General features: G+C 40.0%; 1 protein-coding gene across 3 annotated transcripts; it reads left to right on the forward strand.

The window, feature by feature from the left end:
• Window positions 1–15,758: 15,758 nt before the first annotated feature.
• Window positions 15,759–38,619, forward strand: LOC108506684 (cell surface glycoprotein CD200 receptor 1-A-like). Of its 3 annotated transcripts, none has more exons than XM_017833994.1 (7): window positions 15,759–19,742; window positions 20,036–20,625; window positions 33,173–33,481; window positions 34,216–34,467; window positions 35,306–35,405; window positions 35,792–35,834; window positions 37,139–38,619. In XM_017833994.1, exons 2-7 carry the CDS (start codon window positions 20,541–20,543, stop codon window positions 37,259–37,261), a joined length of 912 nt encoding a protein of 303 aa, XP_017689483.1. In that variant the 5' UTR covers window positions 15,759–19,742; window positions 20,036–20,540; the 3' UTR covers window positions 37,262–38,619. The 3 variants fall into 3 exon arrangements, with proteins under 3 accessions (XP_017689483.1, XP_017689482.1, XP_017689484.1); XM_017833993.1 differs by having other exon boundaries at window positions 15,759–17,843; window positions 19,655–20,625; XM_017833995.1 differs by having other exon boundaries at window positions 16,071–16,122; window positions 19,655–20,625.
• The last annotated feature ends 33,470 nt before the right edge of the window (window positions 38,620–72,089 follow it).

The raw sequence follows: 72,089 nt of genomic DNA on the forward strand, positions 1-72,089 counted from the left end.
TTACAGACCCAGCTCCAGTCTATCCATCTGTTGTCACATACGGCTGTTTGGTTCCAACAGAGTCTGCATTCTGCAGAGCTGACATACAGTGCGAATGAACTCAGAGATAAGAGCTAGAAGAACAAACAATTTGGAAGCCACCAAAATTACTGTTAATTCTTTATGGTAACCTAACTACCCAAAGGCCAGCAAGCAGAAAACCACACTGACTTTAGCTGATATTTGTAGCTCTCCTGGTATCTGAGTTTCCTCAGTGCACATCAACTGCCTGCCTGCAAGTTGTCCTCAGCTACATCTTATCTCTGCAGCAGCTCAGCAAGCCCTGAGCACTTGCACACACAAGCCTACGTGCACAGAGCTTCTCCACCACCACCCTCGCTGTAGGGTAGGACCATCCACAAAGCCACAGCTCTGCTTGGCTCTTACTAAGTGTATTACAGACAAAGGGACTACACAGAGAAGACTCATCTTCCTTTCCCCTCTTCATGAGATTCAGGGCAAGTCAAAATTTCAGAGGTACCAACATAGGTGTGACCTCAGTTAGCAACAGCCCACTGGTGTCCATGGTATTCAGGACATGTTCTTTTTAAGTTCTGTTCACTAGGTTTCTTTACCTTTTCTCCAGTTTGGTCAGGTCTTCAGCCAAAAAGAAAAATATGTCACATCTTTAGTTGCAGTTTCCCATCAGGGATCAAAGAGACTTGCATACCAGAATCCACAGGGTTCTGTAACCAGACTTGTGGTTACAAGGCTGGTTCCTACTCCTTCTACTGTTTACTTTCAAAGTAATCTCAAAATCCTTCTGCAGGAGAGAGGATACAGCAATCTAAGCATTCTATAGCCTGAGTTTCAGCACAGTCTCCTGGACAACTACCAGAGCAACTAAGAACATTTCTATCCTTTTTCTCACAGTACATTGGTCTTCTTAATGGTGTGTCCACTACATGTTAAGGACAAATTTGATTGAAGTGTGCTGGATCGAGGTTGTAGCTGCTATTGCTGTTCAGATATTGATCATCAGGCTCCTGTGCTTCCATGGGGCTTGTTTGCCTCAGTCTAGTGCTTATGAGTGGTGGCTTTTTGCTTTCCCTGCTGGCTGTAGAGCTGTGCCGCCAATCACCTTACTCTGCTGATCCTGGGAACATTTGGATAATGGCATTGGTGATGCACCTGGGCTGGCAGGTGGCCAGGACATTGTTGCTGTTTCTGTGCTGCTGTGCTGGACAGGTTGGAGCTCCAGTGTGAACTTGAGTCAAAGGGACTGTGACCTGTGGATGAGCTCATGTGGGAGCAGGACACCCTGGGAGACGTTTGGTTTATGGCGTTTGTCTTCTCAAGTCACTGTTACATGTGATGGAACCCTGCTTTCCTGGAGATGGCTGAACTCCTGCCTGCCCATGGGAAGCAGTGAATGAATTTCTTGTTTTGCTCTGCTTGCACATGCAGCTTTGTTTTACTTTTAAACTGTCTTTATTTCAACCCACCAGTTTTTTCACTTTTACACTTCCAGTTATCTCCCTGATCCCATCAGGGAGGTAGTGAGTAAATAGGTGCCTAATGGGGGCTTAGTTGCTGTCCAGGGTTAAACCACAACAGCAGAAAGAGCTTGTTTGCCTTTTAATGGGACTTATTTTTTTTTCCTACATGTATCCATTTTAAACTATTGTTCTCCTCAAAAAAGCAAAGCAAAGTAAATAAAAAAAACCAAACAACTCCACCACTCATCTCAAGAAGAGGAGGAAATTTCTAATGAATTCAGAGATTGCACTAACTTTTCAGCCCTCACTTCTAGATGAGAACTGCATTTTTTATGTTTCAGTCTTTCCCCAGCAGGAATGCTCTACTGAGAGATCACAGAATCAGTTTTTTGTCACTTGGTTAGCCTGACCCAAAGATCTACATAAAACTTTTCACATACTATGTTCAGTTGCCACCTTATCTCAGAGAGGCCACTGCACCATCACCAGCTGTGTCTCTTCTATGTTAACATCATTTCAGTTTTACAAGTCTCCAGTACAAGCCTCTCCATGCCCCTACTACTTCTGTTTGAGTATGATGAACAGACACACTGGGCAACTGAAAGGTGGTCTCACTTCAGAGTGTTTGTGAGGCTTGGGAAAAGGATACAAACCCGTGTCATCCCACTGACAAGCTGTCACACCAACCTGTAGATCTACCTGCTCTAGGCTGAGTAAGGCTGGAAAAGTAACTCTTATGAGTTTACATCTTTTTGCTTCAATGTCCCCTGATGTCCATGAAGCAGTAAGACGTGCCGAGGTGCCCAAATTGTCAGAGCACTGGCGAAAAGGCCTGTCCTGCCAGGTGTTTCCAGGCAAAAATCCTTCCTTGAACTGTTGCCTTGATTTTACCCATAACAAAAATGTCAGAAAGGACATTAGCAAGTCTCTGTAGCCTCATGCACCAAGATATGAATAACAAGATAAAAAATATGTGGAGCCATATCAATAAATGTATTCCCATGCGAATGTAAGAGAAATAACTTTTTCAGTCAACATTTGAATCAGATAAAAGGTTGGAGATGAAGAGAAGAGCATTTCTCCCCCACATTCACCCAGATGCTTAATTATTCTGCATGTCAGCTCATGACATAGCAGCAAAATATTGCACTTGATGCCTAAGGGAGCATCACTTGGTCTTCCTTGGAGCACAAAGGGCACATGGTTACCCAGTTCTTGACCGTACTCTGCAGTTCAGGCTAGGATTAGATGTTCTTATACAGAAGAGGCCTATCTTGAAGAGAAGTCTAAATATTCTAAAGGAATGCAGGGGTAATTGATATGGGGAGCATGGAACGGGGTAAAATTTTTGGGATATGTGTGTAGTTACTATGCAAGGGTAAGGGTAAGGGAATAAATGTTGCTGCTTCTAAAACCTACATTTTCTACATAACTATTTATAAAACATAAAAATTAGAAAAATCAAAAAATCAAAAGGACCTTAAGGCATCACACTAATGTAGCATTTGGCATTATGCTGGTGGATGCAGTCCTGGGTGAGTTATTACTCTGTGTTACAGTCATTCCTAATACTGCTTTGAAGAACAGTACAGCCTGAGACTTGAGACAACTGAAATTGCCACGTAACTCTAGAATCTGGGAGTTTATTTTAATCAGATCTTTCCTTTTGTTTCTTCTTCAAACATGAACCCAGGTTCTACCTCACCCTTATTTGCAGATATAAAAGAAACATATTCTAGAAAGCATACTTACACTGGTGAGTGAAAACATACCTAGCACAATGGAAGGCACTTGACTGATTTGAATCAGCTGAGCTTTGCACACACTTGTCAGTACACACCTCATTAACAAGGACACTTACATTTAATTCCACTTTGCATCCAAGCAACATGCTACAGCCAGGAGCCACCACTAGGCTGGCTCAAAATTTCACAAGTGCCACGGAGAAGTTGCACTGGTCCCTCCCCATTAGTGCCTGTCAGGCTGAGATTGGAGCAGTAGCGTCATCACTGCAGGTGGGTGTATCCAGCCAGAGCATGAGAGAAAAGAAAAAGCCAGCATCTCTTTTAACAACTCTTTTCTGTGTTCCTAGCCACAGATTTCACTTCTCTCAAGGACAGCAAGGCTCAGCATTGCACCCTGGAGAGCACAGGATCATAAGCAAACTGGCACTTCACCACAGTTTGCAGATAATCCATTCTTGAACTCTCTTGAAGGAAGAAAGAGAGCAGACCTCAAAACAGCAGAAGAGACTACTCCGAGTTCCAGCATGGTATCTGTGTCAAGCAAATGAAAGACAACCCTATTAAGCTATCACCAGTACCAGCACTGGGTCCTACAGACCTAGTTTGCCTCAGCTGCAGGTCATTCCAGCAAAGGCCCAGCCACAGATGGGCAAAATAAGGAAGGCCCTCATTAATTCTGTCTGCACAGTCTTTCCCTGTGGTCTGTGTACACTGCCACATTGTGACTGACTGTACAATAATGCACATATACTATGCAGTTTTCTTACTGCTTCCAACTGCTTCACATTTAAACCTTTAATAATGTGTATTTAATGTATGATTTTCTGGTTTGTTTTTTTTTTTTCTGATCATCTTCTTGATGTAGAATGTTTACACTGATGGTACAAAGTGAACAAGGGGTAGGTGGAGTTTCTTGTGAGACAACCAGCCATTACTTCTAACTTTCCATTACCAAAACAAACCGAGATCAGTAAGTTTCAAGTCTTCCCCTGCCACAGACGCTTATTTGCAAGGCAGCAAATCTGTGACCACAGGTTCTTTATGTTTTACTCAGTGTATCTGTCCATCAGAGGATTATGAAAATTCCACCCACATCTTCTCAGCATGTGAGATCCCTAGTGACCTCTGTTCCACCTATCCCAAGCCAGCAGTAACTTGCTAGTTGCACCTCTTAATCTTCAGTATATTTACTCACACAGTAGCACTTCTAATATGTATGGGATTGTAGTTAGAAATTACCTGCTCAATAGCAAACAGGAAGTCTGCAGTCTGGAACAAGGTTGAACCTACGTTATGCTACAGGCCCATAGACCCTTTTCTTTCGGTCAGTATGACTGATGGAAGTCATAGGAGAGGCTGCAGGACATTAGGCTAAGTGAAACGTCACTTTGGAAAGAGATTAGATAAAAAAAGAGGCTAAAAACCTTTAATCTATAAAAGAACACCCTGAAACATGAGTAGGAGGAAAATCCTTTTGTTCTGATGAAAGTATACTGTGTTTTTTTCACGAGTAGGCTTATGCAAGTACTGTGCAGAAGGTTGGGTGGGTGCTTGTAGATGGGACTGATACAGTCTGCTCTTAAGAGTGTGCCACAGTTCCCATTATAAAAGCCTATTTTTTACAGTTTATAATATTACCAAGTGTTATGAGTTTGGGCTGGAATTATTTGTGGTAGATATCTGTCCCAGCCTGATATTTATTTTTTTTTTTCCTTCACTTTTTAATTTAGATCAATAATTCAATAACATTTCACCCATACCAGAAAATGTGGATAATATTTCATTTAAAAACCTGTAGCAGTGGCATATCTTAGATGAGGTGGTTAATGTTTTACAGTGTTTGCCTTTCTGTTAGTGATATGCTGTGCTGAGTCCCATAAAGGCCTGCCCAAGATCAGTCAGCGGACTGGACTTCGTAAAAGCACAATTCATATATGCATTTCTTTATTCACTGAATCTTTCTTCCCAGAGAAGACATTCATGCATATTCCTTTCTTCCCAAAGGAACATTCAGAGAATGAAAACACAGGTATAGTCTAGTGTTGCTGTAGGATTTTATACATAGATATGTGAGTGTAGACCCAGACCCCAGCAGTTATATCATTTTGAAACAGAAGGATTACTAAAGACAGGAAGAGATCCATATAAATTCAAATTCAAGCCAATTCAAAGCCTTTAAGTAGGAGCAAAATAAAAGAGAGGGGTAGGCCTGCCATTTCAGAAAAGGGAAATGGAGACAGAGTGACACAGCCCTTTGTCAAGAGCAAAACAGAACAACACTCGTTGCATTTCCCAAATCAAGGGGATTTAGGATTGCTAGATTTGCCATGACAGAAAAAACTATGACCCTCTAGGGGTCAGAGGAAAAGTCCTATAGAAGTATCTAAAGAAGAAACCTCTAACTATGATCATCAAACCAAATCCCAAACACTGCTGAAGAGCAGCAAGGAAACTGAGGAAAATGACAAACAAGTATGCCTATTCAGCCCATATGCCCTACACTGTGAAGCAGAAGGAGCTTGCTTTAGAAACTCACCTATAAAGTGTGTTTCCTTGTATGTCACATTACCCTGAAGACTGTGTGCCAGAAAGATGACCAGGGTGAAGAGCTGGGAAGACAAAGTCTAATTTTTAGCTGCCCTGTGTGGGTCAGTAGCTGTCCAGGGGGTCTGTGGCACTGGGATTCTTGGGTTCTACTTACAGAAATATTCCCCATAGAGACACTTAGAAAATGGGCCAAAACCAGGAGAGCCAATAACTAAGAAGAAAGTCATGCACCAGCCTCTTTTGCCTCTAGCTGTGTCAACACCATTACCAGTGGCAACTACTTCTAGCTAGCCCCGTACTCTGGCCTGTCAGCACAGAGCTGGCCATTGATGAGGAAGAGCGCTGCACAGGTTCATTACATGTTTCATTACATGTGTTCAAAGTAGAAAAATCTCAATTTTATTAAGTATTTAGTATCTCTCTCACTGTCTGTGAGGCCTCAAATCTCTCAGTGAGCATGCCCCTTCAGAGGGGAGAAATTGTAAGAATGCTTTTTCTACAAAGAAATTCTATGTTTCCTCTTGTTTCTGGGACATAAATAAATGAAACTATTCTTTTGAAACAAGCAGATGCTATGGATAGGTTTCTTTCCATTTTTATTCTTTCTTGTATCATTGAGACACATGAAGTTGCAACTAGTGTTGGGAACTTCCGCAGAAGCCAAAACATGTCTGCATTGGATAAAAACCTCTTCATTTTGTTCTCTTTGCCCAGCATGGTGGCCTGCCCTGACATATCAAGCTCTTTTCTTATGATTAGAAGAATGACCATGTAGATGACTACATACAGCAAGAGGCAGAGGCAGAGACAAACCTACTACAGTCTGATTTTGGAGTTTTTGACATTCCTTGTCCCCCTGACATTTCTCATGTTCTTTCCCTCACAGCCACTGTCTTGTCAGCAGTGTATCTGAAGACTATAGGCATGAGATTTCTACCTGATACCATCAGTATTTTGACTGTCAGTTAAAAGAGGCTTCTGCACAGCCACATCCATGTCTTATTAAGTATTTTGAAGAAAACTTAAGTATACAAAGAAGTACCACATAGACATACAGGTTTATGTGTGTGCTTGTGTAGAATTTCTAAGCAATGCAAAACTGCATTTTAAAACAAGGGTGTTTTAAAAGTTTCTTTAAAAAAAAAAAAGATGTGATGTGTAACTCAGTCATCAGAGCAAAGAGAACATTTTCCTTTTGCATTGAGAAGCAGCACAGTAAGCACTTCACAAAACTAGATTGAGTTGCTATTTGTTCTCTGTGGTAATGCAACTGCATGATCGAAAGCCACAAAGAATTCAGTAGCAGAAAGCTAGACTGAATATATATTTTAAATAACCATAAACAACAAGTTCACACAGTGAAAGTGGTTCTGCTGCAGCAGAATGGTACTTGGTTATCATAAATCAGAGTGCTGATCAGGTATCTAAGCAAGTAACTCTCTACCACTGAGATGTCAGGTGATTTCTTTGGTATTTTGGAGATGGAGAGCAAAGGACAGAGGCCTAAGATATCCTGTGAGGCCTACAAATATTTTCCAGAAGGGGCAGAAGCAACTTAAAATAATACAGGGTTCTTTCCAGCACAACTTCTCACTTAGGCAAGTATCCAATGGCCGAATAGGCCTGACAAGTACTCAAAGCTCCCCCAGGCTATGTGGTTTTGCTTCTGATTGTGTTAAATTTTCCAGAGATAGACAGTAGGCATTAGAACAGGGATATGGAACAGGATTGGTACCAGTTCCCAAGCCTGAGAAGAATGTGCCGGTGTCCATCATGTCTGCCCCATTGCTCGTGTTATCTTGAAGTATCTGGGATGCTTTCAGTTTTCAGGACATGGGCTCAGAACTCCACCCCTGCTAATGCCTGTCACCTCTTCACTGGAAAAAGCATCAACACCACAAATGTAAAAAACCATGTATTTTTATCACTTTGTAGAAGCATTGGGGAGGAACTGTATTATTTTTGCATTTTCAGTGCTAAAGGAAGGATATGTTTCTTCCAGTAGCTCAGAAAAAGAAAACTCCCTCTGATGTGAAACACAGACAAGAAAAGACTCCTACCCCATTTAAGCTTTGCTGCAGGATTTATCAGCCATAAATTGGCCCCACGAGGAGAGGCAAGGCAAAGAAGGTACAGGAAGCCAGCTCTGCAAAAGGGCAGGGGGTGGAAGCTCTCTAGCTTCAAGGACCTAAACCACCATAATAATGGGGTGTCAGAGCACAGTAGTGAAGAGAGAGCAATGACTGGTTGCAGTTATACTGGCACAACAGGAATCTGGCACAAGCCAGACTGTGTGGAATATCCATCTGAGACACAGATAAAATCAAGCTTGAATATTAAGTGCAAAAGCTGCCTGTGCCTTGTGTGAGGGGACCACAAGTGCAATGGGTGAGTCAGGCTGTTCTTTGGAACGTGACACTGTTACACACCAGGGCCAGAGCTCTGTGCCCAGGCTGTTTCTTCCTAACTTTGTCATGGTCTTAGACACTGAGATCACATCAGAGACCAGGTCAGAACCCCAGGTGTTTAAATGAGGTATGGGATACAGAAGTTGTGCAGATCAGTTGAGGAAGGGTCACATTACATCCTGAAATGGCACATAGGCCAAATGTCTATCCCAACTGACCAGGGAATAAGAGCTGCATTAACCTGATGTATCAGTAGCAGTCACAATGCAGAACTGCTCTTCCAAAGATAAACATGCTCCAGGATAATTGGATGCTGACCAGAGACCTAGGTCCTCTGAAATTTAATTGTCTTCATGCTGGCATTAGGACAACAGACTTTAGGGAGGAGTAAAAGCTTATGAGAACTAAGTATCAAACTTACAAAACTTACAACCTATCTCATGAACTAAATATTAAACTTATGAAAACTAAATACCAGATAAATATTATTGAGGATGTAGAGTATGCACATAGTTTTTCTGTAAGTGCTTAAAAAGTAGTTCTGAGGACTGCATCTCTTTGTAGTGTCTCTTGCTCAGTGATGAAAATATTACAAGATTTTCTGAACATGACATTTAACGGAAAATGGTGTCACCACTCACTGATGATTTCTGCTCTCAGCACCACTATACGGAGCCCTGACATCTAATTCAGGCATGTAGTTCTAAGATGGAACTTTTCTTCTAATACTACTAGTGATTTAGATTTTTTTCTTTTGAATTAAAAAGAATTGCTAAAGAAATAATTACATAAGTCACATAAGAATGCAGTTGCAATCGCTTTTGCTTATCCCATTATCAGTGAAGGTTTTAGCTACCATTTAAAAAGATTTTTATAGTGCCCAGTTTGACAAGGCTAGGAGGTATCTATCAAGGTTTGCAGCCATGCCTTCATCCAGATTTCTCTCAGTAATGAGATTGCAAACCTAATAACACTACCGAAGTCAGAGTTAGTTTCTATTTACAACAGTAAAACGGCAGAATTTCAAATACAGGAATATCTGCTATATCAAGGAGTTAAGAACATATTTGATGCAGTATTTTTAGTACAAATTGCTATTTCTAGGATTGTAAAATAGGCTGTGTGTCAGTTACAGCTACCACTGAGTAGGACAGTCTTGGTCCAGAGGGCTGCACTTAAAGTGACCATAATGCTAGGGCTTCATATAGGCTTTGTCAGCATCCAGACTTTTAATCACAATTAAAATTGTTTCTTGCTTCAGTTTCTTCATTCTTCAAATAATAATCAGCCTGAAGAGAGCCTTACTTGTGTCTGTGCAAAAGGATTTAAAAATCTACAGGTTCTGGTCTGACCAACAATGCCAAAGGATCTCCTGTCTGGGATGATCTCAGTGATGGGGGACTGTTCAGTGCCAGATCTTCAGGATAAGACTGAAAATGTTCACAATACATCTAGTATAACTATGCAAAAATAAGTAGTGCCTGCCTAACCTTCACTTACTGCTATCTGTCTTTCCATCAGCAGGCTGGTTGGCCCTTGTTTATTTTTACTGCATCTGTTATTTCCACTCATGCATATGAACTTTTTCCGATTAAGTAATTTGCTTAATATCTCTACATCAGTAGTTTATCTTACAGTGCATCAAATAGAGTTTATTCATTTCATTTGTTGCCTGATAATGTCATCAAAACACAATATGTTAAGAGACAGGGCAAGCACAAACAACCCTCTAAAGCAGTGTCACATTTTTTTGCAGGCAGGTAGCCCATTCCATCAGGGAAAATATTAAATTATGGAAACTACTTCCTATATGTACCTTGTCACAGCAGAAACTGTGCCTGTCTTCTGGCTCACTTATATGCACTGTATTGAGAGGCAACTAAAAACTCTATGTTGTATTTGAAAACAGTGACTTAAATCACATCTATCAAGTATATCAGAGGCATTGTTCCTCTGATTCAATTCTGCTTATTTCAGGTTTTATGCCATGGGGTTCAAGAATGAATTCTTTTGATGCTTAAATTCTTAATTCTTTAGATTTAATGTGAAAAAAATCTCATTAAATTATGTTTTCTCACTTTTCTCGTTCTCAAATGTACAGAAGAGTGAACTTACCTTCCTTAGAGAAAGATGAATCTTCACAGGAGTCATGATGAATGTCACGATGGACTAAAAAAAATCTAATAAAACTTTTCAATTTAAATATTTTAAAATCAACCTACATATAATGATGACCAGTTATTATACCATACCTATACAAGCAATTGTGTTAGGTAAAAATCATATGGTGGTACATGCTTTCTCCTCAAGTTTCACAAAAAGTAGACCTTGGAATATACTTTCTCTGGGTTGAATAAAGTATTTAATTCCACCCTAAAATGAGTTTCTGGAAGAGGGCAGCATCATCTGTTTTGACCACAAGGTGGAGATGAAAGGGCAACTAGAGCGGGTTTTTAAATCTACTCAGGTCACCCACAAGTCAAATGCGTGTTATCCCAACTGCCTGGTCTTATGCACTGGACAATGAGAAAAATAATGATTATCAGACACCATGTTTTGAAACAGCTGTGAAAGAGACATTTCAGATCACTGTGAATTCTAGCAAAACCCGTGGGATAGAATGGAGAGAAAGGGACAGTTTTCTCCTCTAGAAGAAATGATAGAGCCTACAATAGCTGAAAAGTAGGGTGGAATGTAAGTAGATACAGTGGGAGAACTCTGAATCGTAGATGAGATGTTACTTCTAAAGTAATTTCTGGTTGTCCAGTATTTCTGGTGAAACAGGACCTCATGACACGTTTATCAGCAGAGATACTCAACCATGGAGAAAAGGCAGCTGTAACTCTGCAGAATTCTTCTTGGAGATGGTATGGGTGGTCAACTTTATCAGTCAGAAAGTCCAATGTAATAAGTATTAGTTACTTCAGCTGTCTGAAGGCCAGTTATTTTTAGGACAGCCACATAATTTGAGTTCCCAGATCATTATTTTTACTCATCAAGACCGTACCTGTGAAAAGATTTGGTATGTCTGTATAGTACAAAGCCTGGGCTGAACTCCATGTTGCCTTTGTTTGTTTGTTTTTGTTTGGTTTTGTTTGGTTTGGTTGGTTGGTTTATTTGTTTGTTCTGATCATTCTGGACTTAGGTTTAGATCCTTGATTCTCACAGAAATCAAACACTAATATGTGCCAAAAAGTGATTTCAAGGCATTAACTATATATGCCATTTCATATACAGTCATTCTATCTTCTAGATGGTATTACTAAAGCAAGTCTTGGCAGAGAAAATTTGGGAAGCTTCAGCTGGTCTGGGTAATGAAGTAAATAATATATATATATCTCAACATACCCTGAAAGCAAGCAGAATATTTAGTCACAGAAGATTTAACCTGAAGTTGTGCTCAGTTTAGACAGTATTTGGATCACAATAATATACTGAAAAGGTGATTTTGTGAGAACAAAATCTGCCATACCCCTGCTGCACATTCCCTGACAGCTGTGCCAAACTCATTAGTAAGCTACTGTTGGTATTTATAGCTTATCAGGGTAAACAGTTGCTTTTTACAGGGCTAAAGTTGTACGTTCCCATTATATCAAAGGGCACAGGGTTGAGAAAGCCAGCCAAAAGTGGGAAGCTTAGAATGCTCTGCTCAGTACCAGAATTTTGTCTCATCAAAATTCAAATTGCATCATTTAGGGGATTTTAGTGCTGTTTCATTCTACTTTCAACGTTTTCATCCCAAAGAGCAGCTACAGCAGTTTCTAAAGAAAGAGCAAAGCAGCATGTGGAAACACGTCATTGTTAGTCCCCAAATTACAATTTTTCAGCTTCTGACTGACTGCTTCCTTCTTCTTACTGATCAGTCAGGCTTGCCAAGCACTAGGGAGTTGCAAATGTCAAATGTCATCACTTGTATTCACCAATATCTAGTTTAGAAATTCTGACCTAATTAAAACATAGAAAGCAAAATTTATTGTCACTACCAGGATTCTACCATCATGTTCTTTTCTTCATCTGAATTGTTGGCAGTATTGCCAAGTTCTGAAATTAAGTGATATTTGGGGTTCTACTCCAGCTGGAGTCATATGGCTCTTAGATCTCATGTTTTAGCCACTGCTGTTACAAAGCAAAACTACCCAAGCAAATGCATTTCTTTTGCAGTGATATGATTTGTGGCCAGCAAGTTGAGAAATTACTTTTTAACTTTCAGGGATATCAAGTCTCAATTTTTCATATTGTATAGATGCCATACAGCACCCCACTGCCCCCACACCTTCCCTGATGCTGTTCTTAATCGCACATTGCAAATGGTAAGCTGGTATTTCCCTGTCCCAGACAGGCCTTGTTTGTTCTGCTGTAACAAGCAGGGCTGATTCCTAGTCACGCATCAGTATCAGAAAAAATGAACTGTTTAGGTTATCATCTGCTTACATGGGAGAAGCAGGTTTGTTCTCAGTTTCCAATGTATGCATCCCCATCATAACATATGCATTATATGTATGGGATACATGTAGCCTTGGGACTGGAGCTTCTCTGAGACAGAAGCAGTGTTTACAATTCACTTATGAAAAGGGAAGGTGACAGAATGAGCCAGCAGCAAAACTGGAAGAGAGATCTTTACCTCTGGACTATCCTGAAACCCTCAGATCAAATCTACCTTCCTGAAAAAGTGTCCAGAACAGCACCATGAAATCAGGAAATTCCATCCTACACATTAAAATAATTGAGACTATCAGGAAATATAAAGGCTTTATGAATAAACTGACCTTTCTGGAGTTATACTAGAGATTCTTTTGGATTTGCATATCTTAATTAAACCAACTGTAATTGAAGTATTTTATGCCCAACACAACTGTGATGGGCTTACCTCACCTCATACCAACTTCAAGGCAGGAAAAGGAAGTAACTTTACATTCACTGCATAAATGGGCCACGTGCATCTTTATCACCATATATTGCTGAAATAAGAAAACAAGCAAGTCTCCATAAAAGAGATAATCATGAGTTGTGGAAACATTAGAAATTAGAACAATGCAGGCACAGTACTGAAACGAATATTAAGATTTATGTACTGTCATTTAAACCAATACCTAAGTCCAGAAGATTAGAAAATGTCTTGTACTTTTCTGTGAATGATCTGATGCTGGACTTGAATTTCTTCAATAGAAATAGAAATGTCCTTTCTGTTAGAATTATCTTCTCTCAGCCTTATTTGTAAAATAAGACAGAAATAACTGTCCAAACCCCCAAATCAAACAGAAGAATCTCCTGCTTCTGCTTACACATGTAGCATCTGTTGCAGAAAATGAAATAAATGCCCCACACCCTGCAAATACCTCCATACATCAGTTTCTTTTCACTGATTTCCATTGACTTATGTGAGAGAAGAATGTCTCACAAATTTCTCATGCTTTCTTAGTCCAGCTACATGAAATAATGGAGGACATATCGCATACAGTCTTAGTATTCTGTGCAGACACACCGGGGATAATAGACACAGCACAACATGCTGAGCAGTGCCAAGGTTAATCCCAAACTAGCTGAGCTAGCAGATTTCCAGGCCATGTCATTATGTGCTGCCAGTGGTGTCCAAGTGCAAAACTTCCTCCTTCATATCCTTGGCTTGCCTGTCCTGGGAGATTGCTAGGAAGAATCTCCATTGGTAAAAAAATAGCCTCAGGCTTTGCTGTCAAGTGAAGATATCCTGTTCATTCCTCAAGCCAAGTATTTCCATGTTTTAAGGAACTGGAGAAGTGAAACATCTTCTTCCTCTTATTTAAGAAAAGCCTTAACAATTCCTCATTTCTGTGCAATCTCCTGACCAAAGAAAAGTGGTACTGACTTCCAGCACAGAGGGGAGTTAGGATTCATCTGGACGTTCCTGCTCCTTTTCCCTCATGAAACAACTATCTCAGTTCATCTGGTCCTCTGACTCACTTCCTCCCCACTTTTCAGTCATCCGCTCTCAGTGCTCTTTTGCAACTAAGCCTAGTCTTCCTTGTCCAATCTGGAGCAGGGTTCAAGGGGAGCCTTGCTGGGAGGTAGGGTAGAACATAACCACAGTGTAGTCATAAGATGGAGCTCCCAGGCCTTGTGACCTGTGCAGGAGTTTGGGGCAGGAGGACATCATGCATTTTAATGCTCTTAATGCTAATTTTAAGAGAGCCACAACATTTCATACCAGCAGGAGCTTGTGTGCCTTTGGTGTATGTCAGTGATCCAACTGGCTCCAAGTAAGCTGAGAGCTCATTGCATGGCACTGGGGACTCATTCCTCTCCACTGGGTAGCAGTTAGTTGCATGAACAAGGTTCTGTGCCCTGGCTATGTGCAGTGCTGTGCTGACTTGACTACACAACATCTATTTCTGAAGCCAGCTCGCAGCCAGCTCAGGGAGCTCGGCACTGTCGTCATCTGCACAGCATGGACATGGCCTGCAGAAGCTATTAGGACAGGACTCCAAGGAGTGATGGGAAGCAGAATTTAAGACTAGGCTGCAGACTTCTACATTCAGCACCCTCAGGAGTACTTTGAAACATAATGTTTTATTTACCTACACATGTATGTAAAGTGTGCACCACAGTCTGAATTCAAAGTCAGGTCCCCCAGTTTCAGTCTTGCTATTAAATGCAAACTTCCTTGAAGGGAGAAGGACTCTGGGAGTGTGGGCTTCACCTCAGTCTCACCTACCCTCCAGTAAGAGTTGTGTAAAATTAACTTTATTCTCGTTAGGACTTTCAGGTGTGTGGGTGTTTCCAGGAATAAACAATACCCAACCACAGAACAACCAGGAAGCTGATTTATAAGCATATTATGGCACTTTGCTGCCACAAAGTTTATAATTTATATCTCCATAGCCAGGCTGCTGCATTATGCCATTCTGCTAGAGGACTTGCCTTGTGGTGGGATCAATGGGCAAGGAAATGACCACTGCATGCTGGCCTTCATGGCCTTTGCTGAAAACAAAGGCTGGAAGTACAGTCTGCAATTGCACAGGTCGAGACAATCAAATTTGAGGCAGACCTGTCAATCATGCTCCAGGTAGACTGGATGAACTCTGTTAGAGGCAAGGACTGGAATAGCTGGAGGAACAGCCAGTCAGAGCAAAGTGCATCAGCTAAGTAGATATAGAACTTTTGCATCTGCCCACACAAGAATGATGCTATCCAATACTTTTGTTTTCTCTTTCTCATACCTCCATATACAAAATTAATGTCTTTTGTTACTGAGTATGCAAATAAAACTTCTGAAATTATTTTTCCATCATTATAACAAGTTCTAGGTTCTAAGGTCATCAAAAGGCAGGAAATTCAGGGACAATTGTAACATACACTGCTATCTCTGAAATAATTAAATTGGTTTTAATGCCCTATACATTGAACAAGGCCATTGCATAGTGTAATCCAGCCTTAACTGTACTTCCTTGCCAAGTTGCCACACAAAACCATTGTATTTCATGGACTGAGTACTTACTTACTCAGTGAGCAAAACAGATCTATCAGTACATAGAAAATCATGATTTTTTTTTTTTTTCAGAACCATTTCCGGCTTCAGAGATAATTGGATTTACTTATTTATCTGCAGCCTATTGAGCTGTCTGTACCTTTAGGATCCTCAGCTGACACAGAAAGAGACAGCGGGGCGAATTCTTACATGGTGTGATACTTTCAGTCTAGGCCTTCCTGGAGACCAGCTTGTAACCAGGAAGGAACTAGAGAAGTGACCAAGGAAGTATTCCATGCTATTCCTTTACATAACCTGAGGTATAAATAAAGCTGGTCAGAGAGACCTCTCTCTCTTCTTCCAGCGAGGTTTGGGAATGGTAGATCCCTGTCTCGGTCTTGCTTATCTGGAGCTGAGGCCTGCAGTGACTGCTGTTGTCTGCCATGCGTGAGGGGAGAAGTGCTGGGCTGCGTCTGGCTGTACTGCTTTTCTCAAGGGAAGTGGTGAGATTCTGTTAGTTCTTTATTTTGTTAGTTACTGGGTTTTTTCGATTGTGCATACCTGTTTTGGTTTTGTCCATTTTTGTCCCTTTATGTCCTTTTTCCCCCTTCCCTTCTTTCCCTTTTGGGAGCGATTTGGGGTTCCTGTGTTCATATGTACATAGCACCTTAATTGTATATCTGTAATATATGTAAAATATATATATATTTTTTATATAGCTCTTGCTATTCCGTTTTTTTTTCTTCTCTCTCTTCTGGGAGCTTTTCTTCTGTAGTCTGTGGGGTTTGGTGGGAAGCCAACTACAACCGGCTACACATGGAGAAAGTCATGGCAGCTTCATGTGAAGTCAGAAGACCAGGCCAGCTTAAGTTTATACCAGATGGGGCTCTAGCACTCTGATATTCCTGTCACCATTGGAATTGAAGTTCCTGGAATGAACTTTTGTTTGCACCTTGCTGATTAAAATTCAGCTTTACAGCTCCTGCACTTCTTGCTGAATGGAATCTGCTGTCAGCAAGGACTTTAAGCTGAGTAAAACCACTTCAAACAGAGCAGATCACAGAGACTGTCAAATAATATCTGATGACATGATGATAATTAACATAAAATAGTTCTGCAATAACCCACAATGAAAACCACAGGCAGAACCTAGATCTGTGCTCTCAGAACTGAGAAGACAGGGAAAGTTCAGTCTCCAGCAAGGCTGTGATGGTTCTGCATAGCACCTTAAACAGTGCTTGACTTTACTGCTGTGTGGAAATGGGAACTTACTGAAAATGTATCCTTAGTTGCACTTTGTTGACAATGTCTTCATCCTCGACTACGTCTCAGGCTTCAGTTTTCTTTCCACTTTTTCTCCTTTCCATGAAATGCACACCACACTTCTAATTGATGCAGCCAGCAAAACCAGACAAATTTCACTCCTCTACATGCATTATTTTTCCATCTGGGTCATCCTCTGTCCCACTTTGGTCTTTCTCAGGACCAGTCATGGCAGTCTGGTAAAGTTCCTGCTGACTGAAAAGGGGAAACACAACCCCCACTTTTAAAAAGGGAAATAAAGAAGACCTGGGGAACTACACACTGGTCATTCTCACCTCTGTGCCTGGCAAGAGCATGGAGCAGATCCCCCTGGAAATTATGCCAAGGCAAATGGAAAATAAAAAGGTGATTTGTGACATCCAACATGGCTTCACTATGGGAAAATAGTGCCTAACAAATTTGGTGGCCTTCTACAACAGGGTTACAGCAATGGTGGCTGAGGAAAGAGCAACTGATGTCATCTACCTGGACTTGTACATAGCACAGGACGCTGTCCCACACAACATCCTTGTCTCTAAACTGGAGAGGCACAGACTACGTGGTGGATCAGGATTTGGCTGGATGGTCACACTCAAACAGCTGTGGTCAATGGCTCCACATCCACGTGGAGAGCAGTAATGAGTGGTGTTCCTCCAGGGGTTGATATTGGGATTGGTGCTGTTCAACATCTTTGTTGGCGACATGGACAGAGGGACTGAGTGCACCCACAGCAAGTTTACCAACAACACCAACCTGTGTGGTGTGTTCAACATGCTGGAGGGAAGGGGTGCCATCCAGAGGGACCTTGACAGGGTTGAGAGTTGGGCCTGTACAAACCTCATGAAGTTCAACAAGGCCAAGTGAACGGTCCCACACCTGGGTCGGGGCAAGCAGCCCTGAGGAGAAAGACTTGGGGGTGTTGGTGAGTGAGAAGCTCAACATGACCCATCAGTGTGCACTCACAGCCTAGAAAGCCAAACACATCCTGGGCCGCATCAAAAGCAGTGTGGCCAGCAGGTCGAGGGAGGTAATTCTCCCCCTCTGCTCTGCTCTGGTGGGACCCCACAAGTGGAGTACTGCATCTAGTTCTGGTGTCCCCAACATAAGAAGGACATGGACTTGCTGGAGCGAGTCCAGAGGATGTTCATAAAGATGATCAGAGATCTAGAGCCCCTGTACTATAAAGACAGGCTGAGAGGGTTGGGGTTATTCAGCCTAGAAAAGAGAAGGCTCTGGGGAGTTCTTATAGCAACCTTCCAGTATCTAAAGGGGGCCTACAAGAGAGATGGAGAGGGAGCTTGCAAGGGAATGTAGTGGTAGGACAAGAGGGAACAGCTTTAAATTGAAAGAGGGTATTTATTTAGATTAGATATAAGAAAGAAATTATTTACTGTGAGAGTGGTGAGACACTGGAACAGATTTTGCCCAGAGAAGTTGTGGGTGCCTCATCCCTGGCTGTATTCAAAGACAGGCTGGATGGGGCCCTAAGCAACATGCTCTTGGGGAAGGTGTCCCTGCCTGTGGCAGGAGGGTTGGAAGAGATGATCTTGAAGGTCCCTTCCAACCCAAACCATTCTAGGATCCTGTGAATTCTATGTCGTGGGATCCTGGCTGTCATTGTGCAAGTTAGAGAACAGGCTCCTATGACTAAGAAATAAAATGCTCGTCACTTCTTGTGGTAAACTTATGTTTCCTGTCATGTCCTGCCGCAGACTTCTGTGACACTTCCCAAGTTTTGCTGCCTTCAACTAGAAGTTGCTCCCAAAGAGTCTTAATGGCATCTTAAATAATATTTTCCTACCAAAAGAATCCATCTGTCTAACTTCTGGTTCTGAATGAATTTCCTGTAGCAAAGATCTTTCATGATGACAATTTAAAGTAGGACTTTTCTTGTTTAAAAGAGAGTTTGTTCTCTTCCAAAATCTCCTCTATCCCATTGAATATTTTAAATTTTTATATTTATGCAGCAATCTTGTACCCAATACACCACATCTGCACATTTATACCACCTTAGTTTCCTCTTGTCTTTGCATCAAATTTGAGCACCACTTCTTTTACCTTGGAAGCCTGATACTGATTACATGTTCTCTCTCCAGCCTTGTATCTTAATCTCTACTTACAAAAAGACCTCTTCTTCCTCTCCATGCCCTTGTCTAAAATGCAGCTATGATATCTATTCACATGCATTACTAATTCCAAGGTCAGTGATAAATACTCAGAAAACAAACTAGTGTTATTGAAAATAGCACATTGAAGTCCTCAGAACAGTGTGGAGGAGTGTCAAAATGTGATATTGTATTTAAAAAATCAAGGGGGGAAAATATGCAGAACACCCTCCCACAAAAAACTATAGCCAATGAGATGATCCTGGGACCAAGATGATCCAGCTAAATTTGTGTCTTACATTATTTTCTTTACATGATCATTATCAGTCTTTTTTTTTACTTATTTACATAAGACCTTAACTCACACTCCTCTGTTCCACTGAACATCAATGCAGACAATTTTGGAACACCAGTCTGATCAAAAAAAATTACCAGAATATCAGACAGCAGTCATCAGCAGAGTTCAAACATGGTGTGCAGTCCTAGTGCCTCAGCAGTTCATTTCCTGCCAACTTTGATCTGTTTTCTGTATTTACTTCTTATGTCTCTGTCCTCAGTGGTAATTACTCTGACTCCTAGCTTTCAAACAAGACAAAAAGCTGAAGCCTTTTTTCTCCTTGACCCACAGAACTGTACTAGGGAAGTGCTGTGGCTTAAGAAGGGAGACAGAACTCTGAATCTGAAATTAGTAGCTCAGTGAGGAAGTGGAGAAACAGGTACAATATTATTTTAAAACAACCCTCACAAGAGTATTCTGAAAAAAATCCCCAAACAAACCAATTTTTAAGTGAAAGATGTAGGCCACCTTCAGTTTCTGTCTCATTTCTGTTGAATAGAATTTAAAATAGACTTTTCTTTCCCCTCAAAACTCAGTTTCTGTTCTCAGGGTCTGGATAGACTTGTTGTTCAAGATGAGAACTGTGCTGCCAGCAGCTAAGAAAGAAATAATTAAAAATGTCACTTACAGAAAAGGTTTGAGACTGCTTTTTTTTTTTTTTTTTCTCTTGAGGAAGATACAAGGAAGAATTGTCTTGGAGGTAGTACCAAAGAAGTGTCAAAGAAGTAGTAGTAGTAACAGACATGACAAACATAAAGAATAAGTTTTTCTCTAGCTTCCCAAGACTAACATTTCCTTTTTGATATTAAACTCAACCTTGCATAATCTCCTCTGCTTTTACCCTTTCTGAACTCTGCTGCAGGGTTTATCTTCACTTATCAGCCTCCCGAGGAGAGCCAATGAACGGAAGGCAGAACTGCTCAGCCTGTTTCCTCAGTGTTCGCCCAGGCTCTCAGCACAGGAAGCTTAGTGCTCTGAAAAGTCAGAAGGAGGAACCCCTTCAGCTTTGAGGAGCCAGTTGATCAGGAGCATGCACAGCTAGAAGAGAGGAGTTGGAAAGGGAGAGAGGAAACACTTGACACCGACTGCTGAGGGTGCATTGGGAGGCAATAAACTCTCCCCGTGACCACAGTTAGGTTGGTGTCGGGATGGATGGAGTGACGGAGCTGCCTAAGGCATGAAAGCAGGAACCAACATGAAGATTTCTGGGAAGACTGTGTATATGTTTGTGCTGCTCACCATCATTGTTATGAGATCGGGAGGTGAGTCTAACTGGAACCAATTGGGCATTGGGATGTAAGATTGGGGAATATGCACAGCTACTTTCTTTCTGTAGAAGCTATTCATTGCTCTGTGGCTCTCATTAAGTGCTAAAAATTATGGAGCACAATTAAAACATGCTTTCCCAATATCCAATCCTGTTCTTCTTTTCTTAGTGGTCACGAAGCTGCCAGGCATTATCCTTGTGACTTCAATGTAGAAAACTAGTTAGTGGCCCTCAGCTGGGAATGTAACATTTGTCACAAAAAGCCTTTTTATTGACAACTCAAAATCCACATAATCTGAGAAACTGATCCTTTTAACATATTAAAAATATGCCAGACAAAGTTTTTTGTGAACGTGAAGCTTTTGGACATGCAGTTTCTGCTGAAGAGAGGCTGCAGGTACTCTGAAATAGGACAGGAATCTCTTGCATCTTTTTGTGAAGTAGTGGAAGACCCCCGATGCTCAGACAGTAGGGAGCAGCTTCCACAATTTTGTTCTGAGGCTAAGGGGCATGCCCAGTATCAAGTTGGGAAAGGCTTCTGTGCCAAAGGCAGTGGCACTCCAAAGCTTCTGTCTTTTAGTGTAGTTGACTTAGTTTTAATACTGTTTAGCTACAGCAATTAATGTTTCCCACATACTGCTTACTTGCATTTCTAGAGCTTGTGCTCTTCCAGACACCACACAGCACGCCGGGAACTTGGTAGTGGATCTAGGAATTTGGGTAGCAGTTCCAGAAGCCTAAATTGTCTATGCATAGAGGGAGAAGGCAGATAGGTCTGTGAGATCCAGATTAAATTAGAGACATCTCTGAATAATATGTAATGTGCATGTGTCCATTCCTATTATAGACAGAAGAACTAAACTGTGTGGACATGAGTTATTCCATTCCACCTGGCCAGAAAATAAAAATGTCTCCTTCATGATATTTTAAAGCAAAACAGATGCAGTCATTGTTGGCAGTGACAGAATACCTGTCTGTAATGTGTCTGGGTGGTAATGAAAGATCCCAAATAGTTACCTCAGTGCTACCCATTGGAAAAAATTGAAATACTTCACAAAAATTATTAAACTTTGCATCAGTAACCTCACAACAGGTACACTGGAGGAAAAAACCCCTGTCCCTTTCCTGTAGATAAAGAACTATCTCAAAAGAATACTGAGGAACCTGCTCAAGATCATGCAGATAGATTATGGTAAGCATCAGAGACAGCCAACATTTTTGAATATAGCTGCTCGAAAAGTAAAGGAGTATGGATACACCACAAAATGTTGAAGAAAATGGGGAGAAAAAGGGGAATAAACTTGGCAAAAATTCTTTTTGAAAACTGACTTTTCTGGAAATGTTATAAAAAGTCCAATGCCAAAAAGTGGATATTTTTCACCCAATGGTATTTCTATTTCAACTTCTTGGTGTCTTGGTTAATCGACTATGTTGCCCTTCAAAGAATGTAGAAAAAGGTGTTCAGTTAAAATGTAATTTCATGCCTGAAACCTCCCCCGCTACCCGCATCCTGCTCCCAATAAAAAGCAGCCCACGTTTGATGGGAAGTTTTTAGCTAACACTGCTCTTAAACTTGTTTCCTTCATTATTAGGCTGATTCTTCTGAGCAAGATCTAGTGACAAGTGTTTTTTTCTTCAGAGATCACAGGCTAAATATGTCAAACTGATCCAATGAGTGCATTCTATCCAGAGAATTCTAGTGTTACATGAAGCTCAGAAGGAACTGTGTCCCCCCTCCTGAAGACTAGAGCAAGCTACTCTAATCTAAATAAGGTCATGCAAAAACTGTTGTGTGTAACCAGGCTTTATCTCCATTAACATTTTCCTTAACATTTCCTTAGTAAGTTGTTTTGTATGATTGGGTTAGTTTTTACAACAGCAGAAGGGGCAGCTCAGAAGCAAGGCTGAGGTTGCTTCATAATTGTTGCATCTGCCCTCAGGTAGAATTGGATAATACACTAGTGAGGCTGCTGATGCATGATCTCTACTAACAATCATGTTGTGGCAATCCTCACAGTAGTGGTAGAGAAAATAAAAATCTTTTTGGTAATGCTTTGAAGATTTCTAGCACACAGAACAACTCAAGTGGTTGTGTACATCCTCCAAAGGAAAGTGGTAAGAAAAGGCAAGATCTTCCATGAGAAGTTCATGCAACAGATCTCTTGTTATTGAAATAACATTTGCAGTGTTGGGCTGTTAAGTCCTGCATCTGCAGTTGTATCTTGTGACAATAGGTATGTCCAAGTGCTCCAGAGGAAGCTGCAAGACATCCATTGTCAGTAGGGAGATGTGATTCTCTACGGTTGTTCAGTTTCATCAGTAGTAAAAAAACAAAGTCAGTAATATTGTATCGGTGCTGGAATTATAGAGCATGAGATGAATAAAAGTGAAGTCGATTTACAGAGCAACCCAGGTACAGTTCAAGTTTACCTACATACTTAACCTTCTTGAATGCTACTGCTGTCATTTAGTTTCTTTCCTTAATAAAGCTGGTAAATTCTTTTTCAGTAGGGTACTAGTGTTTTATCGTGTTTTTACTGTCTCTGTCGTAGTGTGTTTCACTGCTTCTGTCTCTGTTGCCTTCTTTTCTAGTTTGTGATGGAGTCTTGCATTAGATACAAAAAAATCATAGCCTAAAAAATCTATTATGATAATCTTACAGTTGTCTCCATTTCACTATTTTTTTGCAGCCCCCTAGGACTATGTGCTGGAATCATTCTGACTTTTTTTTACCCTAAAAACATCTGAATCCTAATGGATGGGTTTTCTCACCCAAATTCTTAAAACAGAATTTCGTACTGAATTTCCACTAAGCAAAACTTTTCTTAGAACACATCTAAATTGCCATAGTTCAATCTTCAAAGCACATCCTTGTGATACCAACATTTTGCTGTACTGTGGTCCAAACACATTGAAAGCATTTGCATCTGAATATGTTAAAACAGTGGAAAAAAGGAAGCTCAGTCTTGCAAGCTGACCACATACTCCATGAACTACAAAGCAAGCAGATTTGCTTTAACTGTGAATGCACTTGTAGAGGTATGTGCTACTTAAAACTCACCGTTGGTATATTTTGTATTTAGAAGTACAATCATTCATAAGAAAACAAGCATAGAGGATCTTCTTGTGCTGCCTTATCTTTGTATTGAATAAGAAAATGCTAGGACAAAAACCACTATGCTAAAGCTAAGCACTAAACAAGGTATGACTGAGATTTTAACTATATAAAAGTGAGATTATAGCCATGTTTTCATAGCAGTCTTTTATCTGCTTTCTGCATACAAGCTGCTGTTTGCAGTCAACGATCTATTTTTTTGTTTAGAATAGCAGGAAAACGCCTCTCAAGCACAAATAAACAGTACTTTTTCTGTTTTCCTTCTCATGTGGCAAACAGTAATGCAGAACCAAATAATGCAGTTCAGCATGCAGAACCAAATATAAAACAATCTGTATCTGTTTCTATACTGAGAAGTTGGAGGCACTTTGTTACACATGGTGTCACAGCGCTACTTGGAAAGAAATACTACCCAAGGCATTTTGTCAGCTGGTATAAATCCTCTTTCCCCTCATCCATTCCAGCTCAAATTCTGCAAGGACAAAGATCTTTGCACATAGAAGTTGCCATACCAAGTTCAAAGTTTACAACCAGGCTGATACAACATGGGACAGCTTGTTACGTTCAGTGATGATTTATTATTAGCTGAGGATTTGGCCAACGGTGTTTGTTCTCTAGGCTGCGTGACTGACACATCATTTAAACACCAAAAAATTCCTTCATTAAAGAAGTGTATCTATCCTTTTTTTCTAGAAAGTCATATTTATATTACATAACCCATTTAATTGAGAGTAATCACTGAATCACGGGATCAAATTGCAGTGCTGAAATGAAATTAAATTGCCTTTTTTTTTTTTTTGCAGATGTATCACAAAACACTTTTCATAAACAATTTGAGCACCAAAAAGAGCACCCACTTTATTGAAAGGCTGGTTTTAATCCTGATTGAGGCAAGATTCTCTATTCTAAGTTCCAGTCTAAATTTGTAATACTACTTATTTTTATTATTATTACATTTTGAGCTGCTGAATTTCAGCACACATCTGTCATTCTACTCATCAAAGTCAGCTGGTCCTTTTTGTATGACATATAAATTCTTTAAACTAGTAACACTATATTCTTCCTGCTTTTAACAAATTTCCTCAAACAGCCAATGCCGTTAGTAAAAAGGTTAAATGCAATTATGGCAAAAAACATCTGCTGAGAAACATTATTAACAAGCTACTTTCAACATGACACCTCCTTTTAACACTACCTTTGCTTTCTCTCCTTAATCCAGTTCTTAATCCATCATGTTTCCCTTCAGTTGTCCTTCTATTCTTCAGCTTAATTTTTTTCAAGACAACACTGTATCAAACCACATCTCTTAATTGGGTGTGCTTTAACATCTTTTCTTTTCCTTCAAAATTAGCTATCTTGAATGACTGCTTGAAATTATACTAGAGAAAGCTTAATAGAATTGAAAGATCATAGAAAAATGAAAATCTGGAACTGGCGAATGCAAAGGTATATTCCACCTTGAATGGGAAGACTGAAACCTTGGGATCATTATTGAGTTCTGTCAGTGTCCTCACCTCTCTGCAACATATAAAGCCATATTGAAGTTTGCAACATAAAAAAAAAATCCAGCCATGCTGTGGGCACTTCATATTGGAAAACCAGTGACAAAGTGTGTAAGGTTGCTATTTTGGCTTGTATGAAACAGCAAGAAAGAATGACACAGTAATGGGGGCAAGAAAAGCACTGCAAGTGACATGGTGATAGTTGCAGAAAAGAAATGTGTTAAAAGGAGAACAAAATAAGAATTTGACTATGAGGAAGAAAAGAATATCTGAAGATAAGTAAAAAGCCTAACTAAAGGAAATGGGAATAGGAGATATTTTCAAGATATAATGATAAGTATGGATAAAAGACCGTGAGTGTGAAACTAATGATTAAGGTATAAGTCTCTAATGTGTCCTTTAAAGATACATCCATGCTGAAAAAGCTGTGATCCCAGTTTCAAGAAACAGTCATATGAGCTCAGGTCAGCTATTTCATGTATTTCTATCATGAAAATTAGAGTAGTTGAACTACTTAATGTTCACCCAAAACACAGGACTGGTTTTTAGCCTACACTCTGTCCTGTTGTGACTCTGTTTTCAGAGTCACAAAGCTATGATGTAGAAAAGTCTGCCAGTACGTTAGCAATTCCTATCCTAGTACAAAGCACTTCTGTTTATCTTCCACTTTACTCCACACGAGCCTTGCTAAGTGTCACAGGCACTTAGAAGGGGAAAACATGCAGAACTCAGTGTTGTATCTGACCTCTTTCAATCGTCTGGTACTGCCTTTTTGATTATTACTTGTTATGACTCATATAACACATTCATTCCAAGATACAGTTGGTAGTTTGCTTCTGGTATGATCATTGTTTCAGTTCATTATACCTCTGAGTTTAATATGTCACAATCCACAGGGGGTGTAAGGGGGAGATGCTGTGGTAAATTGTTACTGTAAGAAATAAAGATTCAATAGGATGTCTGAGAAATACAGCTGAGGAAGAAATCCCTTTACAGTGTGAAAAACTCTTTAGCAGCTAAGTTTCAGAAGAGGTTGTCACGGAACTTGAGTCATTTTGGAGGCAAGAAAAAGTTCTATTGTGGGTTAAAACCTGCTATGAAGAATAACAGAAGCTAGAAATCTTTCCTGTTTGAAAGCAATTAAAAACACTTTCAAGCTGTGTAGCTCTCTCTGATTTTGGAGTTATTCCCCTCAAAATTGTAGTGGCTTCACAATCAAATTTTCCTGTTTTTAAAATCTTTCTTTCTTCCTTTATTGCGAGCAAGTCTCTGAGAAACAGGAGAAATGACTAAATAAGTGACACTGCATTGAAACTGGTGCAACTAGTTATTCATGACAGCTGTCAAACACACTACATAAACCACATTAAAAAAAACAGAGCAAAGTCTTTTCCCCCAATCTTTTCAAATCACAGAAATCTTAGCATGACAATATTTTTGTTATTTTAGCATGACAACATATTTTGGAAACACAAATGTGAACTTTTCCACTGAGTTTGTTTTTCCTGAGAAAGGATATATGCATTTTCAAACATAGAAGTGGAATCTGTCAGTGCATTGGAATGTGCACTGGAATAGAGCTTGAGAACCTTCTCAAACATGGCTTGAAGTCTTCTTCAATAGTCAAGGAGAGAAAATGAGGGATAGCATAGCATTATTGTTAATAATTAGATGGATTTTACAGGCTGGAGTAAAATTGGAGGACCTCATCCAGAGGCCTTCTATCCTACCCACCTGTCAGATGAGTCTCCAAGGTGAAAGCTGCTCACAATCAAAATAAAATGGTTCAGCTTGGAGCTATACAGAACTCCCAGAACCTGACTCATCTGTTTTCTACATTGTTGTGACAGACAGCATGGACTCCCGAGTTCTGCTCCTTTTGGCTAACAGAAAAAATGATTGCTGTTTTCCAGAGTCAATTCATTTGTGAAGAAAATGAGAAGTTGTTTACAAAAAATATGTAGATATATTTAATCTCTCTTCATTTAATCTCTCTTATGTGCAATGAAGTAGTTAACAGTACTGACATTTAACTACCATCCTACAGTTAGTGCTGCACAGAAGTGAGCCCGATAGCTCACACCTCTTCAAGTCACTTGTTTCCTGCAGGCCCACAGAGAACGAGGCCTTTGTTGCACTGACAACCTGTCAGTTCAGCTCAGCTATAAAATGGGATTTCACCTTGAAAGAAGGAGCCGTGGAATGTGCTGGTTTGTTTCCGAGTCTTTGTTTGAATAGACAAATGCTGACATGTATGGCATATATGCCCTAATGCACTGGTCATAAACCAAGCAGCTATCATGGAGGAAACTTCAGCAAATGACTATTAGCCATTTTACATTATGAAAGCACCATTCCAGAAAACAGCGGTGCAGTGACAGGTCAGAATCAAAACACTTGTAACACTGAACCTTTCCTCTTTAACAGTGGCATACTGTGATGGTTTTGGCAGGGATAGAGGTAATTTACTTCGTAATAGTTACTATGGGGCTATGTTTTGGGTTTCTGCTGGAAACTGTTCATATCACAGGGATGTTTTCATTATTGCTCAGCAGCACTTACACAGAGCCAAGGCCTTTTGTGCCTCTCATCCCACCACACCAGCAAGAGGTGGGGAAGGGACACAGCCAGGACAGCTGACCCCAAATGACCAACACTAAATTCCACACCGTATGTCATCGTGCTCAGCACATAAAACCTGGAGAAGAAGGAAGGAGGGATGTTAGGACCTATGGTGTTTGTCTTCCCAAGTCACCACTACTCATGATATAGCCCTGCTTTCCTGGAGGTGGCTGCCTGCCTGCCCGTGGGAATTCCTTGGTTTGCTTTGCCTGTGCACGTGGCTTTTGCTTTAACTATTAACCTGTGAGTTTTCTCACTTTTCTGATTGTCTCCCCCATCTCACTCTGGGAGGAGTGAGCGAGAGGGAGCCAGTGGCTGTGAGGGGCTTTGTTGCCAGCTGGGGTTTAACCACAAGAAATACTTCTGTTTGTTTAGTTTTCCTGCAGAGTAGATATACATCCTTTAGGTTTAGTGAAATTCTTGGAGGAAAGGAGAGACTACGTCTTCCCTCAGAGCTGCTGAGTACATATCCAAGAGTGCAGGCTGGAGCAAGGAGCATAAGGAGGGCAAAGAAAGCATATGGGGACATCCTGGCAAAGGGCTGGATTGGAGTAGACCCACAGGAAGTAATGGAAGTTATGGAAAAGTTGCTCAGAAGAGATCATGCGAAAAATGTGCACCTTGAAAAGTCACCAAAAGCTTATGGAGTACAAGAGAAGAATGAGGGAAAGAACCTGTTCTGTGGGGGCACAGAGAGCAGGGGAGATTTATTTTCAGTCCTTTCATTTTCATAAGTATGGCTAGCAATTCTGGGTTCCCTGCAGAACTGTCACATGCTAGCATACTGGTTTCTGATCTAACAAAATATACTTTAAGAGACTGAGATGACTTTTGGGATGGTCACTAGAAAGAGAAAGCAGAACATGTCCAACTTCAGTCCAACTTGTCCTAGCAACATCTCTAAACTGGAGGAAATGCTAAACTGACCAGGAAGGACAGGATAGGGATGAGGATTATATCTATTCAAAAAACTGTCTTTGTGCTGGTGGATTCCATAACTATTTACATATTAATTTCTGAGAATATACATTTTGCAGTGCTTTTAAATAAAGCTAACTCTAGTAAAAACCAGCAAGTTTTGACATTTTCTGAGATTATATTTTATCTTGAAATAGAAAGAAAGGCAAATCCTTTTTTCATCAGAAACTGTTATGAAAAATGGCTGACATTATTATTCATGGTTTGGAAGCTTCCCATCAAGTGTTACCCAGGCCCAGTCCTATTTTGCTTGTGAGTGACAAGAATTTAGCTCACCACAGTTCAAAACCTTGAATTATCTGAACTTATTGCTACACTCTGTGGTAAAATGAAGCTGAGCTCTCTTTTTGCATATGCTTTATTGGGAGAATAGCAAGCACGCTGGAAGATTTCTGCACCACACGGTAATGAGTGAGCATCCATAGAAATGGAAGCACTGTAACTACCTACATGATGACAAGAAGGGCTACTGAGCAAATGCCCAGCAGAACTATCAGCCTGGCTATGCCACTTTTGGGACTCAGTTTAGGGAGTATCCAGAGCACTTTGCTGACACAAAATGCTTCCATGCCACATTGAACCAGAGGAAGATCAAAACAGGTGCAGACTCTGCAGTTATGCCTTGCTCCCTTACATTCTTTTTTCTTTCCCTGCCTTTAAAACTAAGACAGGAGGAGTTTGAGACAGTTCTTGGGAGAATGCTAACAGGCTAATAGGGTCATAATATAAGATAAGACTTCCTCCTAATAATATATTTCTGTTCTACAGAGATAAAAACAATCCCTGTTCCACCATAAGAGAAGGTTGTCAAAGTCATTTCAGAAACATAAATAAATCAAACTTTTCAGGACTTCTTGCATATGCATTCTTCTTCCATAAAAGAAGTCTAAAGATCATGTTTATAGCAGCATGTATGAGAAAAGAAGCAAATCAAGGAAGAAAGTTCACAATTCGTATTTGTGTTAATGCCACTTAGCTGCACTCTAGCAATGAAAGAGTTCAGTAAAGTCAAAACAATTTAAACTTTTATGTTTATAAGGCCTCTTTACAAAAGTAGGAGGATGTGTATAAGGGTAGGATTAATAAGATTTTTTACAAAATAATCTGCCATCTATGGAAAAGCTCTTGCCTTAGCAAAAGCCTTCTGAATTGATAACAAGATACAGGGGATTTCATAATCCTTCCACGAATTTCTTGTAAACTTAAAATTGTACTTAAACTTGATTCAGCACATTTTAAGCTGACTGATGTGGCTTCTTATTTGAAGTCAATGGTACTTGATTCATTCAGAGGAGAATATAACAGAAAGGCACAGCAGAAAGCACCACTTTCACTGCCTCTTTACAGCCTTGAAGTGTGCAAGCTGTTATCTTGGGGAACTTGAGCATAACAATGAGTTGCTTTAGGAGATGCTGAGTTGAAATACAAGTAAAATGATGTTGCTTTAAAATGCAAATAAAAGTGTACACACTTAAATTTGCACAACACTGTCATTCTTGCTCAACATTTGCACACATTATCCAAAAAACCCCCATCTCCAACATACAAGCAGTTTGAATGTTAAGGTTTGCTTACTCATTTTCAGATGAGGTAAGCCACACTGTGCATGACTCGGAGCTCTGAGACTCTTGGCAATGTTGAACTAGGAGAGGAAACACTTTGTTCTCCAATTTTCAGAGACATTCATTGAACTCATCCAGAAACTCTCATGAGACAAAAGGTTTCCTTCAGTTCCACTCCTGGTAAAATCATCTGAGTTTAAGACACACACCTCACATTCTCTTGAAATGCCATTAAGCAGAAAAATACACTGTCAACAGTTGAAGCGTATTCACCCAAAGGATACTTTATCTACAAAATGAAAGGGCAAAAACCTTTAAAGGAATATGTAAGAAGTGAAAATGCAGTGAACTGTCTTCATTTTGCAAGTTGGAAATCATTTCCCGAGAACACAGTCAAACAGAAGCAAATGCGTTTGACCTGGAATGATTCATTCACCTAGATTCAAGAAGATAATGAGATTTCAGACAATATTATTAAGGTAAAACCAACTGTAGTTTTCTCAATTTTCAATTGCTGCTTTAGTATATCTGTTGAAAGATTTGTGGAGGGGTTTAACATTTTTGGACTAATTTGTGAAAAACTTATTTTTCAGCACAAATCAGGTTTGTTAACTTCTGTTGTCCATCCAGATTAATGCATGGTTTGAAAGTAGTACTCTGATTTTTATCTCACGCACAGCTTTCAGAATGCCACTGAAACTATTACTCAGCCCAAGGAAAGAACAACTCAGGTTCCACCAGAGACACAGAGAACTGAGACATCAATGGTTTGTGGTCCCAAAGGTTAACAGTGACCTATTAAAGGAGGAAGTGAGTGAGATGGTAAATGGAGGCTTCTTAGATGACAGCTGTGGGTATTATTCCTATTAACTCATTAACTGTTGCACCTAGGAGATTTTGAAAAAGAAAGATTATTTACTGGCAACAAGTCTTCTTTAGGTGGTTATTTAAACATGTACATACATTGTGAATTTTGGGGGTTGCTTGTTTTAATTTCAGCAGGAGCCCAAGGACACAAAAGTCCCATTCCTTCACCTCCTCTTCACACTGGTTTACAACCTGCGCCTCATACTTTTGTTTTCTCTGTCTCACAAGTGCCTCACAAAGGAGGGTGGGTTGCCTGTGAAAGTGTAGGCAACAGTAATGCACATACAAGCAACTCATCTTGAAGAACAGTTACAGGTAACTTTCCTCTCATCCTGGAATGCTCACCCACAGGTACCTTACCTGCAAACAAAACCCATCACAAAATACTTTCTTAAAGGAAATGGTCCCAATGTGAGTAATTGAAACAAAGCAAAAGAACCAACTGTCCTAAAGGTGGCATCATGTTGAGAGGCTTCAATGGTCAAGGAAATAGCAAAATGAATCTTGGGCTAGAAACCTGACCCTTGGATATGTCAGCTGAAGACACAGGCAGATGAGGTGTCCCAAATCTGGTCAATACAAAGAATGCAAGCATGACTTATGCTCAATATGTGAAAAAAATAATCCATCCTGAAAGCTTATGGAAGAAGAAATTCCAGGCAAATTAGTTTCTTGGCTAAAAAGAAATTCAGGGACCCATAAGAAAATAAAAAGCAATCCTGAGGTGCGACTTGTCTTGAACAAACGCAATACACAGAGGAGCCATAATAGTGATCTGGCTCTCCACCCCTAAATAACCAGTGTGATAACTACCAAAAAGAATGAGAGGACTAGGTCCAAACTTTTCATCTGGTGGCTTCAAATGCATAGTTCATGGATCCAGAAAAGAAGTATTTCCTGTCTCCCAGCAATAGTCATCTTTTAAAATGTAAAAGAAGACTCAGTGTCTAGAAAGAAAAAAAAAAAGAGTGTTTCCCAGCAAAAGCAAAACAGAATTCAAGAACAAGTCATACTCACTGTCAACACATGTTAACACATCAACTGAATAAGGTTCCTCTGTTATCTCAGCCTATCAAGCAAGAGACACAAGGATATGGGCACATTTTACACCTTCATAGTTGTGTGCCTGGCACACAACAAAGATGGGTAGGACTTACATTCATGTTGTATGGGAACTGCTGCAGTAAAAACAGTACAGCCACAGTGTGAATGCATATGTACACATTATGTACACTCAGTGTAAATGCGTATGTTCACAAAGATTCCGAAGATGAAAAGACATCCCTGAGACACAAGACAAAATCCTTCCTCTGCACAAAGCTCCACCACTATTATTTGTGCTTTTTTTTCATGTCTAAGAGGTGTAGAAAATGCCTTTGCCCACAGTTTTGGATTTTGTATGAATGCAGAAGTAAAAGCTGTTTACTCTGTTGGTCACAACAGTTCCAGAGAAAAGTCATTATCATGTGGCCAAATGCAATAGTCATATTTCTATTTTTTCCATTTTCTGTTAGCGGCAACCGCCCTGCGAGCAACCCAAAGGAGTTGCAAATCTGAAGAATTTGCCAATAGAGGCAGATTTCAGATGACGAAGTGTCCAAGGCAATGGGAAGGATTAGGGTCCTCCTTCAATATCCAGTCTTATCCACTAAGAGGAACCCCAGTGGAAAATTTGTTGATGGTATTCGGAGGGTAGGCTGTGACAGGCCACTGGCTCCATAATCCACAGCTCTAGTATGAGATGACAGACAATTTGCAGATGGGCACAGACACGGTTCATGCTGGCATGTACCATTGCAGACATTTCCCTGTGAAGCACTGACCTCAACTTCAGTACTATGAGTGACACCCCCAAGCACCATCTCACATGTTCTTCTCCTTCTTTCTCTCCTTCAGGGAACAACGAAGTGTCAGTGACTGTAGGTGACAGCTCAGTGCTCACCTGCCCTCTCAAACCAAATATAAATATGCTAACATGGAAAATATATCCCAAGGTTGGAGGCCCCTGCAACTTGGGCTACAGGGCTGATACGAATACAACAGACAGAACAAACTGCAGTGACAGCATGAACTGGAAATTCAGACCAGATCTTGGTCCTGTGCTTGAGATAAAGCAAGTGGGGATAGCCCAGGAGGGAAATTACATCTGTGAACTTGTAACACCAGAAGGGAATTTCCACAGGACATACCACCTGACTGTGCTGGGTAAGGAACTCCTTCCCTGTTTACAGTTCTCCAAAGGACCATGTCTGGGCCTGGACATACAAAGCTCTCCTGAGGCACTGGGGAAACATGGAGTAAAAAATGGAGCTTTTTTTTTTTTTTTAATCAAAGAGGGTAGCTTTAAATTAGATATTAGTAAGAAGTTCTATACTGAGAGGGTGGTGAGTCACTGAAACAGACTGCCCAGGAAATCTGTAGATGCTCCATCTCTGGAAGTTCAAGGCCAGGCTGGATGGGACTCTGAGCAACCTGGTCTAGTGGAAGGTGTCCCTGACCATGGCAAGGGCATTGGAACTAGATGATCTTTAAAGTCCCTTCAAAGCCGTGATTCTTGTTGGATAAACTGCCATGCATATCATTGGTAATGTCTCTGGGTCTCCCTCCTCCTTATTTCCCAAAACTCTGCTCCCTTCTGTGGTCATGTTTTCCACTGTGTAGTTAGAAACAACAGCTGTGAAGTAATTTCCCATATCCTAACAGAGGATGTGGAGAATGGCTGTGGTAAGGCTCACCTGAATGTGGGAAAGTTGTCCAAAAGGAAAAAAGAGACAAGATCTTTGTCTCTTGTGAGTTGGATCCATGTTGTTGTCATGGAATGACACCTCCAACCTCATTCTCCTGTTTTCACTGCTTTCATTTTGGGTAGAGAACAAGAACATCCTGTCCCAGCTGCAGGAAACTAACTCCATGCTTCTCCCCTTCCTGGTGTTTTGCAGTGCCCCCAAGGCTGAGCCTCTTCTGTGATGAGCACGGGAAGCCCGTGTGCGAGGCAGCGGCAGGGAAGCCGCCTGCTCAGGTCTCGTGGCTCCTAGAGAGCAACTCCTCCCTTGAGGAAGAAAGCCACGACAACGGGACAGTGACTGTTCTCAGCAGGTTGACAGCATGTGACACCAACGTGACTGACACAACCTGCATGGTGTTCCACCCAGCTGGGAGCTGGAGTGAGTCCATAGCCTGTTGTCCCTCAGGTAAGCTTCCCTTTGTGCATTTGCTGTTCAAAAGCCTGTTCAGCTTGTTCAACTCTCATTACTTCTAGGAAGGAAAGTCTACAAAAGGTATAGAAAGCTTCAGTGAAGTCCTATAAGGAAAAGAGTACCATCCCCAACTGCCTTTGACCAGAAACATCACCACTCGTTTGTGTTCTAGACACTGTTTCCTGAGAGTTTCTTCCCTAAGAGGGATGCACATAAGTGTCATAGCATTTTTTGGTAGTGAAAATGTTGTTGGGAACAGAGACAAAGCAGTCATAACCAACTGGAAGTGGAACATCAGCAAGGTTTTTTCAGATGCAAATTTAAATGTCATGGTAAGAGAGAGAAGCAGAACCAACTGGAAGTGGAACATCAGCAAGGTTTTTTCAGATGCAAATTTAAATGTCATGGTAAGAGAGAGAAGCAGAACCAACTCTAGTGTGGCCAGCAGAAACAAGTAAATCACTTTGTTTTGGATTGTGAATATCTGACACTGACCTCTGGTTTCTGGTTTTTGCTTTTTTTGTTGCTTTTGAGAACTATGCACGAGTTGCAGTGCTGAGAAATACTGAGTCCTTGAGAGGGGCTCAGGTGTGGCTTAGTGAAAAAATATCATGAGTGTCCACTGTGGGATTTGTGGGATCTGCTTTTGTCTCTGACACAGACTCCATTTGTGTTTCATTGCTGACTTTGCCTTCTGCTGAAGGACATTATATTTCTCTTACAAGCATGCTGAAACTGTGTGTATGTGCTAAAGCAACTTTAATCTTATACTGAAACAATACAGAAAATGAGTAGTAGGAAGATATAACTCAAACTAACTCTTTGTGTTTAGACAAAAAGAACTCTATCCTGTATGTCTCCATTACCCTTTGTCTTCTGAGCATTATGACCTTCATGGCTGTCATTTACTACATCAAGCTCCACAGTAATAGGTATGTATGATAGGGTGCTAAGGAAAAATCGTGTAGTGCTAGAATAAATTTTAAAGTACTCTTTGTGTCTTGAAATCATATGATTCTGTCAGTCTGTGCTGCCATGGATAACTGAAGTAACTTCATCAAATATTTCTATACTGCAGACACTGTGCATTGCACACATCTTCCCTGAATAATGCTAAGAAAGCATCCTAAATGAGAAAGTCAGGATGCTACAATTTCAGGATCTAAAGTCAGGGAGAGAGAGACATGAGATGGCTTTACTCCTGAAGACAAGAAAAAGAAACTTTTCATATGCTTCTGACCAAAGAAACCAAGCTGTGATCCAGACAAACATAGGACTAAGGAAGGAATTTCTTTAACACTTGCTTTCTTTTTCACAGACTGTGCCACAAAACCATGCCTCCTGAAACTGATCCTATACAGGTAAGGAGAATTATGCAGGTTAGACATCACCAAATCAGGGATCTTCTGTAGTCCTGAAAACATAATCAGTAAAGAGAAAACAATAGATTTTCACTCTGTCCTTTAAGCAGGTATTATTGTGTCCTATATGTTTGTTCTTAGCTGTTTATAGGACAGAACAAAGCTTAATTTTACCGTAATTTTGACTTGGAGCACTAGAGGCATGTTCCAACAGCAAACACTCAGCTACTGCCCTTCTTTATCTTAGCAAGGAGTGATGCCCACCACATCTTCCTGATTATATCAGACACACCAACCACAACTCCTGTCCAAGCAGTAATGAAGAAGGGAGGCAATAACATGGGTTGGGGAATATTAAGAAAACTATTAGTAAACAAGAAGATTAAACAACCAAATTAACAGACAGAAGGAGAAAAGGAATGTCCCTCTTCATGTCCAGAATGATAATGTGTGAGTTTTGAAGGCCCCTCTTTATCTAGTATGGTCAATCCACAACCAATGAACCAACCAGACTCAAGACAAAACATCTTATTAAACAATGGAAGGAATGCTGAGCTGCAAACTGGGAGATATTATTGAATTCCCTATGCTGTTATAAGCTTCCCGTGTAGCTGAGCAATTCACTCATCAGTGATGTCTCTCTATTCTCTGCTGCCAAATCCAAATAAAAGCATCTCTGTGCAGACAAGATGTGCTACAACTATATTGTATCTGTGCACCTAAAGTAGATGCTAGGCTCAAATTCTGTCATCAACTTAAAAAGTTGCTTCAGCCTCTGAAAAGACTTAGCCAATTCTAGTTATTACTATTCCTGCTGTTCTGCTGCCCTACCTCCAAGTTGTTGCTGACAGATGCAGTTGTGTTAAAGCAAAATAATGGTTTAAGTACCAGTGTTCTTGCCGTCACATCACGTAACTTTTATTAGCATGTCTGTAGACTAAAATTGTATACTGATGGAGGAATGAATTGCAGTCAAGACTTTAGCATATTACTTGCTCTTTCTAGAGAATTAGACCTTAACACAACTTTTTTTTTCAGGCAAAAAAAATAAGTGGTGTAGAAGGGAAGGAAAAGGAGGCAAGTGAACCAATATGTCAGCTTTACCCTCCAAATCTTTGCCAGAAAAAGCAACACATATTCTTTGATAGAAATAGCAATAGAAGAGTCTTTTTCTTGAGTTGAAGAAGAATAAAAACAAGAGTACTACTTTCCAGTTATTTTCGTCCGTTGATATCAAAGGCTTGCTGAGTTTTGCCAAACTAAACTACTCCTTGCATTCACAGTTTTTGGTTTTGTTTTGCTAGAATGACACGATGGAAGTGGAACCTTATACTACTTACGTGCAGAAGGAAAACGTAATTTACAACTCAGTGTCTGATCTGACAGTGGGGCAGAATCTTCCACAAGAACTGTGGCCCGAAACATGAACAATACAACAACACTGGAAAAGGAAAGACATACTTTATAAAAGACTGGTTATATAGAGAAACTTCTCAGAGGATTTCTTCAGATTTTGGGGCAGCATAGCTCACTAGGTCTGTTCAGACACCTGTGCTTGCCGATGAGTCTTTATAGGTCTATTTTTTCCCCCCTGTTTTGCCTTCTTCTTTGGGAAGGGAAACAGTGATATTCCTTGCAAAAATGGACTGACCCCATAACACAGTTTTTCCTGGAATAGATGTTGTGACCAGTGTTCCCTTTAGTGTTCTTGCCCTGAAGGTTCTAGTTTTGTCAGTCACTTCTAAATGTAACTTTGATGCACCTGACACTATGATGCACACATTTGGGAGACCAGAGGAGTGTTATTTCTGAACTAAAATGAAACACTCTTCAATCAGCAGCCACCTTTTTCTAATTCACACTTTACTAACATAGTGACCCAAGTACCAATCATCACTGAATACCTCAAATAGCAGAAGATATTGGTAGGGAAGACCCAGTTCTGAAAATGGAAATGAGTGATAAATTTAGAAGATCATTCACTAAGAAAGAGTCTTCGCTAACATGATTAATTTACTTGTTAGTTTCATATTCAATAACTCAGGATACTATTATAGGATATAGTCCTATAGGACTATAGGATACCATTATAGGATATATGTCCATCCAGAGGAACCTGGACAAGCTGGAGAAGTGGGCCAATGAGAATTTCACAAGACCAAGTGCAAGGTGCTGCAAATGGGTTGGGGCAACCCATGGTATCAATCCAGGCTAGGGGATGAACAGATCAAGAGCAGCCCTGCTGAGAAGGACTGGGGTGTGATGGTGGATGAGAGGCTGGACCTGACCCGGCAATGTGTGCTCACAGCCCAGAAAGCCAAATGTGTCCTGGGCTGCTTCAAAAGCATCGTGGCCGGCAGATGGAATGAGGTTCTGCCATTCTGCTCTGCTCTGTGAGACCCTATCTGAAGTACTGCTTCCAGCTCTGGTGTCTCTAACACAAGAAAGACATGGACATGTTGGAGCAGGTCCAGACGAGAGCCACAAAGGTGGTTAGAGGGATGGAGAACCTGTCGTATGAGGAAAGCTTGAGAGAATTGGGATTGTTCAGCCTGGAAAAGAGAAGGCTTAGCGGTGACCTAATTATGACCTTCCAGTACCTGAAGGGAGTCTACAAGGAAAATGGGGAGGGGTTTTCTACAAGGGTATGTAGTGACAGGACAAAGGGGAATGCCTTCAAACTAAAAAAGACTAGGTTTAGATTAGATATTAGGAGAAAATTCTTTACTGTGAGGGTGGTGAGACACTGGAACAGGCTGCCCAGAGAAGTTGTGGATAACCCCATCCATGGGAGTGTTCAAGGCCAGACTGGACGGGACTTTGAGCAACCTAATCTAGTGGAAGGTGTCCCTGCCCTTGGTAGAGGGGTTGAAACTAGATGATCCTGAAGGTCTCTTCTAATGCAAACCATTCTATGATTCCATGATTCCATGTTAATTCTGTATTTCAGATAATTGTTATGATTACTTTTTCATAAGATACTCCGAAGATATGGCATTTCTCTCTTTCTTAAGAGTATTAGCATTAAGATACTGTAAAATAATTATGTTACTCAAATCTCATAGGCTACTTTTATCAGAAACAAACATAAAATATTTCACAAAACAAGTTAAAATATATTTTCTATAAGAGTGCAATTATGTACAAGAAGGATAAAATGCTTGCTAATTCTAGTCATACTTATTTTAACTACCACAACCGAAGATTTTTTCGTTCTTATGTCTAGATGTTTTATTGATATTCTTTTAAATGTACTTGCAAGTTCACTTTTTTGTATGTAAATTAGCTTACATATCTTAATGCATCTCATATTGAGGTGACTTCTTCTCACCTTCCCAAAATATCCTTTGGGAATAAGTCAAATAAATTATCCTCTATATAATAGCAGTTCTCAGACTTTTTGGACTGATACCTTTCCAGCTAAAATATGAACAGACTTTACAGTAAGAGTAAAGGAATGCATTTGTAAATCTCTCTTTACTACCTCTTACTTCAGTATTTTCGAAGACTGACTGGGTACTTGGTCTGATTGTAGCATCAGAAGAACTAGATTTTTCCTTTAGATCATAGAAATGTCTTTGCCACACATTTCTTTTGATCTAGGCTCCCAAGGACCATGACATAGTGCTTAGAAAACACTAAGGCTTCTAAATTAATTGCAGTTCCTAAACGTAAACTGATGTTACTCATGTAAATCAGTACAGCTGGTTATTTATTCTCTCTCTAGCAGCTATGAAACAACCACTTTTGTCCAGGTGCTCTCTGAATGCAAGTATTGCTTTTCTCCATTTCTGCATGTCATTTTAGAGTGCAAGGGATCAAAGCTGAATATCAAGCAGCTACAAACAAGTTTTCAAGGAACCTCAGTGTCTAGTGACTTACTAAGGAAGACAGCCAGTCAACTCAGCCATAATACTCTGAATTTCCCCACGTAAAATAGGTACAACACTGTCCAGTGATCTTTCTTCCCACCCCGAAACAGAGTGCCATCAGTTCTTAAGACTTTTTTCCATGGACTGGAAAGTGGCTTATGTTGTTCAGTGTCCATAAATGGGGTTCGTGCTATGACAAATCAGCTCTTGAAGGTAGATTATTGCCAGTTTATATATGATATATTATGTTTACAGAAGTATATTACCTGCTAACCTGCTGTCTTGCTGTAGGGTTTTATGATCCTTTACAGGGCAATTTCACTGGGCTTAATCATGTAAGTTCCAGACCTGGACGTTGCTAAGTAGCTAACTGGTTGATTATTTTCTTTGCCCCCATTCAGACCTGCTATGGGCAGAAAAAAAGATTTTACTTTGGGATTGTGATAAATAATGTGAGTTAAGAGTCTTATGTATACACACGTATACAAATACACTCTTTGTACTCAGCAGCACAGAAGGTATAAAGCAGAAAGTCCCTTCCTGCACTCCTCTTTCTCTATCAGGGCACTCGCTACTCCTCTTTGCACTGTGCTGGTATTGTGCTGCAGACATCCTCCACACAAAAGTGCTGTGTTGACTGTTTCTTAGCAGTCAGGCAAGCCTGCCCTCTAAACTCCCCAGGATGTTGCAAAGTCACAGGAAGAAAGTCAGCAACTTTTCAGCTCATCCCGTAAAGAAGGGGTTTGGCTTTAACCACATTTACCAATGCTATCTCTTGCTGCAACATTTAATTTTGGTAAATTTGCATCTCCCACCTTTGCTGCTATATTTTACCCTGACACACACATTCCAGTCTCTTGACAGTTTACAACTGCTCTAGTCAGGCAGTTAATAAATATAGTTATCTTATGACTATAGACAGTCCCAAGCACTGAGCTCACATGGAGATGTTGTGCACCCACAGAGCAGCTGCTCACCTAATCCTTAGGATGACACTGGAGTACTAAAAAGTGGATGCATTACAAATCCTGAGACTGAGCATAGCTTCTGTATATGCATCAATACTTGGGCATCTCTAACTGCAAATTATTTCATGGGAACAAAGTCAAGCCCTTCATCCCCCATCACAGTGAGATGTATGATTTGGTTACACTGTAAATATTAGCAGAAAGGTTATTATATCATCACTTACCTCCTTCAAACAACTTTCCTAGTAATAGAATCCATTAAAAGTGGTGTTTCAGGTATTACCCTATCTCTGCATCCAAACAAGTTTCAGGATTTACAACGACATTATCCTGCCAACATCACCTATTCTTATTTGTGGTTTATTACTTACAGTCTAGTTTGTAATCCTGTGTCCATCATAGACCTTTTGGTTCAGTGTGTGACTGCTCTGCAGTTCTGCCCAGCTTACGTCCAGTTATGAATTAAAATTACTTCAGTATCCTCTGTTTTCATCCTATTGGCTATAGAAATTTAAGTTTTCACATTAGAGCTGTATGACTTTCTCAGGAGCATTGACAAAGCTACCTGCCTCTAGATATCCCAGGGATTTCTTCACACAAATCTGAAGAATGAGTGTATTGGCAAGAGAATGCTAAATTATTTTTAAAAAAAAAAAACAAATTTATTAAAAAAATTTTTAAAAAATCTGAAATCTGTATAAGCAGAGTAAAAACTGATTCATATTTAACTGGGAGGGAAAGAAAACTGTGCAGTGCATTTAGTCATAACTAGAAAGGAAATTCAAAAAATACATTTACACGGAATCTATGCAGTCAGATCAAAACCTATTCACAGAAAATATTAAACAAAGAATTTTCTCTGCTAAACATATTTCACTAATGAATATATAAAAAAGGCTTTCACAGCCTAACCTGCTCTCCCTTGCATTCACTGTTGAGAAATCTTTTCTCTCTGTTGGGCTAAAGATGACAGCTGTATTTAAACATGTGTTAAGTTTAAAAATAATTCACCTCATGCTTTTTGACATTTACTTTAGATGCTACTGTCCTCAGTCAGGAAACTGCACAAACATCCAGAAAGGTACCTCATAATTTTTTTTCAATGTCTTTGCTTAACTTCTTCAATGACACTTGTTCAATAATAATTACATTCTTAAGAGTGTGGACATGATGAAATTATTGTTGGTTACACAGATCTGACTGCCTTGTAATTTCGTCATGGTTCCCATAGTCTGCCTCTGTCAGCATTGCACTTCAATATATACTTAAAACTTTAGGCATTACATGGCAGATGCTATCTTGAAGCTCTGAGTTTTCAAGTACCTTGAATAAGTGGATCCTGATAGAAAACTAGGGGTCCAACACCTTGAGGAAATACAAATAATGAACAGAATCTGCAAACCGAGCTAGACAGGAAATTTTTTTGCTAAGTATTATGAATTATATTAGCCAATTTGCTCCAGGAGATATTGCTTCATAAAAGTTCCCTCACTGATGAGTACACATGAATCTCTCCATACGAAAATCTGGGAATCACACCCTCTTCTGTCCACAGTATCACAGATACCCCACTGAGTCATCAAACTCATAACACTGCACTTTGCTCTGCCTGTTTCCCTCTTTGTAAGAGCATATTCTTATTACACCGTGTACCTGTCCTGCTGTTTTTCACATTTATTTGCTGAACTCCAGTCATTATTGTCTCAGTGTTTGTATCACCTCTACTAATCAGCCACCCACAAAGCACTAGTACATTAGCATGCACGTAGCTCTCTTCTGACGGAATCAATATGATTGTTGCAGAATAGCTTTTTTATAAAGAGGTGTGTAATCACAGATCTAGAGGCCCACTCATGGTGCCTGCTTTTTCTTGATGTATCCCTGCAGGTTTACTACAACTTGCTGAAGTCAATGCACAAGAGAAGACCTACTTCTTTAGGCTGAAAGCTATTCTCCTCCACAATCTGTGCTTGTGCAACTGAAAACAGTAGCATTGCACTGATACTGTAACAGAACTTGACCTTCTAGGCTGAGTTAGGGTGAAGTGTTACTGCTTTTTTTAAGGGGAAATTTGGAATTGAGACCGACTTGTAAAATGACTGTAGCAGAATACCTAATAAGAGAGGTTCTTTTGTTGCCCTATTTTAGTTTCAGTTATCTTGATCTTCAGCCTCCCACAGCTGTTCAGTAAAGCAGAAAGTGATATGTCACTGTGATAAACTGTGGGAGAGAGAGGAAAATGGGATTTCACAGCTCCTCTGCACAAAGTTATAAATTCATTTATTTTTTACCAAAGATTCCAGGGTTTTTCCCTTCACCTAAAAGCCTTTCATATATATATATTTTTTATCTTAATATTTTCATGTGATAAGTCCTGGGGATAAGAAACATTCTGGCTATATCCAAATGAAAATGGTAATTCAGGAACAACTATTATGACCACTAGGTGACAGTTTTACCTCACTCTATGAAAAACACTGCCACAGGAGAAGTATTAGTTCTCCAAATACTCTCTTATTAGATTTGGGATTCCAGTGATTCATTTTCCTACATTTGTAGCTTCAGTTATGGCAGGATGTTCTCACAAAAAAAAAAAAAAAAAGAGTTTTTCTGTGCATAATATCACAAGAAATATGGCAATTCAAAGGAAAAAAACCAATAAAAGTAACATACTATACACCAAGAAACTCATTCAGAAATCGCTGAAGATATCTCCATGGTATACACAAGACTCACGTGCAGTGGTAAGTAGGTTCTGAGGGCATGGAGAAGAAAATAGGGAAAAGTCAGTTGGGTCTCTATGGCTGGGATGATAAAAAGCAAATTAGGGAGAAAATGAGGGAGTGATTAATGAGAATTTGAAGGACTACAGTTAGAAACAGAAGTTCTCCTTTTTCAGCACTCCAGCTTCACAGTGGTCAGGCTCGTTCTTCTCTTTTTTTAGGTATCAAAATCTGTCTGGTACCTGGGGTCCACAGAGCAGCTAATTCCTTCCCGCAGACCTCACTGTTCCCAGCCCTCCTGGGCTGCTGTTTCAAGACAGGAAGTAGGTGTGTGTGAAGTCAGACTGGGAGCCAGCAAAGGACAGGGATGTCTGGCCTATTTAGTCCTGTTGCTGGTAGGACCAAACCACAGATTTGCAGCAGAAACCTTAGGAGAGGTCCCATACCTTCAGTAAAGCTTATCAAGCTTAATCTCCATCCTTTAATATGGGTAGGGAAAAAAGGAATGGGTGAGAGATGACCACATACCATCCCAGTGGGTAATTTTGATCAAACCTAATGGAAAACATAATGGAGAAAGCACATAGGGGTCACTTTGTGCTTCCATGAAGGACTAAGCTAGGGAGTGCCTTGTAAACTAAGGATAGTTCATGCTGGTCCTGCCTTTTGAATGCATGACCTACGTGTTACCACTCTGCCATATGGGGCCTTTCTTTCTTGAGGAAATCCTACAAAAGTGGCTAAGAATTTCTGATCACAGGGAAACATAGGCATACACACCCATCAGGAATATTTATTTCACCAGCCCTTTGACTCTTCCCCTGCACCTTTATGTCTCTCCCACAGTGAGAACCAGGGATCAAATTATTTTTAAAAGTTTGCATCCCATCACAGTCACACACCTTAAATCCCTTCACACTTCTTGTAACTACTGTATATCCTCAGTTCAACCCACCCCTCTCTGCAAGCACTCAGACCTCTCAGTACTAAAATGCTCATGAAAATGTTGAGTGCTGCCAAAATAAGGCTCCTGTATCATCACATTACAGATACATTGCAGATGTTTGAGGATATGCACACTAGGCTATATGATGTAGAAAGCTGTTTTTCCAAACAGAAAGCAAACAGATGGACTTGTGTAATCCATCATGCTCCTTGGCATGCTATTCCAGGAAAGGGAAGTAGGTGGGTGTGAGGTCCCAGCAAAAAACGGGGACATCTGGCCTAGTTAAGCCTGTTGCTTGTAGGACCAGCAGGGAACTGCACTAGAAACCTTAGGACAGGTTATATGAAGGTGGCTTATAGAGGAATGACTGTAGTAACATGCTTTTTAGGAGTATTTATCACTGGGTGCATGCAATACCTCTGCCTCTTTCCAGCTCCAGGACCTCCATTTCAGGAAAGTAACTCAGCACATTATAGATCTGCTATAAAGGTGAAATCTGATTTAGGGAATATCCAAACCAAGATCCTGCTGCGGATGTAGGAACTGTCAGTGCCATAGCAGAGTAGCATAGGAGATAATAAAAAAGTGATTTTTTTTAAAAATAGCACTCCTTGTTGATCCAATGAGGCCGATGTAAATAGACAGTCATGGCACTCTGGGCTTAATATCAGTATTTTAAGAGCAGTCCAGAATACTGTAGCAGATGAATAGTATTGCTCTGCCTTTTAGTAAACACTTCCTAGGCAAAGATCTTACAGCACTTCACCATTACTTATACATTTAACTTCATTAATCTCCTCTGAATTATCATAAATATTTTAAAATTAAAATCAAAATACCATCAATATTTTAAATAGACAATAATATGAAGAGAAAGAAGGATTCAGTGATTTGCACTCAATCACCAAGAACCACAATTTGACTGTTCAAAAATAAGGACAGATAAGGAAAGGAAGAATAAGGAAAAATCAAAATCATAATTAGCACTCTCTAATCCTAGTAAAAAAAAACCCCAAACCAACAAAAACAGAAAAAACAACTTTAATTATCATAAGTGAATTTCTTCATCTCTAAAAGACTCACTTTTTCTTTGGGTAAAAGGGTAATGATACTGACCTACTTTGTGAAGTGCATTGTCTTCCACTGATGACAGATAGTGTGTGAAAACTAAATATTACTTTTATCATCAAAGCACAGCCACCTCTGAGCCTGAACACAGAAAGCTGTGAAAACTGCAAATTTATTTAGGAGTTTATTTTAAGAGAATAGAAAGCGAAAATTGTACCATCAAACCGAAACTGACAGCTTGACTTTAGATGGGCAAGCTGTCTTTCAACTCCCCATTTGCACCATGTCACTGAAGTGTGTATAATACTGAGCTTTTAAGGGACAGAATTTTAATGTCATTTGTTATTTGATTTAAGATGTCACTTAGCAGCAAATAAATCACTGTCTTTTGTCTATTTATTAGGTAACGCTTTCCAGAGGACACTGGGTTTTGTTTGCTTGTTTGTTTTCCCATGGTCTCCTCACTTCACACTGACCAGTGCCCAGCAGTGGTTTAGCTGTACAAGTTGATGAACTCATGCCCTAAAGCGGAAAGTTTACACAGAACTCAGCTGCTAACACTCCCGAGGCTGAAAATCTACAAACACTGCCACCTATATGTGGGGGTGGGAGGGTGAATTTAAAAAAAAACTAGGAAAAAGCCTTCAAAAGCAATGTATAGTACTGAGATTTCAGTTGTTCATCACCTGCTTTCACTTATTATTTCAAGCTCTATTACACCAGCTGAAAGTAAACCATTATTTTTTCCTTTTTATATCTGTAACCATACAACAGGACACAGAAAATAACTTAGACGACCACATGGCAGTGAAAGAGAACTTTGGGGAACTAAAATACAGGAGGACAACTTTGAAGAATCCTTAGGTATTATTCCAGGTAGATACACATCGTCCTTGTTTTACTCCTCACATACCATCAGAGGAAGAAAAATAGCTCTAGAAATGAACAAGTTACTTTTGGGGGTAAAGAGGAGAGAAAGTTTGTAAAACTTTCCGTGGCAATTTTTCAGCTTATAACCAGATTCCATGCACGTTATTCATTCCATAAAGGGGGCAAATATGAAGTCACATACAGTCCAATAGAGGATCTCTTTAATGCTTTTAATGAAGGGAGATTGTATTTCCCATGACCTGGCTAAAGATTAAAAGAGAACTATTAGGACTGGAAGTGGACACCAAAGCTTTTTTTGATGCCAGCTCTTTTTTCCCCCTTTTTCAGACTTTCATCCAAAACATGCTTAGTTTGGCAGCCTACACAGGGGGCTGTGAAATCATAAAGAGTTACTGTCCAATTCTTACCTCTGTAGGACAGTGGAGCAGATCTAATCCTTGCAAATAGCAGCTGTTTTGATCAAAACCGTTTTGCCAAACCAGACACTTTCTTTGTTCCTACTTTTCTGTAGGAACTTTTCTGGTTTTGTGTTGTTGTCAAGGACCTGAAGGGTCTCAGAAGACAATTTTTTTCCAAGAGCTTTTGAGGCTATTCTCTTACCTGTTTTTTTTAGCCACATAAAGAAAAATGAAGGGATGGGGATTACTGGGAGAGAGTAACTTGGAAACAACTTCTGCTGAAAAAGGACTGAATGAATGGCACAAGGGAGGATGAGGCCTTGCCTTTATGCTTCTGACTCAAATTCCTAACTGCTTTGTTATAATTGTAATGTCTAGGGACTAATCAAGATGGATGAAGTATTAGTAATTATCACATAAACAGGGACCTGAAGACAGTCCTTGACCTAAGGAACTTACAGTTGAAACAGACACACCAACATGACAGCACAGGATGTTATCAGTGATGTTGGAAAGCATGTACAATTGTGATAACGTGTAATACTTTAATACCCAGTCACATCTCACCTTCCTGGATCAAGATGACGATTTTCAAAAAGGATGTGAGATACAAAAATGCACTGAGGAAGCTCACCTTAAATTACTAACTCTGTGAGCTACTGAAGAGATATACCCCTCACTGATAGTTTCTATTTCTGTTGGAACATTCTGTAGAAACAAATACTGAATCTTATGCCATAGAAGTTATTAATGCATTTTCCACATAAAAGGTCAAAGCAAAAGTAGCAACTTAAGTTGTTATGATGACTTTTATTGGGCAGGCATAGAGGCAGTTAAGTCAAAGGTATATTAAGTCTCACTCTATTCCTACTGTGGAGTTGGGAAAGTAGGCAGCAGATAGAATTTAAGGCATAAAAGGTGGGACAGGGATTATCTACAGATACACAATAACGTGGGATTAAATTGGTAGGACAGAATTCAGGGTCTGTCCCGTCAGCTTGAGCAAGACTGATCAACAGACTTCAGATGTGTCAGAAAACTTATAATTGCAGCTACACTGAGACAGAGCAGGAATTCATATGTATATTTAAGTAGAATAATTCCAGCACTAGTAATCCACCGATCTTTGAGTGCATGAAGTTCTCCCTTTGAAATTGTGTTGAGGTATAGGCAGTGAGTTACGATAGGGAAGACTCTGCAGAAGTTACGTATGTGAGGATAACTAGTGGATTTCAGTTCCAGGGAGATTTATGGCAATTTTTCTGGCATCATATGCAAATTCTAATACTCTATGATGTCAAATTTTAGTCACTATAGTCTGCTAGGTCTTAAGAGATGATGCTGTAATGCATGTACAAATTGTATTCCCCTTTGATCTGCAATAAAAAACCCCATGTGTCAGTAATGTGAGAATTTGATCTCACTGGAGAATTGAAGGGCAGATTAGTTAAAACCTAAAACAAGTAAATAATGTTCTTTGGGGAATCATATCTGGCAGTTTACTAAGGAAATTCAAAACTATAAATATTTACAATAGGAGGTACACAGATTTCTCATAATATTATAGCTTACTGCAATTTGGAATACATGCTGTTTTGCTTAAGTTTAATCCATTTGCTTTTGAAATCTGATCCATATTCTACATATAAACTCCATTATTAGCTCATCCTTTCTGTCCCAATCCCTGCTCTGTTATTTTTCTAGGGTTTGTCTTTTATTGGCATTTTCATGTGCTTTTAAATTTAACCAAAGTATTGCCTAGATAAAAAGCTCTTAATAGAAAAAGTAGAATCTTAAGTTGATATTTACAAAACAGATTTGTGCTGTATATATACTGTATGTATTTATAAATATATGTATATAACTTTACTATTATCTAGCTGCATTACTGGCAAATTTCGAGGTCCTAGTGAAAACCTTACAGGGTTTATAATCTGAATAGTCAAAATAGGCACAGTGTGGAAAAAAATAACTTCCAGTCTTCATGACAGATGCATACTTTCAAGCCATTGTACCTCATGCCTTTCACACATCTGAAAAGGAACTTGCAAATTAAATAACACAGTGAGTTTTATACCCATCACTTAAAAAAAAACCCCAAAACATCTTGTAATTGACAGGGCCAAGAGAACGAAGCCATTGTCAGCACAGTTTGACACATCTGTGTTAGGAGCTTGCAACAGGGAGCAGGGAGGAGGATGGACCACCATAGGGACACATTGTGACCTTACTCCTTGATTCACTGGAAGCTGGAAACTGATGGCACAGGATCAGGTTCCCAAAATACCATTGGTGTTGGTAACAAATGGAGTGATAATGTGGTGTGCTAATCTTACTAGAGGCAATAGATCAAAGAGATATATGGTAGGTAGTACTCTCATAGTAGAGAGTATAGTCACCTCTAGAGCTTTTCTAAAGAAACCACACTGCAGAATGTTTTATCCCTGCTCCCTGCAATAAAATTATGAACCCCAGTGCCTCTGAAACTGTTGAAAAAACATTTTTTACCAGCTTCCCAGAGAAATATCCAATGCTAGCCACAGGTGTAAGTACATTCCAGGGTCACAGTTGTGACAGCCTCACCCAGTCTAATGTACATAAACTTGATACAGCTACCCAAGAGATGTATGGACAACTCTGCCTCAAAAGCTCAGCCCTCAGAGATTTGAATCAGGCCTAAATCTGAAGTCCAAACATATCACTAAAGTAGCAACAGTTAAACTAGGCATTAAGGAAGCCAGAAATGTATCCTTGTCCTGGCCTCATTTTACTTGAAGTAATATAACTGTGTTATTGGACAGATCCCTAGATTGTTGCCAAGGGATTGAAATAAGATCTCGTTATCCACTGAAGCTTCAGAGGTCCAGGAATATAAGCAAAACTTGTGATTCTCCTATAGATAGGGGACTACTTTGCTTTCAACACTCTGTCGCCATCCAGCCCAGGCAGATTCTGCTCCTCAGGGGCTATCTAAAAAAACAGATCACGGAGGAAAGCACAGCCAGGCAGCAGAATCCCAAGGATTTACTCTTGCTGGGCTGCATTATGATCAACAGTCAAGCAGCTCTAAGGTGTGAATTTTAGGTTTAGAGCAAAGGTTTGACAGTCTGTCTGCAACTTTGTGGGGAAGGGGAGTGATATGTATGACACATACCACTTTGTGGTGCACCTCTATAAGGGCAAAGCAGCTCCCACTACAGCAGACTCTTCATGTGTGACTGCAGCCAGAAGGCCCTTAGGCCACAGTGATAACAGCCAATGTAGCAGTCCTACTCAGTAAATTACATTCTTAGCCACTGTCTCTACTGCTCCTTATTCCAGTGGCTTAATAGCCTCTGGTTTGAGAGCATTCACAGGAGTTCAGAGTGTGGGTGAGCACAGGACATAGCACATTGCTCTCATCCTGTTTCTGACATTTTGCTTTGTTCCTGCAAAAATAATTCGTGGGCTGTTTACAGCAGCAGTGGTAAGGCTTGATCTCAGCAGCAGAGTTAGAAGTAACCTCTACTGTGGTGAGAGAAAGCTACTGTATGGTCGTACCACTGACCTGATAACGAAAGCCGACAGAAACCTGCATCTGACAGGAAAATGGAAACAAATGGAGAGTCAGGAACATGTAACACACGAACAATGGTTTTGAAAGGAAGAAAGATACATCTAATGTTAAAACTCCTATTGGGAGCCCAGTCAAAACATGGCTCCAAATTTCTTATCCGAACTGAGCCAAATCCAATGTAGATCTTTGTGTTCTAGGTCAGGCCTTTTGTGCTTTCAATACACAGACTGTAAAAGGGGGAACAAGCTAGTTGTCTCTGTTCACCAGGCATCTCCAGCTATAGGAGATTTTTTTCTTTGGCCAGTTCTAACCCATGCCAATAGGCAGCCCAAGACTAAAGGAAGCCAAGAACAGGGGAGCTATTATGGGTGGTTTAAAACCATAGCAGTGTGCACAACACAGACCCCTTTGGACTTCTGCCAGGTACAGTTCAGGCTATCTGGAGATCATGGGCCAAGCTGTACAGTGCAGGACTATGGTGGTTTAAGACCAGAGGCACATGATTACTGTGAGGTTCAAAGGGATGCAGGGAGAAAAAAAGCACACAGAGCACAAAGCACTATCTTTCTGTAGCTGCGAGTTCTAGACCCACGAGTTACTGCCTGGTCTGAGCCTATAACCTGGATATAATCAGCTCTGATCTGTTTGTTTTCATCTCCTCCTGGGAGCCATTATACGATATTAACAAAATAAATCAATTTTAAATAACTGATTGTGTAAGCTTACAACAGAATGGTTGTTTCTGGCATACCTCAGGGACACTGCACAGTTCTCCACCATTATAAGTGAATGAATGGGCCTTAGCTGTACTGCAATAGAGTAATTTGTTTTAATAATGTCTGAATATACACTGAGGTAATATTTGTGCAATCCCTAATAGAGTTCTTAGGGCAGAAACTCACATATTAAGAGAACAGTGTTTATTTACATTTAAAGAGAGTTACAGACAGAAAAGGGGCTGTGAAAATGATACCAGAAGGATCATATTTACTTTCTCTATATGTTTTCAGTTCAGTCTTGCCTGGTGCACAAGTCAAAGGTGTTTTCTTTAAAATGACAGTTGCAGAAACTTCACATGGGATTTGAAAGACATCTGTTTTTTATCCCTCTACACAAAGTGAAGAGCTTGCAACTGTATTTAGCTGAAAAGCTGGAAGCAAGGAGAGACTCAAAATGCCCAGAATCTTTTAGTCCTTTGCAAGAGTTAGTCCTCCTCTTCTTAGAAAAGGAACAGTTTGGTTGGTGGTAAATGAAATCCATATACATACTTGAAGAACCACAGAAAAAGCACTGTTTTCAAGTTGGGAGTGGGTTTTTTGGACTGTTTTCTAATGTTAATCCCCTCTGCCATTAAAAATGGCAGGATGATTAAGAAGAGAAGATCATACTATGGTCTTCAGGAAAGCCTTTTTGGGGAAGATTGGGTAGAGGCATGTTGATGCCTTAAATAAGGTTAAAAACCAAATCTTGCATGTCCGCAATTTTTGATTCTCCACAAGTATCCCAGAATTGGTATCTCTGCATAGTCCAATACAAAACTGTTCTGAAGGTGTTTCCTATGATGACTTGTTTCTGCAAAGATTCTGCCTGTTTAATTTATGACACCTCCTAGGAATGTTTAGTTCTTACTCCAAGAACAACTGTTTTTCAAAGAACAGATGAAATCTCATTCGCAACACACAAAAATAAATTGCTGTAGGCCAAGATTTGAAGGCCCAAATTCTCTGTTAAATAGTCAGCTATTTGCAGTCATTCAATAAAGGCTAACCTGTATTGAATTCTGGCAGAACACCTTGTTTGGCCACACAAATCAAAAAATCAGAATCAAATGAAAAAAAAAAAAAAGACGTCACTGAGTTTTATGCAGCACATATATATTTTTAGAAGAAATATTAACAACTTCTTTCTGTTCTCCAGGCTACCTGCTTACTACACAACTTGTTTCTTGATGTAGGGATTCACCACAGTTTTTGTTGGGGCAGTTCATTTCATCAGAAAGGTAGGTCTGCTGTTCCTGGATTGCTGCTTCAGCACTGGTGGAGCTTGTGAGAGCGCTGCAAAAGCATGATGCTGAAGATAAGGTTGAGATGGAATTTCCAGGCTCAGCATGGCAATCAGTTATAGCTGTCTCTCTCTTTCCAAACAACAATATCCCTTCTGGGCAGCAGTTACTGATGTTTGGCTGTGACTCAGAAGCAAATCTTTGCAAACTTTGGAAAGTTTGAATGTAATCATTTGGCTGCCTTGCAGTTATCTCAAGTGAACAAAAATGTTTTTCATCTGTTAGGAACTATGTTCAGCTCAAGGCAGCTGAAACATCATTCCAACACTTCACAAACGCGTATGCTCTCTTTTTAGTATTTGTTGTGTCAGATTCAGGACTTAAACCCTCTCTAGAAACTGCTTAACAAAGGGAATAAAACTCAAATATCTGATACTGCTGTATAATTCAATTTCATTGGGAGTGACAACCCTGTATTTCATCTGCACCCAACACATTCTGAGAAAGTCAGCCAATACCAATAGAAGTTCTTCTTGAGGAAGGACAAGCAACATGAGTAAAACACTTTGATGGGTGTTGTTTAGAGGCAGAGGTAAATTGTTCAGCTTATACCTGCAACAGAAGCTTCATGACAATCTACATAGAAATCCTCATGATATAACAGTTTCAATAATCCACATTGACCAGAAGACAAAGGCCAAAAGAGGGATTTTGAAAAGAATATTCACTACATAAAAGGACAGAAAAATATAAACCAAGTTTGCTCCTTATAAAAGGAACTCTGGCAATCATTGCTAAGTTATTATAATGCATTATATTTACAGTAAACATTCTTTACTTCATAAAATTAACAAAGTTATAATAGGAAATCTCATCACAAAACTGTGAGCTTCATTTACACAAAGATCTTTATGTTTACATCCTAATTTAGGAGTATTTCAATGTGCTTACAGTTGATTATGCATCAAGCCTATTTCTGAATTGAAATAGATCTCTCAGTAAATATTTCCTCCTGTTGTAGAAGAGACATGTTATAAAAGTGAACATAAGTGTTTTCAGATATTTTTGAATATTTTTCAATTGTTTTTCATTTCCTTACATCTGTGCATGGACAAAACCGCAGTATTTTCACTAAGCAGATTAGCATACAAAGTCCTGTTGTTAAGTTAGGATGGAAAAGAGTTGATTCCTATGTTACTGCTGAAACCTGTCACTAAATTTGATGCTGTGGAGGCAGTCAGAGAAATGGAACCATTTTCATGATAGGCAGCATCACCAAAATTTCTAGGGAGCTCCTGAAGACAAACTCTGACATACTCGGTTATTTTCTGCAAAGGAGACAGCTCAACACCCATGACAACAACATGCCCATTGTTGCTCACCCATTATGTTTTAGACTAAATATCTTTAAAACTGCAGTCTGCTCCAAGTTGCTTTCATTAAAGGTCCTCTAAGGAAATGTGGGTGGCTGTATCTTAAGGTAGCTTTCTGGTAATGTGCAGAGGAAGTTTCTGGAAACATGTTTAGAAGTACAACTATAGATCAGATGTATTTCTTCTAATGAAAAGCATGGAAGCAGCACCAGTCCAAAAGGAATAGGGCTAATTGAGGGAGCTTTCTAGTATGCTTTAGTCAAAATTATATGTACAAGGTCCTATTAATACAGGAGGTCTGAGTTTGAGAAGACTGTGAGAGCTAAAAAATTCCTCCCTTTAACGTAGCTGCTTTAACACAACATTATTTATGTCAGATTTTCTTTGACAGCAGTAAATTCAGGCTAGGCTTGACTTAAGGATGTGTGTGTCTTCTTCTAAGAGAAAAATAAGGCAAGGAGCATAAATATACAGCCTTTAGCTGTTTTTCACAAAACTCAAGCAATGTTTATTATTGTGACATTAGTAAATCAACATTCAGAGTTTGAGCCAAAGATCACTAAAGTAAATTGGAGGCTTTTTGGCTGACTTCAAGGAGCAAATGAGCCATCATGTACTGAGGATATTTTGTTAGTATTACAGGCACAAGATATAAAGACATGCTTATGATCTGCATAAGCACTTTCAAGATGCTCTTCCAGGAAGAACAGTGAGTTCTAGAAGAATAGAAAGAGCAATTGGAAACCAAAAAAAGAGAAAGTAACACCCTTATTATTTTTATGTGTGAAGAAAAAATGCTGTTTCATTCACTGATGACAGAAAGCAGAGCTACACCAGACTGTGCTCTGAATCAAACTGATTTTAGAGAGAATCTGCTGTTTCCCCCTTCCTAAAACTACATATAAATCTATCCTGCTTCACTGGAAGAACAGAGGAGTGATAGAATTCATGGGTCACTGCAACCAGTTAGAACATGCCTTTTTTATTTTTTAAAGTCTATCTAATGTATTTTACATTTTCTGTCCTAAATTACAAGCCTCACAATGGATTTTTCAGTTTTGATTTTTGTCTGTTTGTTTGTTTTTGGCTAAAACTAGTTTTGTGGTTTATTTATTGTTGGCTTTCACAGTCTGCTCTGGTCTAGAGAGATTCAACATGGAGATTTTCCAGATAATTTTTTATAGACCATGCATTGTTGTAAAAAATTCCCAGGACAAAAGATTTCAGTCGAATGCCATTTATGAAATGGCAGTGAGTTGACTTTTTCCTGTCCTTTTTTCCTCACTGTTGCCTTATATTGAAGCACATTTCACTTGGCAGTAAGCAGGAAATGAGTCACTGTCAGCATTTGAACCCTCAGGTACTAATCAAGTCCTAGCAATGTCCAGCAATTAAAATGCTACAGAATTCAGCCTGAGCTACAGGATTCACACCAGGATCCAAAATTTCACCAGTGTTGAGGTTCACGGGAACTGGAGATTTTCTTTAAGCTCAACTTGATTCACAGAAGGCAAGACCACGTTGTATTTCAATATCAACAATATTTTGTGTAGCTGGTGCTTGTTTGTGTGTTAGACAATGAAATATAAAGACTTTGTTGGCTGCAAAGACCAGCAGCCATGTGCATCAAAGCCTGTGCAGAGTCTCAGAGACAAATGTTATACCTGGTACTATGCAGAGAATATTATAGTTCCCTTCCATTTCGTCTTCGCCCTGAACATGTTTAAAGACGATATTGACAAGATATATCTACAGAAATGCAATGAGACTTAAGCAGATGAGGATGAAAATGTACAAAATCAAAACTCAGGGGCAACAAGCCCTACAAAGCAAATACACAATGAAAAGTTCAGGTTCATAATAAAAAAGAACAAAATGTCTGCTTGAAGAAATACTGAAGATTTCTGGTTTGCTAGCAAATTAGAAATTTACTGAAATAGTTAGAAAACTAGATGTGTTCTAGAGACAGTGCATTAGTGTATAAAGCACTTGTTGCAGTAGGGCTGTGATTCTGTCTAGGGACTCTGTATTTCTGAGAGAAATAATACTAGGAATATTAATATTAATATTAATAATTCAAAGTACATGCCATTAGCTAAATTGGAGGCATCGGTGAGTAATACTACAGAACAGTCAGGAAAACACAGAACCAAAATATTAATGTTGGAATGCTGGCGATGAAAGGACATAGGATGAGCACAGAGTCTGTATTAGGAAATGCTACTCTGAATATACAAAATATAGGAAATAGAGGAAATAAAATCTCCCTCAAAACCTGGTTATTTGTATAAAAGGAACAAAGTAAACTGACATGGGTTTGCCCCTGTGAGTAGTCCAAGGTGCCACATAGCTCTCTTCTGCTCTTTTTGCTAGGACAGTTCTTACTCCACGTGAGACTGGACTGTGAACTGCTCTATTTCCTGGTAGGCAAGTTTACACATCTACCCTCACCAGCTACGAGGTGGGGTATAGTCTGCAACAGCCACTGCTAATGTAACTATTGTCTCACTTTCAACAGAGTATTTCTTAGTGATAATGTATGAGATCGGATAGAAAAAGTCCAGCTGGGCTTTCAGAGAGATCAGCATTTGCCTCATCAATTTGCTTATCTGGATTTGGAAAAGAGTGAAATTAAAGGAGCTCTTAAAATCTGCCTTAAAGATCGTCTGAGTCCTTTGGACAAAGTCATTAAACACGAAGTCATTAGAGAACAATTTATCAAAGTCTGATAACTAACAATATGAGCTGATAGTAACCTCAAACCACAAGTACCTTAACCACCCAAGGCGCAGGTAAATGAAAAGCAAATTGGAAACCTCAAAACACATCAGCAAAATGGCTTCATTAGGTACATATTTATATCACAAGGGCACTCATGCTTTTCTGTGGATTAGAGTAGGGGAGGAAGTTGTGCTAGTGAGAGCAAAGAAAAGAAACAAAATTCAACATATAAGTAGCAGCACTGGGAACTCTGAGAAAAAGTCTAGAAAGGCACTTTTACCATGCAGTCACTGAAATGCTAAGAACTGAAAACAAAGAGACACCTTGACCCCTACTGCGTTTGGGGGAATGTGTCCCTGGGTTTTGCATACTTATGTAAGTACACAAGATGACATCAAAGGTTTATAATCTGGGTTTGTGTCATTAGGCAGGATAATACTCTCTTCAGAAACAATGGTGTTTTTGACAGTCAAATGTTACGCATCTAAGTTCCCTGCAGAAAGCAGGGATGTTGTAACATCCCCCTTGCATGGTTCCACTGAGGATTTTACTCTTGGAGGTTTCAAAAAACATGGTAGAATTAAAGTTCTTAGTTCTTGGTACAGTTTGGGTACTTAGTGAGAGCTGGGCTCTGCAGGGCTGCACCCTAAGAAATATGGAAATTGTGCAAGATTATAGTTGCAAAGCCAATGGGTTCCTTCAATAACACACTTGAAAAAGCAGGTCCATCAGGCTCTACATTCAATAGTATTCAAAGATTTTAGACCTAAAGCCATGTCTTCAGCTCTTAAGCAAACGCATCATCATCATCATCATGTCTATAGTGTTCTTCATTTCCATGGAGCTTTGTCAGTGCCAACAGAGCTCAAGCTGAGCTACACCAGACGCAGTGTCATGGCTATTGCTGGACTGAGCCATGGCATTTCAGATTTCTGGGCCACTATCTGACATGCACAAAGATGAGTGAGTACAACTTAAGATAGCAAAAATCTTCTTTGCTGGACTCTCAACTCTGAGTTTAAAGTTGGCTGTTGGAGATGATGATGAAGCAGTTCTAGGGACATGCATCTCTTTAAATTTGCAGAAGGAGTTTTGATGTCTCCACCTATATTCTCACAGATCTTGCCATTCACTTCTAATATACCCCCACACTTTGTACATGAAAAGCTTTAAAGAGCAAAATCAGTTTCTTTTTCAGATTCACTCTTTGCTCAGATTCAATGCAAAGAGTGGATTTTTAAAAATTTTTATTGTAAAAGATACATTAAAAAATATAAAATTGTGCTAATTTCTCATGTAAACATGTCAGTTTATTTTTCAGATTATTTCATAGCTAACTACTTCTAGAAATGTTAAGATGTACAGAAACATGAAAGGATTAAGGAAGCTTGCTGGAAATCTAATGTGTATATACCAATATTGCCTTGCAAGGGAAAAATATTCATTATTTTCAGCATTGTTTTACTGCTGCTACAATCCTGCTCTCATTGCATTACTGATCAAATTGGCAGCACAGATGATTCTACCACCTATCCAGCAACAGACTTAAAGAAATTGAGATGTTACACCAAGATATGGTTCTTCCGTCTGTAGCTTTAAAAGGTGGAGGGCTTGTTCAACCCTGGGATAAACAAACATGTCAGGAAGTCGGATGAGAGACCACAGAGTCTCTGCTAGGGAAGAAATAACAAAAATAATCTCCTCGTGCTTAGAAGGGAAACCAGGGGCCCACACTTTACAACCAGCTCACTACAGACTTTGGGAGGGAATGGGCCTTCCAGTAAAGGAATGAACCAGTTTCCAGACAAGCTTGCCTTCCTCAGTGGCTGGGGATTGACAATACATCTGTATTAACAGTGCTGGGAACTGCAAGTGTGATGTGAAAGGAAATATTTATGATGTTATTGCAAGTGCTACATACTTATAAACTGCAAATTCCTGTAACTTTCACTGGCAAGCCTGTTCTTCACACAGAACAGGCTCCCAAAGCCTACATGCTTTAAAGGCTACAGTTTAAGTTCCAGAAAAGCAGCTTTCTGCCCCAGAGACAGATAAAAGCATTTGTAAGATAATGTCAATATTCTTTCTCATGAACTTAATGCTTACTTGAGAGTTCTAAAAACGATGTTCCTATTAGGAAAAATATAACCTCTCTCCTTATGTCCTCTTCATCAGCCCTTGCCTGATGCACAGAAATTCTAGTAAGGGGCTAAAAGATACTAAGAGACAGCAACTGTCTGAGTCCACAAGCCTCTGCTGGAAAACACAAATTGGAGTTTATTGCTGTGGCGATTTCTTTAGCATGACAACAACTGTTCTCTAGGTACTTCATTGAGATTGATTCCTGCCATCCACAGAACGTGGCAACAATCCATGCAACGTGTTGGTAGGAATAAACAAAGCTCAACAGGGTTTAAGGTTACGCAACGAGGCTTCCTCTCCCAGTGATATTAGGACGTGTAGAACAGAATTATCTTCCATAACATGAAAACAAGTCACTGCAGAGAACAGTCAAATTCTCGAGTTGAAATGGTTCTCAGTGAAAAAGCAGCACAGCTCAAAAATTATAGGTCAGAGCAAGTCAAATCTTCTTTAGTGTGCCACAGTGATCTCCATCCCACCCTGTCAAGTCCTTGTCCTTCAGATCTGATATTCACCTATATCCATTAAGGCTCTTATTCCTGTTACAGTTGGGTTGGAGGCAATCAGTTCAGCTTCTCACTGAGTTTCAACCTTTTCCTCTAAACCCTGGGATGTGAAGACATGAGTCACATATGTTTCTAATCAGAAAAAACAAAGCCAGGCCTTGGGGATCATGAGGAAGGCGCCCAGTATCCTGACAGATTACTACAGTGCAGCTATCAAAGGCAGTGAGTAAAGCAGCCCTGGTCTCATTCCCTCTGCCTGAGTGTGTGATGGCCCCAACTCACTGCTGGTTCTTCTAGAGATTGCACATTTCACTAGAGGTGCCCTGCTCACACCTATTAGGCTCAGCAGGTTACAGAGAAAGTGTCAAGGAATAAATTTTCAAATTCACTTCCCAGTTCTCTACCAATTTCAGAGCCCTACAAATCTTGGAATCAATAGTTAGTGGAATAATCATTTGTTTCTCTCACGGCTCACAGTGCAACAGCCTCTTAAGCCAGCCCTGAGGGGCAGAAAAAGAAAGGGTTGGAACTATGTAGCAAGAGTTGAGACCTCAGCAAATCCCTGAGTTCAAGGCATGGGGAAAGCCTTCCTGGTACTTACAATTCTGAAAGCTGGAATTCAGTGTTAGCATTTGGAATCTAACTGATGAGCTCCCAGGGCAAGAATCTGCCTTATTTTTCTTCTGTACAGAACAATGCATGTTTTTACATCTTCAGACATTTTACCTACCATGACAATATGAATAGAATACCCCCATGACAATAAAGCCTTCAGAATCTGCTGTTAAGTACCCTGTGATTTACATAGAAGATGGAAGATTTAAGTTATATAAGTCTGCACAGTTCCTGCACTAACCATCCATGGCAAAACGCATACAAACATTTAACACCCATCAAAGCCAATAAACTGAATTTCCTCAGCACCCCGCTCCGTCCTCCATATCAGTGTTCGCAACTTCTGCTTCTCTAGTTAGATCATTTGGAGTGAAATTTGCATTTCATAGGATCAGCTGACTTTTTTTTCCACCAGCAGCTAGAAAGGATTTACCTCAATAACAACAGGCTGTTTGAGTGACAGGTTTCTAATAGATTCATTTGACTTCCAGAAGCCATATTCTGAGCTGGCCCGAGTTGTAAGCAGAGCAGTACGAGAGAGAACAGGTAAGTCTGATGGGCATGTAAGTTGTGCAGTCATGACTCACATGCTCACAGATAAATGTACTGGGACACCACAGACTCACACATCCTTATTTACCAGAACCAATTGCATTCACTAAGACCTGTCTATTCCAAGAGCATTCAGCAGTAGGATCATTTTAATCCTCCTGCTCACTGACCACAACTAAAGACAGCTAAACTTTCTAAATATGCCAATGCTTGAGACATAACTAGCCTGAAGATGTTTTTATACTGGCAATTCAAAATGGTTTTCATTGTGACAGGTAAAAGGTGAAGCATTTTTTATGAACTTACCATTTTTGGGTAACAAGCAGCTACTTTGCTACAGAGGCTACACTGGTCTCTGTAGATCAAAGAAGAAAAGGTCACGTGCTCAGTCACATCAAGACACCTAAGAGGAGAGGCAGCACCAGGAGCTGCTCCAGAAACCACCCAAATATGTGCTGACTGTAAGGTCTAAGGCTGTAAAAAGCATCTTAATTCTAACCTCTGCCAGTGAGGAAATTTATTTCCAACTGTAACAATGGATTCATTATAGTGATTAGCAAATGCCATGCAGCAGGTGGAAATAGGTCAGGGCTCAGAGGAAAAGCTCTCAGAAAATAGCCAAAATACTTCCAAATTAAAAAGTCCACAGTGGATTGTTTTTCTCTCTCCCCTCCCCCATCCTGTTTGTCATAGTTTGGGCTCACAGTTCATCAACACTTGAAAAAATCTTTCACCGAAATCTCTTCTTAAATCACAGTGATTTCCCTCAGCATAATGCCTATTTGATTTTATTTTTTTCATAACTGGCTATATAAAAAGAATTTCAGACCTGGAGGGCAGTTTGCTTTACTTCTACATAACTGAGAAGTTGAGATTTATTTGATGTGATCTCCAAGTGAAGTGTAGAGGGAAAACAGGATACTGTATCTGGCATCAAACATGTGGCAATCACACAAAGTAAACTCTTGATATATCTGTAATCTCTTTGTTGGCTTATCCCTGATTCAATTTAAGGGTCTGGAAAAAGCTACCAAACCTCTTCATGCGAAGTGTGAGATGGAACTTATTAGTCATGGCAATTGGCTTCTTAGGGGATGCTGGCAGTCAGAGAGCACGGTGTGCTGACAAAAACAAACCTAGAGGTGCACGTGCTGAGTCTCTTAGTCCTACTTGGAGTTACCAGTGAAAAGAGGGTGCCAGGTTAGTTTAATGCACAGAAGTTAGACTTATGAAGGAAAATGTGAGAAGTTTGACTTACAAAGTTTTAGGGTTTAGCTTTGACAAACTTTTTGGCTTTTAACTATATTTTTGTCTTTTTTTTTTCTTCAGCCCTTAGTACACAATCAAATGCATTTGCCTTAAACTCATTAAATCAGAGGGATGAGAAGGCTGGTTGCAGATTGTTAAGGGGATATAATTCTAACAGGATACAGCTAGAACACCAGAGGTACTTCCAATCTCTCCTTCAGGCATAATTTTTCTTGCACTTTTTTCTTATTGTTTAGTTCTTATGTGACAAGACACTATTCACTGAGAAAAATGGACTCATTTATGCCTATTTGTATTTTCAAAAGTCGCGCAGTGTCCACTCTCATTCTGGACAGGTGCAAAAAAACCCTCTTATTCCAGGCAGATAGGATATTATATGTAGGTGAGCAGTGTTCCAGATATTTGCATATCCCATTAGTTTTTGGTGGAGGTGACAGATTTCAGGGTATTTATCGGGCTTGAAAGAAGCAGGAGGATGAAGCAGGAGTTCCCTTCTCACCCAAATACCCGGAGCCTTACCTGTATCCCAGATGAAGTGCCCATACCACCCGGCTGAAGGACAGGACTGTGTAAGATGGGAAAAGCAAATGGAACCCCGGCTGTGTAGCAGCCCTTGGGTCCCACTCTGGTGGTTTGTTTGGGGGAAGAGGAGGGGAGTCAGTAGAAGAATTTGTGAGTAAAAGCAAGGGGGAGTGGTGGGGTGGAGGAAGAGGGGAGGAAGGAGCTGATGGTGGGGAATATTGAAATGAGTGCAAGGGAGCTGCACTGCAGCAGCTGAAAAGAAGGACTGGACAAACAGAGAGCCCAAGCTCTCTCCCCACTTCAGGAGAGCTCAAAAGAGCCATGTTCACCATCTCTCACCTTGGCAGGAGCTGAAGGGAGTCCAGTCCCCTTTGCTGCTCCACAGGAACAGCCCCCCCCCAGCCCTTGCCCACACCTCCCCTCCCACAGCAGCTCCCTGTGCCCTGCCCACGGGGTGTCCTCCTCTCCCCTGCCCTCACAGCTGTGGTGCAGGAATGTTTAGCATCCAAATGCCATCGCATAACCCTCACATCTACAGCATGGGCTGAAACCTTGTGCAGAGGCAGCATTGGCCTGGTAGAGCAGAATGGCCTCTTCTGCAGGGTAGGAGGGTCAGGGCAGGGTTAGTGCCAAGTGAAGGGGTGGTTTGGCAGCTCGAGAGTGCTTGAAAACAGCTCCATTTTCTTTCCTGCCCAGCTCAGTGCAGCCCACGCCAGCTCCGGTGTCTGGTGCACTGCTAGCAGCACCACCCTACCCAGGCTGACAAAAATAACCAAGGACAGAGTCATGATTTTCTTCTTTTTTAACTGCTTTTTGTCTGAAATGTGGGGTGAAAGACCTTGTATTTCAGGGTGTCCTTTGTAGGGCAAAGTAAGGTAAAATTGCCAGCCATGCCGGCTTAGCAGGAAGCTGCTTCACCCTCACCAGTGGGCCCTTCACCACAAGCCCGTTGCTTGTGGTAAGATTTCATCCATCTTATTGAGCATCCACACATTTTAGGATGATAAAAAGCCAGACCAAACTTCATAGGGATTTGGTTGTTCATGGTTTCAAGTTATTTAGTGAAAATGCAAAAACTTGCAAGGTTTCATTTGGTTCTGTTGACCACTTTTTTAGCTTCCTCCCTTTTTTTCTCCTTTTTCATTTAAAGGACAGGCAAATATTTTTTGAAACAACCTACTTAGTTGGAAAATAAATGAAGAGGCAGTGAGAAATTTTGAGTTAAATAGAAAAAATACTTTTGGCGAACTTTAAGGAAAACACTTCTAAACGTTGATCACTCTTTAAAGTGAATTCCTTTAGCTAATTTCCTTAATTCTTTTTCTGAGTTATGAAACAAGCTGCAGAAACAGATGGACCGAGGATTGTACTTAACTGTACCTAGCATTTGTCTGTACTTGACTGTATCTAGCATTTCTCTGTAAATTCTTAACCCTTGATTCATGCTTTTCCTTCCTTTTCTCAGTAAAAATAGTACTGAAGGGGATGTCAGGCTAAATTCCCAACTTTACTGAGAAAGTGACCACAGCCTATGCAAGAACAAGTATGGTGCATAACCACCAGCTCTCTTATGGAGTTCTCATGTAGCTCTTATCTTAGAAAAGATGAAGCAGAATACAGCGGCTATTCCTCCCAAAATCCATTGTAGTCCTCAAACAGGTATATAACATTGTTACAAACTGAAGCAGCCTCTTGGCTATCCTTATATTGAGGGCCACATAAACTTCGAGGTACTTCAAGTGGTGAAAAAGGACACACAGAGGCACAAATCCAGTTTTTATTCTCCTCTATGAGTCTGTGCCTTCTTTGCAGTTTTCTAGGAGGCACAGCAGAGAGCCAGCATCAGCATCCCTGTCTTCTAAAGTGACTGTAGAGGTACTCACTACCTCAGAAAGCTCTATCCTCCACAGCATCCCAAGAAACAACAAGTAAATGCTATCATGGTCTAGTGCAGGCTCACTCCAAACATCTTTTTTCAAGAAGAAAATTTAAGAAGGCAAGAATCTCTTGTATGACTTTCCCTGTCCCCCAGTTGTCTCAACACATTTTTGTTCTTCCAGACAGAAAAAAAACCTCTCTGACCCATCTGTCAGTGCCATCTCTGCTTCAGTGAGCTGCTTCACGCGTTTGTTCATAGAGGGCTGAATAATGGACCAGCGCCAGAGTCCTAATCAAGAGAAAAGCTACCAGTAGTTACAGCTTCTCAGCATTATACATGTTTCTGAGTGTGACTGATTAAGACTGTTGTTTGGAACAGGGGAACTGTGTCAGAGGTGCCACATCCCATAAATTAGTTTAAGCTGAGGTAATGTATGCGCCAACATACAGCAATATGCCTGCTAGCTCAACAAATTTGGCAAGCAAATGTCTGGGAAAAACAAGACCATCAACATTTTCAGGCATTTAATCCAACTAAGACAGAGTTGCACAAGTTAGGAGACCCTTACAGGAAAACCTTTGCATTTTATTTATTTTTTAAGGGAAAAGAAAATGTCTGAGAAACAATTTTGGTGTCCAGACAATTTAGCTAGACAGGAAGAACAGTCTAGTTCTCAAAGTATGGCATTTGCCACTAGGGACTTCTGAGTTTTAATCCACCCCCTCTGCAACCTCTGTAGCACTCTTTTAAAAGTCATTTAATTCTAGTCCAGACAGTGAACTTTGTATGCTGCTGAGCACATTAGTCATACAAGTGTGTTCCTTTCTGTGGGACTACTCATGTGAGTAAGTTATCAATGGGGAGAGGGGGAGCAAATCTAGCCCTCTGTATGGGGTCATACAGAGGGAGAAAAAGCTACCACAAGATTTAATTGGTCTGGCCTCCTTGGAGAAAAAATTATCCACACTGATGCTAGAAGAAGTAGTAAGAAAATTAAGGGACCTTCCTGATAGGAAAATCTGTTAATCGGAACAGCAGCCTCTTAAGTAACAGAAGCTTTATTGACTGTTTCAAATACAATTAACTGGACTAAGGAATTGCAAATGTAGGGAATAAAATAGACTCATTTCATTAGGGACACTGAGTAAATGAGTCAGTAAGGATTTTCTGTTTGTAGCACCCATCACGTCTTAGAGCAGGTGACTAAGACCCCATGCTTGCAGGCAATGCAGCCAGAGAATTGAACCCAACCCAAGCCCCTTAAAAATGTCGTTTTTCTTTTGAACTAGAATTGGAGAGTAGTTTTGGAGCCATGTGGAACCTCAACTGGAACTAGATCCTCTCAAAATTTACTTCAGTTAATTAGTAAAGGGAGGTAATATTTTCTGTGCCTGAAGCTCTGTTCCATTGAATCTTTTCCAGCAACTGACTGCTATGAGTCAGTTCCAAGTTACCAACATAGTGAACAAACTTCTAATGGCCTGAATTGAAACTGAGCAGGAATAATTTCAGTTCCAGATATACCTCAACCGGAATGGAGGTAAAAAAGCAACTTGCTTGACCCCCTGATGAGACACATCCTTATTTACATTGCAATTTCCTAATCACATTGATTTACCTGAGGGCAAATCTTATGTGAACCAATCTTTCTTTAGAAAACCATGTTTTATTCACCATTTATAACCTTTCTGTTACTTTCAGTAGATTATCTGTGTCTCCACTACTTGTCTTTCTCACACAGGATCCCAAAATACTAACCAAACTTTCTGAGTGAATTCTTCTTCTGTAAGAAAAGTAAGATGCCATACAGAGAATCCAAACCATTTCTGGAAGTAGGATGTGGGAATCCTGGTGCCAATCCTGTTTTATGCCCTTCCCTACCTGTGCAGTTCAGGAAGGTGCTGGTGCTCTAGTTACTGGCAAAAGACCTGCTTTTCTCTATAAAGAGCATAACAAGCAGATTCTGAGTAATTCAGCCCTCAAGAGCACTGTCTTCAAGGGCACATCTTCCTCAGCCAGGGAACAGCTGTATTTTTTGCTAGTGACCATGTCCAAGTAAGGTTCAATTCTTTCTTCTCCTCTGATCCCTCAGATTAGGAGTATTAAGTAGATTTTTCTGGATTGTGATGTACAGTTGTCTAGACCTGAGCTGGGCTGCAAAAATGTGTTTAGATAGGAAATTGTATGACTGAAACACTACATGGCTCAGCATCCCTGTGGGAGTTATACCTTGCATGAGACTGGTATTGTGTTGTATTACTAGACCTTGGTTATGACACTTGGATGACTCATAACCAGAATATACTCACAGAGAGGGTGGGAGAAGAACACGTGAAGGTGAATCTAGTGAATGACTACATTGCCTTGTCCTGTAGAGAATAAAAGTTTTTATCTTGCTTGGAATTTACTAAAGTTACACTATACTGGAGGACAGGTATCATAGTTTATTCATTCTTTCCATACCAGAGAGGCCTCTCTCTGTGCAGAGCTTAGTCCATTTTCCATCCGGAAATATTCCCCGTTTAGAAGTCCATGACTCGGGAGGGTGGTTATTCTCATTTCGGGGGAAATAAAAGAATGAATTCCAAGGACTTAGTGTCTGTGATTGTGTTGTATTATCCAGAATCAAAGAGCTTAATCACCATTTACACTAAAACCTTTAGCACTGCTCAGGCAGAAAATTGTACTGTCTCCTGCTCTCATGTTCCCGCAGTCTTGCATTGTCAAGAACTTGAAAGTGCCTTGGAGTTTATTAAGATGAGGCTTGCAGTTTTAACTAGCATATGTACAAAGGATGGCAGCAAAGTCCACAGCCCAGGTTCAGGCCTTGTCTCTTGAGAGTTATGTTTGCACTGTCCAGGTACCAAAACCAGTTCAGAAACAGTTTAGCAAGGAAATCCTGTTGGGCTAATTGACCTTGCTTAGAGGATGAGGCTCCATACACAGGACTGGCTCACATCTCTCTCCAACATACTGTTCTTAAGGCATGTTTGAACATTGTATGGCAGAAATTATATTGTATTACTCAGGCCAAACTCAGATGGGGCATAAGGGAGCTAGTACACTGTAAATATTAAGTCATAGAAAGTTCACACAGTCATCCAGTATATTCAGTTATGCAGCATGTAATTAACAAGTTACAGGAGAGTGAGAGCTGTACCCGGAAAGGCAGTTGTTGGCCTGCCTGAAGAACAGGTCTGTGCTTAACACTCAGACGTGTTAGGCCTGCTTGGAATTTATAGAGAAAAGTGAATTAAAGAAGAGGGCAAAAACTGTGTGTTTTGTACAGCACTTGGCTGCACTACCAGTGAAAGGAAAAACAGACTCAAGTTCATAAGCACTTCACTGATCCTTTGTTTTCCCTTACCTCACCCTAACACCTTTCAAATTACCTTATTAACAAAACCCACTCATTGCATTACACAGACATTTAGTATTTGCAGGAGTTTTAGGGAAGAGTGATAGTCAGACAATGGCATCTGCAGTTGATTTACATTTATTTATCCAACAGTGTTTTCAAGTCCCTTGCCCAAAATCGAAACAGCCACCCTCTCAGTGTCAAAAGAATGCACACATGCAAGGCTGTCTAAAATTTTAACTGTAGAAAGATCGGGAAGTTCAAACTGAAGGTTCACAGAGCAGCTCCAACCCCTTCTCCCTGAATGTCTCACGTTGTTACAATAGGGTATTTCATTACATAACCATGCAGAATGGGCAAATCAGCTTGCTGTTCGACATGTAAAACCATCTCATACACAGCAAAGGATTTCTACTCCTTTTCTGTCACCTCAAAAGAACTTCTTTACTACCTTCTACCTTTTTGGATCCTTAGGAGTGCTAATCATGTTCTGAAAAACCCTAGTGAACTGGTTACAAGGGAGCTTGCATGTTTAAGTAAGGACATAAATTCAATAAGGTGTTAAGTACATTCATATCTTGAAGAAGAGTGCTGGACTCACTTATTGATGTGCTCACTACTGTTTAGGTACATCTTTAAACAGTGCCCAGGTTAGTAGCAGAACCTCAAACATGAAGGAGGGGATTGATTCCAAGTTTTTCTAATCATTACTGTGATATACAGAAGTCAATAAAGTAGTTTGTTGTGAATCACTTTTAGTGCTGACAAAATAGTGTAAACAACTGTTGGTGTTTTAAGATGAATTTGATGAGTTCATGAACAATGAAAAACTAGGGGATAATAACATCAGAAAATAATTTAGAGAGTCTGCAAATCTTACCCATCACTGTGGTCCTCTTTTCCTCTATGCTGTCTTGATTTATGCATCAGTGACTCAGTTCTGTAACAACAGTTCAGGTGTTATTGTCATGTCTCAGGAATTCTGTATTAGTTTTCAGGGTTGATGCTCTGTAAGAGATCTCAAGAGCTCTCAGAAAAAAATGTAAATCATTTTATGTTGACCACCAACCAAAGCAAGCTTCCATCTCTGCAGACAGCTTCAGAGGGTCTGATCACTTCGACCTGGCATGCATAGAATACACAGGATGATTACAGGAAAGCCTGAGTGTGAAAAAGATGTTTCCTTTTTGCACATGGTTTATGTATGTGCTCATTTATGAAAGAGGAAAATTAAGCTGTATCAGCTTAAAATATTCCGAAAGGGCCAGAACACTAAAAACAAATAAAAACACTAGAAAAAAGGATATTCTTCACATCAGATTTTTAGATGGTGATAATGTACAAAAGCAATGACTGAATGTTTTATTTTCTTACTACGGTTACCAGTTCTATTATAGCAGAGCCTGCAAGCTGAGCTGTAACTAAGCCATCTTACTGTGCTAAATTTTCTACACAAAGAAAGGAGACTCCTCATTAGTAGATTTAACACTAGATTGATAAAAAAAGTGCTGGAAGTTTTTTAGATGGGAAAACTAGGTGTGAAGAGGATTAAATAATTTCTTTCAGGTCATACACAAGGCCTATGGCTGAGCTATAACTGACACACAGGTTTCCCAGAAGTGTGCCTTCATTGTCAAGGAACTTCCCTCCCAGCCAATCTGGGAATACCTGTCCATCTGTGCTGCATATGGGTTCCATTACCCCTCGTGCTCTGTCAGGAGTGAGCCAAATGGGTCTCTGCAAGAGGAAACCCTATTAGCAGGACTGTTCATTCTAAGGTCCATTCCAGACAGCTGGTATAGACATAACCTATACGTACAAACCACATCAAACCCGAGCCCACATTTACAGCATGATCTCAACATGCTTTGCACTCTCACACATTCCAAACCACCCTCACTATATGCATTGCACTGCATGTAATTTATACCACTGAATTAATCTGATGAAAACATCATCCCTGTGAGCTGCATTTTGAATAGGAAATTTTAAAGTATTGATTATATTTAGGGCCAAATATATGAGATCCAGGGGAGGGAGGTTCAGTGTGCACATTGTCTTATTTTTCTAGAGCTCTTTCTAGCCTTGAGAAGTACAGCTATAAGCCACACTACACCACTTAGTCTGGGGAAGGTGCTCTTGACAATGTAGGTGTGTTGACCTGATCAAGCTGAAGACTGAAAAAGCAGAAAAAAACCAATTTCTTTTCACTAAATCGATTGACTGTTACATTAAAACTAATTGTGAGCCATTGCTATAACATGAATTGAGAGATAAGGTACCTCATCCCAACCTGAGTAAGCCATGGGCTTTGATAAAAGCAAATCTCAACTGATGTTGAGTGGAACTTAACACAGTTTTTTTTCCAGATTCAGATTTGAACCTTCTTTTCTACATACAAATGTAATAGTGCTTTGATCAAGCATGAAGTGTAAATGCAATATAATAGTTGTAAAGTCAGATTAGATCTAATTACAAACTCCCCAATTCCTCTCCCAGCTGTGCAGTAGTCAAATATAAGCTTTACCTCTCCTCGTTCCCCATCTCTGAGTGTTAAAATGTCTTGTCCTCAAAGACATTCCTGCACAAATGGAAATAAGATCTACTGAAACAGGATTGTCATTCTCCTAGGGAATGATATACTAATTTTACAATACACTAAATCTCAAGCACTAAACCAGGATTAACTTACAATATTCATTGATTAAAAAAGACCAGACCTTCCTTACATTGCACAAAACAACAGATACCAGCCAGATGTTGGAGCAAGTGTCTCCCTCTCTCATTAACATATGGTGCCTCAAGCTTTCCAGGAAACCTTCGCTAATGGTTTTGCCACTGCTGTGGCAGAATAAATGTTTAGTTTATTCAGTCTTCCCAGTGTAGTTACTGACACCATGCTCCCAAGATTCATGGGGCACATTCTTCAGAAGTCCCTTTCATTTTCAACAGCTAAGCAATGCCTCATGAAGAATTTGTTGGCAGATCTAAGGGAGAATCAAGATTTATGGCTTGCATGTAAGAAGGTGCTTCTGCCCAAAACAGTATGTGCTTAATCCTAGCCCAACTGCTTCATAACATCTCACTACTAGAAATCAATATTGAGGCAAATTAGTTTAAAGAGAATATTCAAGAAATGAGTATGAGGGATTTCAATCTTTTGCCTAATGACTGGATGTATAATAGTCTCTCCTTTGCTTGAAGACTTTGCAGCGGGAAGTTTTTCTTGAAGGCAAGTGCTAGCTGAGAGAATTAAGGATTATTGTGAAATCATAGGATATGAAAACATAGAATAAAAGACAGGAAATGATCATAGCTTTTTCTCCACATAACATCTATTTATCTAGATAGCAAATCATTGATTGCACAGAATCCTAGGAGACACTGTCTATAAGGATCCACACAAATCTAGATATGCCCACAAAAATATTGTATAACAGTGAGACAGTTATTTATGGAGCATTTGTCTGCAGGGGATCGGGGGAAAATTTGATCAAATATATTTTTTTCTGACTATACTGGTGTGATTATTTTTTACTTCTTTAATGATAGTTTATTCCCTGACTCTCAACAGGCCATTTGGGCACTCCGGGAAAGTCATAATATGTCATTAGCACCTGTTACAATGGAAAATAACTTTCTAAGAGAAGAGGGAGAAAAAGAGAAGTTCAGTGAGTCCGGGTAGAAGTGCCTCTCGGTTGAATTTCTAACACATGATGTAATGCACCTTGGCTCTCCCTTCCGGCTTGAGAGCAGTTCAAACTGCTGTTCCAGCCTGCAAATATTCAGAGCAGGCACCATAAAGACATATGTGAGCTCACACCCAGAGAGAGGTTGTGGCTGAGGTCAGGGCAATGATACAGACTTCACTGCAGCGTTTCCTTGTTGATCATGGTAAACTGATCATGTTGATCAGAGCTGTGGAACAGCAGCCAGGTCCAGATAAGGTAAAACTCCATCTACTTCTTCCTGACTTTCCCCTCCCAAGCAATTTAAAATATTAGATAAATACCAAAAGTCAAAACTTTAGCTGGAAAACCTGTCTAACAGCTACTTTGTAAGGCAGGGGCCCGTATCACCTTGGCCAGGGACCTTCTTTAACAGATCCCATGTTTATTCACATGAGTATTCCAGGGGCCTGTGGCAAAATTCAGAAGAATTCAGGGGGAGTTTTTCCAGTGTTTACATTAGGACAAGAATTCATACCCAAATAACTGGTTGGTAAGTGCATTCCTTTCAAATTTCGTTTAGCACTAGTTTAACAGCTTTCCGAGTGCTTCTTCCCCATTATGAAGCTGTATAGGAGCAGTGTAAATCCATCTCATTGCTACTTTAAAACCAGCCTGCCTCGCTGCAGAATACACTGTAGTTGGAGCTGTTAGTGCTTGTTATTACACAGGCTTTCACTACAATATGAGAGAGCACAAAACAACCAGAGAGATAAAGGGCTAACCAAGTTTTGTTTATCACAGATTAGAACTACTGACTTCCAGGTGAAAGGCTCTGTATGTTACTACTAATTGCTCTCATCACTCCTTCCCTTTGACAAAATGCTCCTGTAATCTATATTTTCATGGTGTTTCTGAAATCAGCTGGATGGACAACCTGTGTATCTGACGCACAGGGATTTTGCTGCAGAAAAACTTCCTCACCTTGGCCTTTGGCTAAATGAACAGCACTGAGAAGTCTACTCTGGAGTTAGTCTCTTCAGACAATATGTCAGAAACTAGAAGCACTGAATGAACAAACAAAAGAAAAGCAAACCACCAAGGCTGGATAACAGACACACCAAAAGTCCTGATGGGACCAAAGAACAGAATGGATGAACTGCAAATGAAACAATGGGCTTCTCTCATGCACAGCAATTTCTGTGATGGATGACTAGAAGACAGTA

This window comes from Lepidothrix coronata, unplaced genomic scaffold (genome assembly GCF_001604755.1).
Source record: "Lepidothrix coronata isolate B3197 unplaced genomic scaffold, Lepidothrix_coronata-1.0 Scaffold226, whole genome shotgun sequence".
In the NCBI taxonomy this organism is placed as follows: domain Eukaryota; kingdom Metazoa; phylum Chordata; class Aves; order Passeriformes; family Pipridae; genus Lepidothrix; species Lepidothrix coronata.

Coding starts and splice junctions, on each gene's coding strand:
- LOC108506684 (XM_017833994.1), top strand. CDS start 20,541: ATGAAAGCAGGAACCAACATGAAGATTTCTGGGAAGACTGTGTATATG. Junction 20,626..33,172: donor CATTGTTATGAGATCGGGAG/GTGAGTCTAACT, acceptor TCTCTCCTTCAG/GGAACAACGAAGTGTCAGTG. Junction 35,835..37,138: donor CTGAAACTGATCCTATACAG/GTAAGGAGAATT, acceptor TTGTTTTGCTAG/AATGACACGATGGAAGTGGA.